This window comes from Microcaecilia unicolor, chromosome 10, assembly GCF_901765095.1.
Source record: "Microcaecilia unicolor chromosome 10, aMicUni1.1, whole genome shotgun sequence".
NCBI lineage: Eukaryota > Metazoa > Chordata > Amphibia > Gymnophiona > Siphonopidae > Microcaecilia > Microcaecilia unicolor.
In genome coordinates, this window is record NC_044040.1 from 52152346 (window position 1) to 52224434 (window position 72089).

The 72089-nt window shown below is 42.5% G+C and overlaps 1 long non-coding RNA gene across 1 annotated transcript; it reads right to left on the reverse strand.

Annotated features, from left to right (window-relative positions):
- Window positions 1-29351: 29351 nt before the first annotated feature.
- Window positions 29352-54602, reverse strand: LOC115479231. The gene is made up of 3 exons (XR_003943632.1): window positions 54588-54602; window positions 36698-36701; window positions 29352-29425 (listed from the first exon to the last, which is right to left on the reverse strand). It is a non-coding gene; the product is annotated as an uncharacterized LOC115479231 (long non-coding RNA).
- Window positions 54603-72089: the final 17487 nt, after the last annotated feature.

Genomic DNA, 72089 nt, shown 5'->3' on the forward strand with positions numbered 1-72089 from the left:
AGGGTCCTTCAGTGATTACCCCCACCCCTGAAGGGTGGCCTAGCATTTGAGTACCGGCACCTTTTTCACTAGAAAAAGTGCACTGCACAAAATATACTTCTTATTTAACATTGGGAGTGGAGTAAGAGCAATTTTGCAGATAAATGGCCTATCTGAAAATTCCTCTCTTACTGAATGAACATTTAGCCATATTTAAGGATACATTCCTAGGGGGTGTATTTTAGAAGAAAAATCCTCATGCGAATTGTATTTTGAAATCAATGTGCTTTACTTTCCATACAAAAATAAATTAATAAAAAAAAAGTATCAGCAGACAAATGCATCTGCTTTCTCTGTGAACACTTTTTTTCATGGAAAGTAATTGCATTATATTTTCAAATCTATGTACTAAAAAACTGAGGTGGTCTTTTACAAATGACAGTAAGCCCAACGCGGGTTTATCACATGCTAAAATACAACTACCGCCAGCCCAACGTGGCTGCCGGCAGTAGTTCTGCCTGGAGCACGTGCCATTTCCAGTGCTCTGGGAATTTCTTTTCCTAGCATGGCGCTAACATGGCAGTAATCGGGCATCACCATGAGCTGCCCGGTTAGCACCAGGCTACAGCGGTAGCCCTTACGCCACCTCAGTGGGTGGCGGTAAGAGCTCCCTGCTGCATGGTAAGAGTTGTTTTACTGAGTGGCCATTTTTGAGAGAGGGCATTTTACCAGCTGCGGTTAAAAGGGCCCTGGTGCATGAGAAAAATGGCCTCTGCCACTACCACAGGGCCCTTCCCCACAGCTTAGTAAAAGGACCCCTGTATAGCATTTTCATTATTGAATTCAAGTGATCCACTCATACACATGGACTCTCCACATTAGGACTAACCCCCCCTTTTACAAAGTCGTGCTAGCGGCTGCCGTGTGGTGATGCCAACACAAATGGTTCTGGAAGTACCCCAGCCAGTCAGAATTTCAGGATATCCACAATGAATATTTATGAGAGACATTTGCATGCAGTGGAGGCAGTGCATGGAGATCTCTCTCATGAATATTCATTGTGGAGATCCTGAAAACCTCACATAGTAACATAGTACATGACGGCAGAAAAAGACCTGCACGGTCCATCTAGTCTGCCAAACAAGATAACTCATATGTGCTTCTTTTTGTGTATACCCTACTTTGATTTGTACCTGTGCTCTTCAGGGCACAGACCGTATAAGTCTGCCCAGCACTATCCCTGCCTCCCAACCACCAGCCCTGCCTCCCGATCTTGACTAAGCTCCTAGTCAAGTTAGGTGCCTCCAGGATCAGGTTTGGGAACCACTGGCATAGGTATTGATAGTGTTCCTAAATTATAGTCATTTATTTTCGGTCATACCAGTATTCTATAAACGAAAGTAGGCACCTATATTCCTTTATTAAATAGGCTCCTACCAGGTGCCCAGTTATGGAATTGCCCCTAACATGGTACCTGATCAATGTCACCTAGTAGAGATGGTGGAGACTAGGAGTGTATCTGAATTCAAGAATGCTTGGGACAGACACAGAGGATCTCTAAGGGATAGTAGAGATTTATAGTTGGTATGGATGAGCAGACTGGATAAGCCTTCTGGCAGTGGCAGTGGCAGAAGAAGGATTTCAACCCTAGCTTCCCTTGCACTCAGGTCATTGCTCAAACAGTTAGAGTCTAACCACCATGCCACTTCCTGCATGTAAAACTGCCAACCAGTCATTAATTCAGAGTTCAGCTTGATTGTTCCTTGATCTTCTTCCAGCAGAGATGTAAATTCTGCCCAAGTGGCCCCTGCAGGGTAGGGAGGCCCTATGGAAGAGGGAACCCACTTTCAGCTGTACCCAGATTTTCTGAGGTGAACTCCTGCTGTCTGGGAGGCCTTTCCAAAATTATTGCTTAGGGGATATAATTTGAACTTCTGCCTCTGTCTTGCTGCTAGAGAAATTCAGAATAAACTAGGAATGGCAAAATATCTCTGGAAACTGAGAGAACTGGTGAGAAACAAAAATTGCCTTCAACCATTAATTGACCTCAAAGACATTGACTGTTTCAAACAGTGAATGGAGAGACACTGGAGCCTTCATGAGGGATCACAGGGACTCCAAGTCTGCATAAACCATGGACCTTAGGAGACCAGCCTGTGACATCTCAGAAGCGGCCAGTCTGATTTAGCAGAAACTTGAGTGAACGCCAGTAATTCTGAAAAGCAGAGATTGTGAGGGCTATTTTCTTGGAGCACCTGATTTATTCTTTCTCTGGGAGCTGTAATTGTGGCAAGGTTGGCCCAGGTGAGGGACTTACAACTAAATCTGTTATCATTATTGAAATAAATGTTTCTATTTAACACTTCTGGATCTGTTACAGCCTTCTGCTTTTTGCCTTCTATTTTCTGGCCATAATCCCTGACCTTTTTATGCTGCATCATAATCACTAAGTAGATTGCTAAAAACAAACAGTTAAATTATATTCATTATGTCATAGATGTCTACTTTTATCATGCATAATAACAACATTATGTTTCTTTATGAGATGGTTTAATCATGTGTGGATTAGTGCCCTGTTACTAGAGACACCTTTATTTCTGGTGCAAATAAATTGTGCAAGCAGTGAGTCAATTTAGTTAATCTGATTTCAAGTGCAGTGAAGTGCTGCAAACTGTCCTCTTAATACTGAACCCTGTTTTTTTCTGTAATGAAACCATTGACTGCATGGATAAATTTAGTTGTATCTCAGGATGATATCATGCTATTGTATTTATAATTTGACCCATGAAACACAGTAAGCTGTTCTTCTGATTCAGTTACATGTACATTTAGTTTAAAATACTTAGACTCTGACATGAGTCATTTCTCCAAAAAGATTTACATTATCAGCTAGTTGTTACATCAAAACTATCTGCCTAGGGGGTCTCTTTATGAAAATGCAGTAAGATCAGCTCACACATCCTGTTAGTATAAAATGTCCATTTAGATTAATAGTAATTGTTAACTAACACATGTTAACATGCAAAAGCACATTTTGATAAAGTAGGAACTATGGGTCCCTTTTACTAAACTGCTGTAAAGTTTTGCACATACCCCCGGATTCTATATAGCTATTCCACGCATAACTCTAGGCATATTTTATAATTACGTGTGTAGATTAATTGTTTTAACAAGCTAAGTGTTAACAGCTCTTAACAAGCAATAATGAGCACTAATTGTCAAAAATTAGAATTTATGCGTGTACATTACTAAACATATTCTATAATATACTGCGCCTAAATGCTAATGCGCACAGGCAAAATGGGACGTGATTAGGGACATGGAAATGGGTGTCTTGTGGGCATTCCAAAATCTATGTGCATTGTTATAAAATATGGACCAGAGCATGTAAATGTACATGTGGGGATTTACACCAGCTTTTCGATGGCGTAAATAGACGCACATAGGTTCAGTCACCTTAACTACGCCTAAGCATATTCTAAATACCACACATAGATTTATGTGCAGTACTTAGAATATGCTTAGGTGTAATTGCTTAGTGCATGTTAATTTTAGGCATAATATATAGAATCAGGCCAATAGGGGGCAATTCAATCAAATAGGTGCAAAGGTTTGGAACATACAGTCATAAATGCCAAAATTCTGCCTAAGCACTTAACTTACATTCCCCTGGTTTCTGTATAAGTCACCTAAATTTGGGACCGATCCCGAGATGCGTGCCTAATTTAATTGGTTAATGAATCATCAATAAGCAATTATTGGAAGCTTATAATCAATTATTCACATTAATTACATCAATTAGGAGTTGTGCATGCATCTATTTGTGTGCTATTCTATTTGTTGCTACCGGACTGGGCGAACGCCTTTACGGTACCATGTAAGCCACATTGAGCCTGCAAAGAAGTGGGAAAATTGGGATACAAATGCAACAAATAAATAAATAAATAAATAAAATAAATAAACAACACTAACTGGCTTATTTTCAAAAGGGAAAGACGCCCATCTTCCGACACAAATCGGGAGATGGGCGTCATTCTCCCGAGGTCGCCCAAATCGGCATAATTGAAAGCTGATTTTTTTGCGTCCGCAACTGCTTTCCGTCGTGGGGACGACCAAAGTTCACGGGGGCGTGTCAGCAGTGTACCGAAGGCGGGATAGGGGCGTGGTTAAGAGATGGGCGTCCTCGGCCGATAATGGAAAAAAGAAGGGCGTCCCTCACAAGCATTTGGTCAACTTTACTTGGTCCCTTTTTTTTCCATTCTGAGCGGTAATATATGGAGTCCATTTTTTGCTGTCCATTTGTTATCATAAATCGGGTTATTTTAGCATAGGTCTCATTGCCTAAAATGGGAACCTGTGCTAAAATAACCTGACTTAACAGTAGCCTACATTGATAACTTCCCCCTTAGTTTCTTATCACACAATAATACAAGCTGAAGTGAAACCTTAGAACCACGTACTGAGGGTTTCTTTTACTAAGCTGTGCTACCAATTCTCAGTGCGGCATATGAGAGGAAGCCCATTCAATTCCTATGGGCTTCCTCTCATTTGCCGCGCGGGAATCGTTAGCGCGGCTTTGTAAAAGAAACCCTAAGTTAGTCTGACCTGTACTTTCACATAACAAAGAAACTGCCATCTATGTCACCCACACCATAGGGTTCTACATCTGCCACCTCAGTGTTTGCATGCCCCAGACTGTGCTATGGCAGAAAAACTGCTGGGCAGATGGTCCTTCCCTCCTCAGTTCCAGGTGGCTTCTGTCAGCAAATCATCTTTCCTGTTGTCTGAACTTGGCTGCACCAATGGAATCAATTCCACTGGGTCGTCTCTGTTATACTATGAAGCAGATATCACAGAGATGTTGGGAAACCTTTAGGGGTTTTTTTCTGATGTGACACAAAGTCCTACATATCAGAGTAGCTGTGAGCTGTGGCAACCGTCTTTAAGATGGAAAAAAACGGGCACAGGAACAGCTTCTCTTATTGGCTGAGCTGGAGCCCTGAATCTTGCTGGACCAATCAGGTAGGGCAAGATAGAGATACTACCTAGACAGGTGATGAGAGATACAAATCAGGCAAGATGGACCCTTGCACAATAATCAGTCAGAACTGGTGCAGACACAACATTACAACTCAAGGTTATCTGAGCTATATTCAGCTGGGAAAAGTCTCTTGCCTCCAGGTCCACACCAGGGAACAAAGAACAAAGACTGCGCTCAATGTCTTCTCACAAACAACAAGATGCAGTGCTTCAGGAAATCCTGAAGAAACCCCTATAATTAAGTTCTGAAATGTATTGCCAGAGAAGGCGATTGAGTAGGCTTAACATTGCAGGCTTTGAAAGTGGATTTAGATAAGTTCTTGGAGGAAATGTCCATAAAACATAATTAGTTTTGTAGACTGGAGAAAGCTGCTGTTTATTCCTGGGAGTGACCAATAAGAAGTAGGTCGACTTTGTCATCCTGCCAAATACTTGTGACCTGGATTGGCCACTGTTGGAGGAAAAAATGCTGGGCCTGATGGACCTTTTGGTCTGATCCAGTATGATACATCTTATGCTCTTATATTTGTATGCAAACAGGAAACTTATGTTAAAGGAGGGGGCCGAGTCACTGTGAGATTAGAAAGTGTAGACATATTAATTTGTGTGGGAAGGTGTGAATGAAATGAAAGCTAATGTTAGACTGGAAAAATGATATGAATATTTTCTTTCATAATAAAGGAATTATAGGAGGCTGAACTAGTTATTACAGAGCTTGTACTGTAATCCATGGAGAGAAAGTGGTACTAGCTTTCTAAAAATTAAATTTCTTTTGTAGAATTTCAGACAGTGCCTAACAATAGAGGAGGGACAGTAAATACTTTTCCAATTACAATAAAAAAAGAAGGCTTATTCAAACTTATTTTCCAATTGACCTCTAAATGAAAGAACAGTTTAAAAAATATCAAACTTCTCCCTGAGGAAAGAATTGTTGCTTCATGAAAGTGGCAACACTTCTGCCCAGATTTACTCCTGCCTTTGACTGCAGTAATCATATTTGCGTCTGAAGGGTTCCCTGAGGTAAATTTAAGGCATATGTAATTTGTCAGTGACATTGGAGTATACATGGAGAAAGGAGTGGCCTAATGGTTAGAGTAATGGACAGGAAACTCATTCATGTCCTGCACTGACATTTCCTTTGACCTTGAACAGGTCATTTTATTGCCTGTTCCCACAGATACTCAAGAGAAAGGCAATTCTATAACTGGCTGCCTGTAGTTAGGTGTGCCTACCACAGGTGTAAAAAAAAATGGCACTTATACACATAGGATTTCTAAGCACCAATCTATAAGGGTGTGCATAAGAGCCACAGTACACAATTGCAAGGGTACATACACATGAGTGGAGTATGGGCCTGAATACTCAGTTACACACCCCCTAGCTATATTTAGAAGCCCATGGTTTCCCCAGATCTATGGCTGGTATAACTGTGGGAGCCAACACTAGGTGCCCAGATGTTGTTATAGATTGTGGGTGCCCTGATGTTGTTATAGGTGTTCTCTGCATGCCATAAGGGCACCTAACAGGTGGCACCCACTTATAGAATTGCCAACTTAGATTGCAAACTTTTGGATGAAGGAGCTTATTGAACCTAAAAAATATTATCAACTATCTTGAACTAAAAATTTGGAAGAAAGTATAGAAGTATTGATCTTGCTAATAATCGCCCACCTCTTAAAATCCACCCCCCCCCCCCCACCTTCCAGTCTCCAAAACCTCTATAAATTTAGTGTAAAATCCAAATCCTAGGTTCCTCTGATAATTGTCCACTCCAGAATTCAGCCATCAGGTATCATTGGAAAATGTATTTCCTCCAACCCTCCTCCCCATAATGACCAGCATTACTTTCATCCACCCTCCACCCCCGCCATGACTGGTTTTTCTCTTCTTACCTCTTCTTCTAGCTGATACTGACACCAAAGTAGTGGCAGCAGTCATTAGCTAGTATTAACTCTGGAGCAGGAAAGGTAAGGCAGAGAGTGCAAGGGGAAAACAGAAAGAATTTATTCACCCTATCCCCAAACCTTCTGCCCCAACACACACCAAGATATAACGACAAAGATAAACCTAACCGATACTCTTCCCCATGCATACCTATACCTTCCCATAGATTACAAAAAAATTACAGTACCACTCACTACATGTGCACACATATGCACGCACCTTAACATAGAGCAATCCATACTTGACCGACCTGCAATACCCATACACCCTCTGCCACCCTTCCTAGACACCATATGCCTCTCCCCTCCACGTTTCCGACACAGACATGCTTGACTTTGCAAACTGAGCAGCAGAAATTCACCATTATGTCACAGTGTAAATTTACACTTGCCAATATTTTCTTTTTTTGACAAATATCTCACAAATACCCACTTTTATGAGAGTGTGAATTTAGACTTTTGTCTATATTTGCCCTCCAGAATCCAAGCCCCTACTGAAAGCTATTTATGAGTTATGGGGGGAGAAACAAACACAGAGCCACACAAACTGAAACAGACATTGGTGCAATCGCATAAGCCTCATATTGGATAGAGCTAGTATATCCCTGCTTTTTTCACATGGGACAATCTATACATGATTTTTCTTGCTTTTGTTCTCAGCATTGCTTTTTCAAAAATGTCTCTATTTGCACAGGTAACTAGCTACCACTGTGCTGTGCTGTTGCCAACATTTTGTAAAGTGTACAATGCAGGAAATGATTGGAGATTTGTCAGATGCTTTAAAAACCAGCTGCCTGATATTAAAAACAATTTAAGTGGGCAGAAGAAGTTCCTGCCACTTAAATCAATTGGGGCTGCCCAACCACCAATATTTAGTGGTACTTAACCAGGCAGTATCATGAGGCTACCGTGAAAAGTCACAGCAGACATTTTGGAATGCTGGCCACTAGGGGCAGGAGCAAGTGGGCTTTATTCCTGCCTCCACCACCCTGCTGGACCACCAGGAATTGCAAGTAGGCCTGGAGGGGCCTATCCTGCACTTTAGAAAGATGGGGAGAGAAGGTTGCGTGATCAGAGGGAGGGGACAGGGATTGGGGGTTCTTGTGTCAGGGCCTCTTAAGTGCTCTGGGTATGGGCCCCTGCTGAATATCGACTGGGACCCGCATAAGCTCTACCAGTCAGCCTCACAGAAATTAGCACTGGATATTCAGTTCCAGTGCCCATATATGACCCAGCACTGAATATCCAGGGCTAATTTTGCCTGCCATGGTCAGCGTTAGTCCTACTATGGTAGTGAATCCCATCCAAGAGTATGTGAAGGTTTTATGAAGGTGGAACATGGCTGGTTTTAGTTATTTACAACTGTTTCCATAGTATCTGAAGAATCAAAAGTGATTTTTTTTTTTGGCTCTGTTAATATTGTAATTTAACTCAGTTGAGGAAGTGGTGGAATACTCTATTTATCTTGCTGTTTCATCTCAAATTTGTGTTCAAGAAACCAAAGAGTTTTATTGGCAAAGTTAATCAGTAAGCGGATGCTAAATTTGCTGCCTCAGTTGAGCCATGATTGTTCTCTTTCCCATTCACCATGCTCCATTTCCCTGCACTGAGGGTGTGGCACTAAGGCAATGTCCCCAGTCAGTCAGCTATAGAGCAGTAAAATTACTTTGGAACAAGTTATGAAGTATAACTATAGTAAAGCTGAAATATTTAGAGCACAGGAAGAAAACAATTAGTGTTAAATTAGAAGTCACACAAAAATAAACCAAATGTTTTTTTAGCAGATGCTTAGTGTTAGAAGTGAGATGTCCCCCAGAGGTCAGATGTCAGCCTTTGGCTTGGTCTGGTTCTCTGGGTTCCTTCCTTTTTGGTCCCAAATTCACTTCTTAGGGGCAGGAGGGTTTGTAGCACAATAATACAACACACAAAGGTGGATCGGCAAAAGATATTTTATCTAGAAATAGGCTTAGGGTAGAAAAATAATACAGTACTGCTTCGGCACACCTGAGTGAAGGAATGTGTGTGCTGAGCAGGGAGTTGTGTGTGTGGAATGGATAAGCCTATGATATAATTTGGTGTGCTTTGATCCTATGTCTCCTGATTCAGCAAGGAAGTGTGAATTCCTATGAACTAGTACAGTTTATGGAGACAGTGGTTTTATTTCTGTTGTTTTCCTGTGCAGATTCTGTTGTTTTATTGCTTGGAAGCACATGTGTAGAAACACCCAGAGGCAGGAAACACCCTGCATTGACATTCCCAGAGATCAGATTGGGGGGGGGGGGGGGGGGGGGATGGGAGAATGTCAAAGCTGCTCTCCAAGAGGCCTTAGGCTGACACAGAGTAGGCCTGAAGCCTCAGTTAAACTAACTCTTAGGGCCTTGCACAGCATAAGGTAATGCTGATACTTAACATGTGCCATAATCATGAAAGAATATGAAAAATAAGTGAAGGAAAAACCTTTCTTCTCTGGAACCTGATTTATGAACTGAGTTTGATACTGAAGCATCATTGCATATTAGTTCTTTAATACATCTGCCAAATCTCCACTCATGTCCTACATTGTGCACCGTATAATGTGTTGGCTATGAAACTGTACAGATAGACACATTTGAAAAAATGATGCTAAGAACCAAAGCAGGAAAAATCATGATGGATTATGTGAAAAAAGCAGGAAATCGGCATGGAACGTATACTTCATTCTCTTTAGCTTTGGTTCTATCCAAAAAAATCTTATTGCACTACTGTCTTTGTGTTTCAGTTTGTGTGGCTCTGTGTGTGTCTCCTTCTCATAACTGATAAACAGCTTCAAGTAGGGATCTGGAATTTAGAAGCACAGAGGGAATGAGGAAGGGACGCGATTTTTGTAGTTAAGAGTATTTGGACATAGCTAATAAGGGTGGCATATGGCAAAGCTAAGTAGGGGTAGGTGAAAAGCAGATAAAAATGAAATATTTGAGTTATCAGAAGGCTAAATGTAGACACCTACTTGAGCTAAAATATAGTGTGCGAACAGTGAATTTCAACAAAGTTTTCCATTTCATGCTAAACGTGGGGAAGGATAGAACTAAGGCTGTTTGGAATGTGCTTGCTCCTAATTGTTTATAAGAAACATAGTTGAGCTTTGGTTGATTCATTTCACAGACTCACAATAGGCCTCATGCACAAAAATGCAAAAATGTCCATGGATTCATCTGCTATATTGGCAAATTCCACAAATTCCAGTTTTTCCATGTTTTCATGACTGTGTTCACGGCTGTGGTGATACATGAAAAATCTTTACATAAAATTTTCCTCTTCACAAGGTGGCAGTAGAATTTCAGCACCTGCAAGACCCAAATTGAAGGGTACCACAATTCCAGGTGGTTCTGCAGTCTCACAAACCCTCCTGAGCCCCAGTGCAGCAAATAAATGTTAAAAGTAACTAACTCAGAAACCCCACCCTCAAAATCTCACCCTTTGTGCAACTAAAATTCAGGGTCAGTTTTCCTAACCTCTACCCCTTGGGATCCAGGGAGTCTAGACTTACCCTAGAGGTCCAGGGGATATTGAGGGTATATTCACTCCTGCCCCGGTGGCTGCCACTTTCGTAATAGAGCTATCTGTCCCCTAATAAACCTATCATAAAAATCCAGAGACCCTTACATTATGAGAGTAGCACCAAAGTAGCAACAACATTATGTGAATCTCATGAAACAGTCATAATACTTCTCTCCATAACCCATTCTATTAACAGTCAGAGTAATCTAATTCTCAATGTCTCCTAACATGTTTCTATGATTACAAGTTATGATACTCTATCAAATCAAGTATGAGTTGGTCTTTATTTTTAACACACCTTACGCTAACTAGCCCTACTTTAACTCTCTCCCTATTCGAAATAATACCATCCTGTAAAGATTTTCTAGACTCATTGATTCTCTCTTGTCCATCAGTCAAATTGGCCAAGTTCTCCTGCCACCCAAAAAGTTAGATTGCACACAGCACCAGCCACAATAACTGGGGTGAAAGGGAGTGCAGCATAAAATTCAGCAGCAGCTGCTAGTGGATTGCTGTACATCTCTAAGGGGAAGAGAATAATTTTTCTCCTCAAGTCTTTCTGAGTACCTTCATATGGTAACCCTGTTGTATAATATCTTTACAGTTGAAGTATGGTTGGAAAGAAAAGGAAGAGTACATACTGACCTCATATCACCCAAGATAAAAAAAAGTGCCCTCCCATAGCTTATTCACTATGGCTAATGCTGGTGGTAGTGATACTACAGTTACTGTAGATGAAGATAGTATCACTGCTGCAGACAAAAGTCATGGTGGACTTGTTCATGGAAAACTTCAAACTACCAGTACTGTGGACAATATCAGCAAGTGCTACAACCACCAAACTGTGGCGTTAATGGAGAAAAACACCTCAAAAGTCTGTGGCACACTATGATGTCTCATAGAAAACTAGTACTCAACAGACAGTAACGTCAGCATTGGACAAAAACCTCAATATCATCTTTTTCTCAGTGTTAAGTAGAATTTCTTCTTCATTAAGTAATACACCACTAGGTGAGCCCATAAATCTTCAATGTTGAAAAAGTTTTCTTAATTAATTTTTCATAGGCAAAAAAATGGAACACAATCTTTTTAATCCGCTTTATCAAGGGATTAAATGTGCAATCTTGTCATCTGAAAAACAAAAATAGCATAGTCAGTCTCAATCAAGCACTCATAATGCATGCACAATTCTTGAAAGACTTACTTGATAGTACATGTATCACATCTAATAAACAAAACACTATCAAAAATGGCGCCTGTTTATATGTGAAATGTCAACACCACATCAGCCAATCAAAAGCCGATGTGTCAAAAACAATGAGAAACCAGGTAGCTTTAGTTAGTTGAATTATTAGGGTAGGCTTTTTTAAACAGATGAGTCTTCAAAGCTTTTCTGAAGGGCAAAAGGCTGTTGATTGTTCGGATTGGTCTTGGAAGAGCATTCCAAAGTTGGCTACCCAGAAAGGAAAAATTGGATGCATAGAAGGATTTGTACTTGACACCTTTGCAGTTGGGAAGGTGTAAATTAAGGTAAGTACAGGAAGATATTAAACTGTTTCTGTTTGGGAGGTCAATAAGGGTATTCATGTAGATTGGGGCTTCACCATGTAGTATCTTGTAAATTATAGTGTGAACTTTGAAATTAATTTTTTCTCTGATGGGGAGCCAGTGAAACTTCTCTCTGAAAGGTGTTGTGCTATCAAATTTTGACTTGCCGAAAATAAGTCTGGCCACCGTGTTTTGGGTGGTTTGGAGCTTCTTCAATATTAGAGACTTACATCCTAAAAAGACACTGTTGCAGTAATCCGTGTGTGAGTACAGTGGATTGTACTAGGTTCCGGAAGATGTTCAAGGGAAGATAAGATTTCACTCATTTTAATGTCCATATTGTGTTGAACATCTTTTTAGGAAGTAGAAATTCAACACATTGTGTTGAACATCTTTTTAGGGAGTAGAAATCCACGGGAGATGTATGTGTTAGGCGGTGAGAGTCTGATATGTACAGAAGGGGAGAGGGATCTTGGGGTGATAGTATCTGAGGATCTGAAGGCGACGAAACAGTGTGACAAGGCAATGACCGTAGCCAGAAGACTGTTAGGCTATATAGAGAGAGGTGTGACCTGCAGAAGAAAGGAGGTGTTGATGCCCCTGTACAAGTCATTGGTGAGGCCCCACCTGGAGTATTGTGTTCAGTTTTGGAGCCATATCTTGCTAATGATGCAAAAAGAATTGAAGCGGTGCAAAGAAAAGCTACAAAAATGGTCTGGGATTTGAGTTACAAGACATATGAGGAGAGACTTGCTGACCTGAACATGTATACCCTGGAGGAAAGGAGAAACAGGGGTGATATGATACAGATGTTCAAATATTTGAAAGGTATTAATCTGCAAATGAACTTTTTTCAGAGATGGGAAGGCGGTAGAACTAGAGGACATGAAATGAGTTTGAAGGGGGGCAGACTGAAGAAAAATGTCAGGAAGTATTTTTTCACAGAGAGAGTGGTGGATATTTGGAATGCCCTCCTGCGGGAGGTGGTGGAGATGAAAATGGTAATGGAGTTTAAAAATGCGTAGGATAAACATAATGGAATCCTGTTCAGAAGGAATGGATCCTCAGAAGCTTAGAGGAGATTGGGTGGCAGCACCAGTGGTGGGAGGCAGGGCCATTGGTTGGGAGGCGGGGCTAGTGCTGGGCAGACTTCTATGGTCTGTGCCCTGAAAATGGCAGATACAAATCAAGGTCAGGTATACACATAAAGTAGCACATATGAGTTTATCTTGTTCGGCAGACTGGATGGACTGTACAGGTCTTTCTCTGCCGTCATCTACTATGTTACTATTGGGCTCATTTTCGAAAGAGAAAGGCGCCCATCTTTCGACACAAATCAAGATATGGGTGTCGTTCTCCCAGGGTCGCCCAATCGGCATAATTGAAAGCCGATTTTGGGCGCCCTCAACTGCTTTCCGTCGTGGGAACAACCAAAGTTCCCGGGGGCGTGTCAGAAGCATAGCGAAGGCGGGACTGGGGCATGTTTAACACATGGGCGTCCTCAGACGAAAATGGAAAAAAGAAGGGCGTTCCTGATGAGCACTTGGCCGACTTTACTTGATCCATTTTTTCTTGCAACCAAGCCTCAAAAAGGTGCCTGAACTGATCAGATGACCACCGGAGGGAATCGGAGATGACCTCACCTTACTCCCCTAGTGGTCACTAACCCCCTCCCACCCTAATAAAAAAAACTTTTTAAATATTTTTTTGCCAACCTCTATGCCAGCCTCAAATGTCATACCCAGCTCCCTGACAGCAGTAAACAGGTCCCTGGAGCAGTTTTAGTGGGTGCAGTGCACTTCAGGCAGGTGGACCCAGGCCCATGCCCCCTTACCTGTTACACTTATGGTGGTAAATGTGAGCTCTTCAAAACCCACCAGAAACCCACTGTCCCCACATGTAGGTGCCCCCTTCACCCCTTAGGGCTATGGTAGTGTTGTACAGTTGTGGGTAGTGGGGTTTGGGGGGCTCAGCACCCAAGGTAAGGGAGCTATGTGCCTGGGAGCAATTTATGAAGTCCACTGCAGTGCCCCCTAGGGTACCCGGTTGGTGTCCTGGCATGTGAGGGGGACCAGTGCACTACGAATGATGGCTCCTCCCATGACCAAAGGGCTTGGATTTGGTCGTTTCTGAGACTGGCGTCCTTGGTTTCCATTATCGCCGAAAACCGGAGATGACCATCTCTAAGGTCGACCTAAATGTTGAGATTTGGCCGTTCCCGACCATGTTATCGAAATGAAAGATGGCCGCCCATCTTGTTTCGATGTTTCTCTCTTAACAGTCAAAAACACACAACTCTCTCTCTCTCTCTCTCTCTCTCTCTCTCTCTCTCTCTCTCTCTCTCTCTCTCTCTGTATATATATATTTGTCTAGCCTCTTATAACTGTTGGCTTCCATTTTTGAACTTCTTTTGGAGAGGGTTCTCTTTGAAAGTCCACAACAACAACAACAATTCACAATTTCCCTCAATCCACTTATCAGAAGCCTTTTCCCTGCCCAGATAGTATGAGCCAGGATAAAGAAGGAAGGCCACCACCCACTTGTTTTCACTTTTGGCTCCCCAACTGGCCTTCCTACAAAAAGTTTCAGCAAACAGCCAAAAGGAAAACTACCTGGCTACAGTTCCAAGATGGCCACTGACTGAGACAGACGTGTTTTAGAGCTCCTCCAGATTTTACTGTTACTCTCTAATTACCTTGTAATGCTGAAGAGAAGGGCCAGAGCTGCTGCTGCTACTGCAGCCCAGCAGCAAAGACCTCTGATATCTTCTGGCTTGATTGAATCTTATCTGCAACGAGCTCAGGTTTCGACAGCAGCGTCGGTGAGCGGTTCACTGGAACAGCCCAGGATAGGAGACCAGGAGCTGAACCTTGAACTGGAAGTTTCTTTGAGCCCTGATGCAAGGGCCCCACCTCCCCAGCCTGTGAGAAGTAGTTCTCCGGTGGGCGTCCTTAGCCCTGAATACCGAAGTGTTACAGGGTGGAACTGGAGGGGAGGCAGTGTTAGCCTTAACAGAGAACGTGGGAGATTTGTCAGCTTCTTCCCTGTTATCTCACACTGCTCGAAAAACACAGGAGGAGTTGCGAGGGACATTGGAAGGTGAGAAACATGATTCACAGGAAGAGAGTGAGAGCATTGCATTTGCTAAACTTTTTCAGAAACCAGATGAAGTGACATTGGACAATCTATGGCAGTTGATTGCAGAAATGGGGAAGTTTTTGTGCCCCCAGATGAGAAAAATAAGAAATGAAGTTGTGATATTAGATGGGAAGGTAACAGAAATTGAGAATGAGGTGAAAATAGTTAAAGCAGATCTGGCTAAACAGGAAAAGGATGTTTTAGAGTTGAAATCACAGCAAACAACAATGCTTAAAGACTTGGTTAATTTAAGGAGAAAATCAGAAATGCTGGAAAATACTTCAAAATCTAATAATCTGCATTTTATAAATTTTCCACGACAACCACTTATCTCCCCTCGGGAGATGCTAAAAAATTACCTCAGAGAAATTCTAGAGATAGAAGATAAAGATATGCCACCCTTTTCACAGGTTTTTTATATACCTGTGAAGGGTTTGGATCCTTTACAAAGGAATAATATTCAGAATGCGCAACCATTGGATGTTTCTGCCCTTCTTGAAATGTCGGATTCAGAACAGATAACACCAACTACTATGTTGGCCACAGTAGCGTTACCTTCGGACAAGATCTGGATTTTAAAGAAGTTTTTTCAGAATAAAGAAAAAACCTTTCGTGGTTTGCAAACTCGTGTTTTTCCAGATCTAGCGAGGGAAACGCAAAGGCGACGACAAAAGTTTTTACAGATGAGACAGGAGACACTTCAACTTGGCGCAACTTTTTACCTTAAATATCCTTGTAAATGTTTAATCTCCTATCAAGCTGTGAAATGTGTTTATTTTGATCCTAACCAATTGTCATATTTTTTAATATCTAAGAGAGCTCCTAGTTAAGTAAAGTCGAATAGAAACTCGTCTGTACCTCAAAATTTGATTAATAAAGTTTATTACTTGTTTTCTCCTATTTAGGAATCTTGGACTCCTGTTGTGGACTTTAAATGAAGCTATAATACTTAATTTGTGTTATGAATAATATCTTTAGATTTAATTGTAATAGTGGATTTTTCTTTACAAGTTTATACTTGTTTACTATGAATTAAAACGATAAATAATATATATATGTATATATATATATATATAAAGGAAAACTACCTTAGGTTTCATAAGGTTCCACGTTCACTTCTTCCTGGTTGTCCCATTCAATAATATCCATAGGTTCTTCCTCTTCTTCTCTAACCTCCCAAACCATCTCAGATATATCTGGAAGCCCCCTCCTTTCTTCTTTCAACCTAGGAAAAGGCCCCTTTAAAAGCTGTACTTCCTATCTTACTGCTCCCTGATTGGGTCCCTCTTTCTTGGTCTTCCATTGGCCAGAACTACCTTACCCTCTCCCTTCCTGAGTTCCTTGGGTCTTTCCTGAAAGGGATTTCTCCTCCTGCCCCTCCCTCTTGGTGAAAAAATGTCATTCTCTTTTTCTACCTCCCCTGGCTTGTGTAGACTTCTCCTCTTCTTTAGAGCATCATATTCCCTGGCCTGGTTTTTTTTAACCATAGTTTCCTCTAGATTTAGGGGATTTTGAGGCAGGCAGACTTCCTACCTTACCATCCTTGAGCTGGGACCCGCTGTCTCTGTCACAAAATATAACACCCTGAACCTGAGGAGTTAACAGAAGAGTAAAGACCTACAGAGGAGAAATAATACCAAAGCAACACCACAAGACTGACACCAATTTATATGGAAATAGAGCTGTTAAAGGAAAACAGAACTATAAGATTCATGAAAAAAAATGTGATCAAGGAATTTAATGGGTCTAAGGAAAAAATACACACAAGTCCAGAAATTCAGAGTTGTTGACAATCTGGCATTCATAGCTCAGCTTTCTTTTGCATTGCCATTACATTACAAATTGCTTTCTGAAATATAGGTTGGAAACGTTGTTATGCTTAGAAAGAGACTGCATCAGAAGATTCCAGAACCCTTATCACGTGTACTCAGAAATATTTATAGAAAGTGTATGTTCCATGAAAGCATTAGGATCAGAACTCAAACATTAAAAAAAAAAACTTTTCAGCATGAAACTATATGATGCTGTTTCAATGAATACACAACTGATATATTTGAATATTATCTAATCTTAATAAACTACATTAACAGTGCAACAAAGGAAAGAAGACAGTTAAAATTAGTCAATATAATAATCCATTATATTTCTGAAAGGGGAAAAATTGTAACACTATATCTGGGAATATGGGAACCTGATATTCAAAATTGTTTCCTGTCAAGTGTAATGCCATGATAATGCAAAAACCATCTATGATACGTGTCAGGGCAGGAATAGCTTCAAATTACCCAACTTTCTTTCATGTAACCTATAATGCTTTCAATAGATTATTTTCTGTGAGAATTAATAATACCGCCCTTCCACTCTATTGTTCTCTAGACTGATCCTGCCAAAAACCTGTCCTTCATGATAAACTCTGCAGTCAGCATTGCTTTAAAACATGGACCACAAGGTTTAAGGTGTCTTTTTACTAAGGTGTGCTGAAAAATGGCTTGCGGTAGTGCAGGCATGGGTTTCGGGCGTGTGCCAATCCATTTTTCAGCGAGCCTGTAAAAAAGGCCTTTTTTACATTTTTTCCAAAAATGGACGTGCAGCAAAATCAAAATTGCCGCACATCCATTTTGGGTCTGCGACCTTACCACCAGCCATTGACCTAGTGGTAAAGTCTCACGCGGTAACTGGGCGGTAATGACCTATGCGCATCAAATGCCACTTGGCACGTGTCTGATACGCGCGTCTGAAAATAAAAATTCTTTTTCAGCCACATGTATCGGATGCGTGCCAAAAATGAAATTACCACAAGAGCCATGTGGTAACCAGGCAGTAACTCCATTTTGCAATGTGTTGGGCACACGTAGACGCTTACGTGGCTTTGTAAAAGGGCCCCTAAATTTAGATCCAGATATTCAGTATTTGGTGGTACCCAGATACTGGCGCTGAATTACTAGGAATAAAGCAGATGCCAGAAGTTACTTGGATACTGCCAATATTCAACACACAGTACTATACCATGCATTAAGAGTAAGGTGCAGTCCTGCCCAGCCTCCACTCATTCTCCACCCTAGTCTATGGACTTAGTATGTGCTAATGCAAGATTTTCCTGCATGCTAAGCCAAGCCTATTTCTAGCGTGCCTAGGAAATAGGGCAATTTCCAGTATTTATCTTTCAGGACATGTACTAATGTGTGCATTAGCACGCAAAACCTGAAAAAAATTGATGGGGAGCCCTTACCATCTCCTATTTAAGAGGCATTAAGAGCTCTCACATTATGGACGCAATAACAAATTACCACACAGTAATCAGAATGCACCAGCTGGATAGCACATCCGCACCCATTCTCAGCCCCTAACATGCCCCTTCCAGAAAATAAATGCAAAAATAAATAAATAAATACCACATGCTTAGTGCACACAAACAAGTTACCACAAAATGCTTTAATGCGCTTTGTAGTAACTGTTTTTATATGTGCTAAGCAAGTGTTAGAGCACAACACCCTTTACTAAACATACCCCTATGTTTGCCAGGTTTCTGTGTTAACTGTTATTGTAAGCATATGCTGTGTTTTAATTCCCACATGTATTACTTAGCACACTTTAGCAAAAGGGGCCCTATGTCTCTAGGCTATCTGAGTAAATAAGCAGTTATTCTTACAGGGTTTGCCGCACACCGAGGCCCCCTTTTACCACCACCTGGTGAAAGGTAATTTCCAGCTGAGGAAGGAAATGGCCATGCAGTAAGTGACGCACTTGCCATGTAACCAATTCCTGGGGGAGCCCTTTCCATCTCCCACTTAGGAGGCGGTAAGGGCTCCCGATTACTGCCGGGTAAGTTTTCGGCGCTAAAGCTAGAAATGGCACGCAGTGGGGGCAGGCACTGCCATGTTCCTGTAATAGCCCAGCGGTAAGGCACATGGTAAGCCTGTGGTGAGCTTGCTGAGCCTTTTTAAAAAGGGCCCCTAAATGATACAATGCCCATTATATTCCTATGGGCATCTTATCACTTAGCATATGCTAGTCGTTAGCGCGCCTTAGTAAAATGACTCCTAAATTATTAAGGATATGCTTTCATTTGAAATAAAACAGGAAATTTTAAAATAAAATTTCTTGTTCTATTTAATTTCTTTTCAAGATGAAATTAGAAAAAAATGTGTTCCATTTGTTTTCTATTTCCTTTTTGTATAAGCAGTGCCATTCTTACCTCTCAGCTAAAAAAACAAACAAACCTTGAGCCCCCTCCCTATGCTGCCCTCACTCTATCGCTCTGAACACCCATGAGTACTCCTCCCTTGCAAATACACACTATGGAATTTAGGAGTCATTTTACTAAGGCGTGTAGGTGCCTACAAGTGTCCGGCGCATGTCAATTTGGATCTACTGCCCGGCTACCATGTGCCCCGGGCAGTAATTCCATTTTTTATGTGTGTCCAATACGTGCATCCGAAAATATATATTTTTTTCTACTGTGTGTCACTAACTGGGCGGTAATCGGCAGTGTACACACGCTGATGATTACAGTCCGGTTAACGCGTGAGACCTTACCGCTAAGCCAATTGAGTGGCGGTAAGGTCTCTGACCAAGAAAAGGCCTTTTTTGCAGGCACGCTGAAAAATGGACCTATGTGCATCCCATACTCACGCCTACAACAGCACAGGTCATTTTTTGGTGCACCTTAGTAAAAGGACCCCTTAAATGGGTATTTCCAGAATAACACTTAGGTGACTTCATTGCATATACACATGTAAATTCACACACATGCCCTATATATCCTAGTATTTTAAACAGTTATGCACATAAGCTTGTTGGGTCCATGTAGTCTGTGCATTGCTTCTATACATTATAAATTCTGCTTGATCTCTACCTTTATGCTTCTTTTTTCAGCACTAGAGATCCTTTGCTTGTCTCATGCCTGCTTGAATTCCTTCACTGGTACAAGTTCAAGCCAAATGAGAGAAAATGTCATTATGGCATGCCGCTAACAGCACAGAGACCAAGAGAGAACATACTTATTGCTTACCATAGCAGATATCTGCTCTGTGGTCATTATTCACCTGTATAGTTAGATCACAGACAGTTGTCTCTGGATGCCTGTGGAACTTGTACAGAAAATAAAATGCATGAACAAGTATGAAATTATCTGGAAAAATGAAAAGAATAATGTGCACATGAATTTGGCTCAAAGTCAAACTAGGGAAAGTTCAGTCTGAATCAGGTTTGAAAGCCCAGCGAATTTTCTCAAGGTCCCTGATAAAAACAATTTGGATTATTCCCTGTGGATCTCATTAGAATCTGGGGCTGACCCATAAAAATTGGTGGCAGCATTTGCCATTCATTTAATGTAACATAGTAGATGACGGCAGAGAAAGACCTGTAAGGTCCATCCAGTCTGCCCAACAAGATAAACTCATATGTGCTACTTTATGTGTACACCTGACCTTGATTTGCATCTGCCATTTTCAGGGCACAGATCGTAGCAGACTGCCCAGCACTAGTCCAGTCTCCCAACCACTAGCCCCACCACCGGCTCTGCCACCCAAACTCCGCTAAGCTTCTAAGGATCCATTCCTTCTGAACAGGATTCCTTTATGTTTATCCCACGCATTTTTGAACTCCGTTACCATTTTCATCTCCATCACCTCCCGCTGGAGGGCATTCCAAAAATCCACCACTCTCTCCATGAAAAAATACTTCTTGACATTTTTCTTCAGTCTGCCCCCCTTCAATCTCATTTCATGTCCTCTAGTTCTACCGCCTTTCCATCTACGGAAAAGGTTTGTTTGTGGATTAATACCTTTCAAATGCAAAAGATAAAACTTGCCCAGGTTTGTCATGTGAATTGGCTTGTATCAGCTCCGCACATTAGAATTTATGCACAACGCTTTACAGAATTCACTTAGCAGGTAGTGCGCGTATATTCTAATTAATGCCAACTATTGCTGATAATTGCTTGTTAACATGCAATTAGCACTGATTAGCTTGTTAACTAATTAAGTTATGCGCATTGATATAGAATATGCTTCAATTTCTGCACAGAAATCTCGACACGATTTATAGAATCCCGGGTTTTTTCACAGAACGTGCCTTGGAGAAATTTGTAAAAAATGCTTTGTGTTGTTTCTGTTTTTCAGGTTCTTAAACATTTTCAATGTAGTATCTTATTCCCAACTGATTGTTTTGATAAGTCTGCTTTCAAAGTAAGAAAAATTACCTTCAATCTCAATCAACGTTCTATTTTCATTCAGAGAGTGATCTTTATTTTTCTACCTTTTGATATATAATTTTAGAATGTTCTCTGACAATCAGATTAAGCTGTATAGCGATACTTTCAATTTGGAAAATAAAATCAATATTATATACTGTTGGAAACAAATTTATATGCTAATGAGTGTAATAAGGAGCAAAGATTTTTGGCTTAAGTGAAAGAGGAGCCTCATACTCATATTTTGTATAAAAGAAAAGCTTGGGAAGACGAGGGACATTTTAATATGATGTCTAAATCTGATTTTGGATGTTTTGCGAAAAGGTCTGTTATGAAGGTAATAATAAAATTGAGTACATGCTTCCCTTTATAATATGCAAAAAAGTGTGTGCATTAAACAAAAAAGCAAAAGGAAAACAAGTCAAGTGCATTTCATTAGTGTATATAAGGTATATGTATGCATGTGTGATCAGGACCACTGCTGAGCTAAACAGCAATCTGCACTAGAGAGTTGCACGGGAACAGAAATCTTACCCATTCCCGCCCATCCCTGCTTGAATCTTACTCATCCCCATCCATCCCCGCAAGAATTTAATGCTACATAAAAGAAAATTCTGGTCAGCTCTCTCAGTTTCTCTCTGGATTTGTGCCACAGCACTGCAGGCAAGGAAGGATTGAAGTTGGAACTTGGACCACTCTGGTGCGCACATGTAAGATTTGTTTCTGATTCACTGGTACTGTGTAATCAAAGGTCACCACATGCACGCACCAGTAGGTCGGGTGACATCTTACGCTCGTGCCTGTGATTCCCACGAGCTCCATTCCTATGCAGGTCTCTACTCTGCACTATGGGTAGGGTCCCCCAGCTACATTATTGCCAGCTGGCTAGTCCCTCCTGAAAGACACAGCTCTTCAGGAATGACCACATGACAGCTGAACCTGCTACTACCATCTCCCAACTCAGTCAAGAGATGAGGGAAACCATGTATTGGTAACAGTTTGAAAACCATGAACTCCTAATTGATCTGAAGCATAAGCAGAACAATTAAGACAGAAACGGCACACAATACAGTGATCAAAACTGAAGTTTACAAGTAAAATTAGTATATGGGTGAGGTCACATAGTACCATGAGGTCATATGGTGAAAGAATGTAGTTATGAATCACTATAAAGGTCAGCAGTTCGTGAAATGTCTCATGCCAAAAAAGCATTGAGTATGTTTACATGAAAATTGTTAACTAATCAGTGCTTGTGTTCTTCCCATGGTTTTAAGTAAAAGCTGTTTAGCAGTGACGGTGTGTTTCAGCTATTTATTATATAATTTTAAGTCCATGGGAATGGGTGTGATTTAATGTTTGTCTTTTTCAAATAGAACTGTTAGAAGAAAGCTGTAATATATCCATGTGTTCATCTTGTTTCTGTTGCTTCTCAACTTAAGGTTCCACCCACACCACAGGTGCCAATTGTCTCATGTGGACTCTTCAAAGTAAGGGGTGGGGGGTCTTCAAACAACCATTGACCTGACATTCAGGTAGCCAATGCATAACTCCCTTATCTGTGCATTTTAAAATGTATATATGGATAATATTGGGCTGTTTAAATCACTAAACAGACATATAATATCTATATTAAAGTGGGTCAGGTGAGGGGCAGGGAGAGGGTGGTCAAAATTTATCTGAATAGTGGCAATATTCAGCTGCTGTCTAGATAAGTTATGCAATTAGTTGAACTAAATATGATAATAATATGAGCTAAACATGATACTAATATGAACTAAAATGACGGTACAAGTACAGTGACCATACTATCAGGCTCATTTTCGAAAGAGAAGGATGTCCATCTTTCAACATAAATCGGAAGATGGACATCATTCTCACAGAAACGCCCAAATTGGTATAATCAAAACCCAATTTTGGACGTCTCCAAATGAAGTCCGTTGCAAGGACGTCCACATTTCAAAGGGGTGTGTTGGAGGCGTAACGAAGGCAGGACTTGGGCGTGCCTAACACTTGGAGTCTTTGACCCATAATCGAAAAAAGCATGGTGTTTTCACCCAGATGTGTTTTTTTTATGAATAAGGCACAAAAAGGTGCCCAAAATGACCAGATGACCACCAGAGAGAATCGGGGATGACCTCCCATTACTCCCCCAGTGGTCACTAACACCCTCCCACCCTCAAAAAACATCTTTAAAAATATGTCCTGCTGGCCTCTATGCCAGCCTCAGATGTCATACTCAGGTCCATGACAGCGCATGCAGGTTCCAGGAGCAGTTTTAGTGGGTACTGCAGTGCACTTGAGACAGGCGGACCCAGGCCCATACCCCCCCCCCCCCACCTGTTACATTTGTGGAGCAAACAGCGAGCTCTCCAAAACCCACCACAAACCCACTGTACCCACATCTAGGTGCCCCCCTTCACTCATAAGGACTATGGTAGTGGGGTACAGTTGTGGGTAGTGGGTTTTGGGGGGGGGGGCTCAGCACACAAGGTAAGGGAGCTATATTTCGGGAAGCATTTTATGAAGTCCACTGCAGTGCCCCCTAGGGTGCCCGGTTGGTGTCCTGGCATGTCAGGGGGACCAGTGCACTACAAATGCTGGCTCCTCCCACATACAAATGGCTTGCATTTGGACGTTTTTGACATGGACGTCTTTGGTTTCGAAAATCGCCAAAAGTCAAAGACGTTCATGTCTAGGGACGTCCAAATCTAGGGACATCCAAATTTAAGGATTTGGATGTCTCTGACAGTATTTTCGAAACAAAAGATGGATGTCCATCTTTTTTCGAAAATACGGTTTTCCCCGTCCCTGGATTTGGACGTTTTGCAAGGATTTCCAAATTGCAACTTGGACATTTCTTTCAAAAATTCCCCTCTATCTGTACTGTATATTCAACACCATGGCGCATATAATTAGGGGCATTGAATAAAAGTACTAAGTTAATCATCAGTGTTTGTTTTCAAATTAGTGTAGTCACTGCACCAGCTGAATATTGGACCAAATGTTTCTAAACAGGTATGAAGGGCTGGTTAACAAAAGCCATAGCACACAACTGAAAGGGGCAGTGTGGACCTTGGAGGGGGCATGGGCGAGTCTGAGGCATGCCTAGCACATATTGTAAAGTGGATCCTCTTTTCTCAGCGGTTGCAGCTCTCCACAGCCTGAAGAACACCTTCCAGTACTTCTCCTTTTCCCCTCAGAAACAATGACTTTTTTTATGGCCTAGGAGGGGCTTCCCTCCTTCCCTCGGCTGTGGCCCCAAAACACAAAACAAAGCACGGTTATCATTCACCTTTTTCAAGCCGGTTAATTGCCCAGTCCAGGCTTCCACAGCTGCTTCCTCTCCCTCCCTCCTGGGGAAGAGTAGCAGCAAATAATAAAAGAAAAAAAAAAAACCTGGTTCGGTGTAGCGGGGTTTTCCAAAACACAGTTCACTTTTAGCCAAGCCTTACTCCACTGCTCAGTTTAGCCAGGCTTTCAAAATACAGTTCAGTTCTAGCCAAGCTTTCCAAAACACAGCTCAATTGAGCCAGGCTTCCAAAATACAGTTCAGTTCTAGCCAAGCTTTCCAAAACACAGCTCAATTGAGCCAGGCTTCAAAAACAAAACACAGTTCAGTTCTAGCCAAGCTTTCAAAATACAGCTTAGTTTAGCCAGGCTTTCAAAAACAAAACACAGTTCAGTTCTAGCCAAGCTTTCAAAATACAGCTTAGTTTAGCCAGGCTTTCAAAAACACATTTCAGTTCTAGCCAAGCTTTCCAAAACACAGCTCAATTTAGCCAGGCTTTCAAAAACACATTTCAGTTCTAGCCAAGCTTTCCAAAACACAGCTCAATTTAGCCAGGCTTTCAAAAACACAGTTCAGTTCTAGCCAAGCTTTCCAAAACACAGCTCAATTTAGCCAGGCTTTCAAAACCACAGTTCAGTTCTAGCCCAGCTTTCAAAACACAGCTCAATTTAGCCAGGCTTTCAAAACACACAGTAATGGCTTTGCGCGGGCTCAAAGCCTAGGGTCCCACCCTCTTGGTCAGTCATACTCCTACCTGACCTCCTCCCGCTTGACCCGGCTTGGCCCCGCTACTTCCTTGGCTTTCGCTGAGCCAGAGCCAAAAAGTCCATTGGCTCTTCAAGGGTGCTCTCCGGTTCAGTCAACTCCATAGGGCAAGGCTCCCTCTCTCCCTCTCTCTCCTCAGGAGCCCAATCCATATTCTCCTCGCCCCGCCCTTCTCCCAGCTGCTCACCCTTTCTTTCATTAAAGCTCTTTGGTGGCTCTTCTTTCTCCACCCACCTGTTCCACCACCTCTTCCACCAGGTTGGAGAATCAGCCTTATTCCTTCCCCTGCGGCCCTCCTCTGGAGACTCCTGGGAATGCACATAGTTTCTCTTATCCCCGGTCTCCCTTGGGGCATGCTGGGAGTTGTAGTTCTTTATTTCTAGTTTTTTCCTGGGGAATGCCTGCCTATAACGGGGGTATTCTGGCCTATCCCAGGGTTCCTTTGGGGCCTGTCCTACATACTCTTTACAATATGCAGGCAGGGAAGTGCCTAAACGACAGCAGTTAGGCATGAACATTTGCACCGGCCACTGAGTTAGCATAAGTGTGCATGGCTAAAGTTTGGTGTGACTTACGCTAGTATTCTATAACAACAGTTATGCATGTAATTGTTAATATAGAACTTGCACTTAGCATGTTTGTAGAAAATTATCCCCTAGAAAGATATGTATATTTGCAGGTATGTAAAGTTCATGTTTACCTGAGATAAAATGAGATGAGTGGAGTAGCCTAGTGGATAGTATAGCGGACTTTGATAGTAGGGATCTATGTTTGATTCCCACTGCAGCTCTTTATGATTCTGGGCAAGTCACTTAGGGGTCCTTTTACTAAGGTGCAATGAAAAATGGCCCACAGTAATCTAGACGCGTATTTTGGGCACATACAGAATCATTTTTCAGCGAACGTGTAAAAAATGCCTTTTTAAATTTTTGGCGTGTCCATTTTGGGTCTGAGACCTTACCGCCAGCCATTGACCTAGCGGTAAAGTCTCAAGCGGTAACCGGGCGGTCAAGACCTACGCACATCAAATGCCACTTGGCGTGCGTCCAATATGCATGTCCAAAAATAAAAATTATTTTTCGGGCACGAGCCAAAAAGAAATTACCGCAAGAGCGATGTGGTAGCCAGGCGGTAACTCCATTTTGGCATGCGTTGGGCGCACGTAGATGCTTATGCGGCTTAGTAAAAGGGTCCCTTAACCCTCATTTGCCCTAGGTACAAATAAATACCTGTATACACTATTTAAACCATTTTGAATGTAGTTGCCAAAAAAAACACAGAAAAGGTGGTATATCAAGTCCCATTTCCCTTTCCCTACTATATATTTAGTGCACATTAAACTTTTTCCAGACAGTATCATATCTGATTCTAATGCTTGCTGACAGTCTAGTTTGTCATTACTTCACAGAAGTCTGTTTGTCTCTATTTTCTTAGTGTACTGTACATAGAAGCCTCCAAGGCTTCTCATCTCTAACTAAAATAACAACAGAGAGTATTACAGGAAACATATTAAAATGATGGGCTTAAGAATTATCTATATTGACAGTCTCTTTCAGAAAACTGCAAAGAGTCTTACATAGGCAATTTAATGGCAGTGACATTTTACTGACAGTCCTTGCTCCTTTTCAATTCACATCCGTTGCAGCTGCTTTGAATGCTATGGGTAGAATTTATTAAATGTTTGCGAATATAATTAACCGGCATGACTTAATGCCATTTAGAGTTTCCTGACTGTTTGCTGACTTCGTGGAGAATATTGATGAGATTGATTAGAAAGACAGGCAGCTGCCAACCCATTCACAGTTCCCGCTTAAAAAGGTTTGTTGTCAGCTATTGCTTACAGAATTTTGACTTACTGTAGGATTTAGTTATGAAAGACATAAGAATGGATGTGACTTTTTAAACATTATCTTATTTTCTCTTAAGTAATTTTATTTTATTTACATTTAGCATACACTAGTCTCTAAGAGGATATAGCAAGTCAACTCTGTCATAAAACAAAACATTAATTTGTACATATATAAAATACAATACAACCAACTATACCTCTTCTTTCCACAGTATATATCACTTTTGGTGTCTTCCTCATTAAATTATCAATAGGATTAGCAAACAGCTGGCAGAAAAGTAAACCAAATATATCAGTCCCCAAATTATTACAGAAACGTTTGTGCAAAATGCCATGCTTTAGGTTTTTTTTTTTTTTGGGGGGGGGGGGTTGAAACTGGAGGAAGTCTGTCATCAGTATAATTCCCATAGAAGCCCATTCCATAGAAATCTTGAATCCTTTGCAGTCTGGGTTGATGCATACTTTACTATGCAATTTTGAAAGTAGCTTGCTGCAATGCCATTCAGCACTTTAAAAATCATTATAATGGTGTTAAACTATCAGTAACCATCAAAGATATATGATCAGAATATTTCAATCCTCCCAATAAACAAAATTACTCTTTGTAATTGATAGAGGTCCTTCTATGGAAGACCCAAATGTGCTCTATTACTGTATTCAAACACGATACAATCAAAAAAGGAATAATAAGTTTGACATTTTCTATGATAGCAGCATCTGCAAATGTCCAAAAGAACTTCTATGTGAGAGATCAGTTCTTTCAAGGCTTAGATTTTATACCAGTTCAAACACTGGAACCAGAAACCTATGTAACAAAACCTAAAAAAAAGGATATAATCACTTCCCCAGGCCAGATGTCCTCTCACTTGTTAGCATTTAACTTTAGCTTTTTATAACAAAGCCAACACATAATCTTAGCCAGACATTTAGTGGAGGAGTGGCCTAGTGGTTAGAGTGGTGGACTTTGGTCCTGAGGAACTGAGTTCAATTCCCACTTCAGGCACAGGCAGCTCCTTGTGACTCTGGGCAAGTCACTTAACCCTCCATTGCCCCAGGTACAAATAAGTATCTGTATACAATATGTAAGCTTCATTGAGCCTGCCATGAGTGGGAAAGTGCAGGGTACAAGTGTAATAAAATGTATCTGATCTTGTTATGCTAGTCCATCGAACCCAACTGATACATGTATCTACAAGTCATCAACATCACAGTAGTAAGTAAAATCCACACAATGAAACCAAATTCAAAATTTAAAGGCCAATTCTGTAACAGGACACTCCCTTCTAGGAGTCGTAATGCTGAGTGGGAAGCTTCTGTTCTATAACTGCATCTGAGTACCCCAATTCCATTACAGAATAGCAGAATAAACCCTCATTGATGCACCTACAACTAGGCATGACCATTTACACACCAGGTCAAAGGCAGGTGTAAATGTACATAAGTACATAAGTAGTGCCATACTGGGAAAGACCAAAGGTCCATCTAGCCCAGCATCCTGTCACCGACAGTGGCCAATCCAGGTCAAGGGCACCTGGCACGCTCCCCAAACGTAAAAACATTCCAGACAAGTTATACCTAAAAATGAGGAATTTTTCCAGTCCATTTAATAGCGGTCTATGGACTTGTCCTTTAGGAATCTATCTAACCCCTTTTTAAACTCCGTCAAGCTAACCGCCCGTACCACGTTCTCCGGCAATGAATTCCAGAGTCTAATTACACGTTGGGTGAAGAAAAATTTTCTCCGATTCGTTTTTAATGGATGCACCTAAGTGTACCATGCATTGCATGTAACATAGCATTCTATAAGTTGTGCATGTAAGTTGGAGACACACCCATGCCCCTCTCATGCTCCACCCACATTTATGCCCTCTTGTATTTGTGCACCATAGTGCTTATATGCCTTTATAGAGTAGGGCAGTGATTCCAAAACTGGGGTTAAAGGCGCAGAAGTAATCTCAGGAAATACTTTTTTATGGAAAGGGTGGTGGATCCATGGAATCATCTCCCAGTGGAGGTGGTGGAGACAAGGACTGTGTCTGAACTTAAGAAAGTGTGGGACAGGGAAAGAAAGAGATAGTGGTTGCTGTGGATGGACAGACTGGATGGGCCAGTTGGCTCTTATCTGACATCATGTTTCTATGGTCCTGGTGGAACCCCAGCTAGTCAGGTTTTCAGAAAATCCACAATGAATATTCATGAGAGAGATTTGTATGCAGTGAAGGCAGTGCATGCAAATCTCTCATAAATATTCATTGTGGATATCTTGAAAACTTGGCCATGTTTGGGAAACACTGGAGTAGGGCCTAGGGTGCTAATACACATGCTACTCTTGGGACATGCAAAGGGGCGTCTAACCAGAGATGGTTAGCTATAGAATTGCCCTTTTAATAAATAGGGGCACAATACAGAGCCTTGAGGAACCCCACATTTCAGAGCATATAGAAGCACATTCACCCACCATCACCTATTGTAATCTAACAGAGAGATATTACTTGAACCATGCAAAGACAGAGCAAAAGATAAAAAATAAAATAACCACAGTTATTCAGAATAGTCAGATGTGTAAGTTTGTCTTTGAAAAAAAAAAAAAGAATTGGTTCATAGTTTAAAATTCTGGCATGGAGATTTCAGAATGATAGCTAAGAATTCAGAATGCTATTATGATAATGTTATAGAACCCAGTGGCCATAAACATGAAAGAACTATATCTTCTCTACATAAAAACATCTGTGCACCTTCATGACAAGACTTTACCTGACAGCCTGCGAAATATACTGCATTAAGGAGATCAAAATTATTGCAGAGATTATAGCACATTAACGACAACCAGAAAAGAATGATGTAGCAAATCTGGTAACTTCGGACTGACTGCTCACTATTTCTCATACTTTTAGTTGTTTATTTTTCGTTTATTTTAATTTCCATCTGGTCTGTCATGTTCAATTAATACTTATGACTTGTATATGCTTGTGTTACAGCTTGAGGGTATACAGAAAAATAACATCAAAAACACAGCTTTTTTTGCATACATTTACATGCATTTTATTTCAAAAATGTAATACATATTTCTAAGGGTAATGCTAGAATGCCAAATTTCTATCTAATTTTAATTGTGTCTCGCTCCTCCCATTCACTGTTTCGTAAGGTATACCAAATCTCTGCCTTGGCTGACCTCTAACATCCACTACCTACATTCCTATGTCTTCTCTACAGAGCGCCTTTTAATGACTTCATACACTTCAAATTCCTGCTGACCTTCTTCCAGTCTACTGCACTTGCAAAACAAGAACATTATACCATTTGACGAACTCTTTTGCCTCCAACCCTCACCATCTCTTTGCCATCTCTTCAAAGTTCTTCTACCTCCACCCAGGTAGAAACTGCACATCTTCTCTCCTCCTCCTCCAAATTCATTATCTATTCCACTGATCCCATTCCCACCTATCTGTCATATTCTCAACCTATCACTTTCCAGTGAAGTTTCACTGGACCCTGCCTTACCTTTCAAATATTGTCGCATATCCCTCCTTCCTTTTACAGCCAAGTTATTTGAACTTGATGTCCTCCACAGCTGTCTTACCTTCATCTTCAAGCTATTCTTGATCCACTATATTCTGGCTTTCACCCTCCACATTCTACAGTCCTTGCCAGGGACCTGTTCCTGGCCAAATTTAAGCTCTTTACTCAATTCTTAACATTCTGGACATATCCACTGCTTTTGACACACTTGATCACCATATTCTCCTTGATAACTCTGTCATCACTTGGAACTCAGGGCTCTATTCTGTCTTAGTTTTCTTTTGATCTTTCCCTTTGCACTTTTAGTGTATAATCTAGTGGATTCTCATCTACTGCTATCCCACTATCAGGCTTATTTTCGAAAGAAAAGGGCGCCCATCTTTCGACACAAATCGGGAGATGGGCGTCCTTTTCCCATGGTCACCCAAATTGGCATAATCGAAAGCCGATATTGGGCATCCCCAACTGCTTTCCGTCGCAGGGACAACCAAAGTTCCTGGGGGCGTGTCGGAGGTGTAGCAAAGGCGGGGTTGGGCGTGCCTAACACATGGGCGTCCTCGACCCATAATGGAAAAAAGAAGGGTGTCCCTGACAAGCACTTGGCCGACTTTACTTGGTCCCTTTTTCCTTACGACCAAGTCTCAAAAAGGTGCCTGAACTGACCAGAAGGGAATCGGGAGGGAATCGGGGATGACCCCCCTTACTCCCCCAATGGTCACTAACCCCCTCCAACCCTCAAAAAACAACTTTAAAAATATTTTGTGCCAGCCTCTATACCAGCCTCAAATGTCATACTCAGGTCCCTTGCAGCAGTATGCAGGTCCCTGGAGCAGTTTTAGTAGGTGCACTTCAGGCAGGCAGACCCAGGCCCATCCCCCCCTACCTGTTACACTTGTGGTGGTAAATGTGAGCCCTTCAAAACCCACCAGAAACCCACTGTACCCATATCTAGATGCCCCCCTTCACCCCTAAGGGCTATGGTAGTGTTGTGCCATTGTGGGTATTGGGTTTTGGGGGCTCAGCACACAAGGTAAGGGAGCTATGCACTTGGGAGCAATTTGTGAAGTCCACTGCAGTGCCCCCTAGGGTGCCCGGTTGATGTCCTGGCATGTCAGAGGGACCAGAGCACTACGAATGCTGGCTCCTCCCATGACCAAATAGTTTGGATTTGGTCGTTTTTGAGATGGGCGTCCTCAGTTTCCATTATGGCCGAAAATCAGAAACGACCATCTCTAAGGTCGACCTAAATTTCAGAATTTGGGTGTCCCCGACTGTATTATCAAAATGAAAGATGGACGCCCATCTTGTTTCGATAATATGGGTTTCCCCGCCCCTTCACGGGGCCGTCCTGTGAGGACATTCCCAGGAAAACTTGGGCGTCCCTTTCGATTATGCCCCTCTATATGTTGGTGTACCTCAGGGCTTTGTCTCAGGACCTCTTCTCTTTGTTTTCTATGCTTATTCTCTTGGTGCTTTGATCTCCTCCCATGGTTTCAATGGGAGCCAGCTCTGTGGGTGCTGTGGGTAGTTGAGCACCCCCAATAATTGAACAAACTCCTTGACTGTGTCTAGGGAAGGGTAATTGCCATTGGGTTTAGCACCCCCAATCATTTTGAAACGTTGGCTCTTATAGTTTCAGCACCTCTTTAAGCTGATAACTCCCGGATCTACCTCTCTACAGTGGAAATTATACCAAGAATCCAGGGGACTTGTTTGGGGGTGAAAAGTGGACATTTCTGCACTAATCAGTTAGTTCATCAGCACTGCCACATGCTAACTGATTAGTGCGTGATTAGTATTTGAACCCTTATCACCTACAAAAGAGGTGGCAGTAAGGGCTTACACACTAATCTTTTTTTAATGGCCATCAGCACTTGACCATTAATGCTGGAAATTGGAAAACAGACATTTTCTGGCTGCGAGAAGAAATGGCATTAGCACATGGGAAAGACCTGCATAGGAGCGCATTAGGACACTTTTTAATCATACCTTTGTAAAAGGACCCCTTAAGGTTCTTTGAAAATTATACTCCAAAGAGTTCCAGCTATTTTATTTATCAGACAGCAATAAAACAAGTGTTGCCCCATTAACTTATCTAACTTTTCTATACACATTTTGACAGAAGTAACTCTCCACTGTTTATTTTGCCTTTATTGTGCTTTTCATAAGTACATAAGTATTTCCACACTGGGACAGACCAAAGGTCCATCAAGCCCAGCATCCTGTTTCCAACAGTGGCCAATCCAGGTCACAAGTACCTGGCAAGATCCTGAAAACGTTCAATACATTTTATGCTGCTTATTCCAGAAATAGCAGTGGATTTTCCTCAAGTCAATTTAATAATGGTCTATGGGCTTTTCCTTTAGGAAGCTGCCCAGACCTTTTTCAAACCCCGCTAAGCTAACCGCCTTTACCACATTCTCTGGCAACAAATTCCTGAGTTTAATTACACATTGAGTGAAGAACATTTTTCTCCGATTTGTATTAAATTTACTACTTTGTAGCTTCATCGCATGCCTCCTAGTCCTAGTATTTTTGGAAAGAGTAAACAAACAATTCATGTCTACCCATTCCACTCCATTCATTATTTTATAGACCTCTATCATATCTCCCCTCAGCCGTGTTTTCTCCAAGCTGAAGAGCCCTAGCCACTTTAACCTTCCCTTATAGGGAAGTCGTCCCACCCCCTTTATCATTTTTGTTGCCCTTCTCTGTACCTTTTCTAATTCCACTATATCTTTTTTGAGATGCGATGACCAGAATTGAACACAATATTCGAGGTGCGGTCGCACCATGGACCGATACAAAAGCATTATAATGTCCTCTCTTTTGTTTTCCATTCCTTTCCTAATAATTCCTAACATTCTATTTGCTTTCTTAGTCGCCGCAGCACACTGAGCAGAGGGTTTCAATGTATCATCAACAACGACGTCAAGATCCCTTTCTTGGTCGTGACTCCTAACTTGGAACCTTGCATTACATAGCTATAGTTCAGGTTCCTCTTTCCCACATGCATCACTTTGCACTTGCTCACATTAAATGTCATCTGCCATTTAGACGCTCAGGCTCTGAGACTCGTAAGGTCCTCTTGTAATTTTTCACATTCCTCTCGCGATTTAACAACTTTGAATATCTTTGTGTCGTCAGCAAATTTAATTACCTCAGTAGTTACTCCCATCTCTAGATCATGTATAAATATGTTCATTATTTTATAATTACAAACTTCACAAATCAAAATGATATGCACATGAGATTAACCAAAGAATAAAGCATATTATCAGAACAATTCAAAAAGTAAACAAGAAAATAAGTCCCTAAGGGCCCCTCTTACAAAGCTGTGGTAAAAGGAGCCCTGCGGTAGCATCGGCAGGCGGATTTGCCACGTGCCGAGGCCCCCTTTTACTGCAGCAGGTAAAAGACTTTTTTTAATGGAAATGGCTGTACACTAAGCCAAGGCTTTGGCACACAGTTGTTTCCAGGGGAAGCCCTTACTGCATCCTGTTTAGGAGGCGATAATGGCTACTGCGTTAATCTTCAGATATCAATACAAAAAAATCCTTCGGTCTCTGGTACACAATAGTATATAACTAATATCCAAACCAGGACAAAAGCTACCAAAACAAAACAAAAATTCAAAACAGAAGGAAGTAAGTCGACATCAGGAAGACGCCGTAATTCAATGCCTTTAACCCGAGTCGCTAAAAAAGTATTTTGAAACCTGAGGTGTCGGGCATTTCCAGGGGAAGGCAGCTGGATGTTTTTTTATTATGACTCAGCAAACCTGGGTGCATGTGGACAATAAGTGCTATTATCAGTATTGGCTAACGTTATCAGTTGGTGTTGTTTCGTGAAAATGGTGAAATGAGGTATAAAGTTACATGAACACAATGTCACGATTGTGGTCGTGACCCCTCTCAGGCTCACCTTATTTCCGGCGGTCAGCTTCTGAGCTGGCTTCTGTCTGTTCTTTCTGAGTTAGTTCTGTCTCTGTCTCTGTGTGATGGCTGCTTCCAGCATGGCTCTGATTACTCCACTATACCGCACCTGTGTGTGTTAAGCCTCTCTGTGCTTCAGTATGCTTTCTGCCTGTGTTTTGGTTTGTGTTCCTCTTGCCCTCTGGTGGCCAGACCTGGTGGATGCATTGGATTGTCTGCGTGCTGTTTCCCGTTCCAGACTTCAGCCCAGTCCAGTCCGGATCATCCGGCCTGCCTGACTTGCTTGTCTTGTTTGAGCCTGCACAGCACCCGTAGCGGCCTGGTGATTGCTGCAGCTGAATCTTAGCTGCTGCTGGGCTTATTAGCCATTTGGAAACTCTCTGCTTTGCCTTTGCATCATCTAAGGTCCCCGGTATGTTGGGGTGCTTGTGCACTTCTGCCTAGTCCAGTTTATAGTCTGCAATTCTTGCCTGATTCTAGTTTAGTCTTTGTGTAGCTTCTTGTACTGTATTGCTGGTTTCCCAGTCTTGTTTCTTGTTTGTATTTTGGTGTGTAGTTCTTAGCTTGTCTGTGTTTCTTGTTCAGTGGCTGCCTGGCAGCTTTTAGTTCTGTCTCTTGTCTATCAGTGTTGGTTCCCTGTTTCAGTGGCTGCTTGCAGCTTTCAGTTCTGTCTCTTGTCTATCAGTGTTTGTTCCCTGTTTCAGTGGCAGCAGAGCATTAACTAGTCCCATTCCTATATTATATTGGTTTCCAGTCTCAGAGGTCCTTTTACTAAGCTACAGTGAAAAGTATCCTTAGAGTGCCCTTGCACAAGTTTTTCCCACGAGCTAAGGCCATTTTTAACTCAGTCATACAAATGGCCTTTTTCTATTTCTTCTATTAATGGCCATGCACTAATGTTGCCATTCGCACACAGCCATTTAAAAATTAAGGTGAGTGCACTTACCACCACCCATTTTGCAGGCATTAACGGTACATGCGCTTTTCCTGCGCTAATCAGTTAGTGCACAGTAATGATTAGCTCAAGACTGCCTATTCTCCTTCCCCGAACATGCCCCTTCAAAAAATGTTTACCATTTTTTAGCTCCTGATTAGCATGCACACATTTTATTTACCACATTCCTTGGAACACCATTTTGAACTGCATTAGGCATGTGTTAGTGCCTATCACAGCTTAATAAAAGGGCTTCTCAGTTAAAATGCCAAGAAGGGACCGTCCTCACCTTTTCACACAAACTCAATATTGGAATTAGTAAAAAGACTCAAAGCAAGACTGATTCTTCATCCTGTTCGAACTTCTCCATTCTCTTTTGACCAGATGGCAGCATAGTTAAACAGTCTTGCCAAGTCTCCCGCTTTCAGCAGGAGACTCCCACTTTCACGGGTCATTTCCCACCAAGAAATCTTGATCTCTCCACTGATTGGCCTCCTGTACAGTGACAGCAGGAAGTGCCTTCATAAAGCACCATCTCCTGCTACTGCTGATGCCACGCCCCACGGCAGCAGGAGATGACATTTTATGAAGGTGTTTCCTGCTGCCGCTGGAAGGGGAGACCATTCCTGTAGCCGCTGGCCATGAATTAGCTGTTTTGGGAGCTGAGAATGGGCGGAGTAATGGGTGGAGCTGGGTGGAGCAATGGGTGGGGCGGTGCTGAGGACAGAGTTGGGATGGGCTAGGGGCAGACCCTAAATCTCCCACTGAGTGGATCAGCCCCCATGGCAGCTCTGAGTTAAGTGAAATGTATAGACAACCCAAAGGAGGAAGGGCAGAGGAAGGATGTGGGTAAGAAAATTTGTTTATGTGAGCCCTCTTGTATTTTATAAACCATGTAGACTTATAGGGACAAAAGTCTTGTGAAGGAAGAGCTTTCTGCTGCTCTTGAAAAAAGTGAAAGTGGAAACATACCACACAGGAAGAATATCAGAGAAATTAACCTAAGGGCAAAGAAAGAGAACTGCAACCTTTCTGATTTTAGAAATTTGCATCAGAGGTTGATGTGCCTGGGGATCCATTCGTCACTGAGTGTGGTTATAGAATTCCTGCCAAGCAACTTCTCAGAGGACCATATTCAAAAGGATAGTTCCTCATTGGCAAAAAAACCCCAACAAAAACAAAAGCAAAAAAAAAAAAGGAAAGATACAGCTCAGTATATTTTTTCCAGAGGGAAGATGCACTCAGAAACATTGATTGATTGATTTATCACTCAACGTTTTTTCACATTAAAGAGTTCTTTTACTATGCTGCGGTTAGCACTAAAGCTTGCTTACCGCAGCACAAAATGGTGTACCACGGGGCGCACTGAGGCATCCTGCAGCAATTTTTGAATGTACGCACACAAACCACACACTAAAATATTTTTAAAATATTTTCACATAGGGGGCATGTCTGGGGGAGGAGAGTGAGCATGTCTGCACTAATCAGGGCAGCTGCATTCCTGTGGGAAATTACTATTGGATTACTCAACACTTGTTCAATTCACAGTAAACACTTTCTTATACATGACCTTATCACTTTCCACAAACTAGACATTCTTTGCCTTACAGAAACATGGCAATTCCCTCAGGCCACCAGTATCACCTCTGCAACTTGCTTGAATACCAGGGTGGAGGAGTCACTGTTATCTTTTCTTCCAACCTATAACTGTCTAGATTTTCCTCGCAGTCCCACACTATTCTAAAATCTCTACAATTTCCCAGACCCAGGGAGCCAATCAGGACTGACGGGGGGGGGGGGGGGGGTGGATCCTAGCCCTGATATTCATTTCATTTCATTCATTTGAGTATTTATATACCACTTAGACCACTTAGACCTAAGTGGATTACAGTTTCACTTTACAGGTACTGGGCCTGTCCCTATTGGGCTCACAGTCTAGGTAATACATTGTACTACTGTTGAACCTGGGGCAACAGAGGGTTAAGTGACTTCCCAGGATTACACAGAGATGCAGAGGGAATTGAACCTGGTTCATTAAGATCTCAACTCATTGCTGACCATCAGGCATCAGCAGAAATTTAACCCAGTTCCCTAGGTTCACAACCCACTGCACTAATCTCCTCCACAACTGCAGGCAAGAAGCAAAGACTAGTTGTGAGTAAAAAGCTAAGAAGGAAGCTGCAGATGTGTCTGTGGTGTCAGACCTTCTGCCCTGTCCTTGACATGTGGAATTATCTGGGTAACAGATTTGTGGCTTGAAAAGGGGAGTTCTTGTGCTGCCGCTGCCCTGTCCTGCAGTGGATTCTGGCAAGGAAGCAGGAGCAGCAGAGGGGAGAGAAGTATGACCTGGAGCACTTCAAAGGACTTTTTAAAGTCCTGCAGACTTCAGCTACCACCCAGCTGACCAATAGCAAGCAAGTCCCACCCAGCTACCCTAGCAGAGAGATCCCTAGCTCCTCCCTAGCCTTAGCAGAGTGGGTACCAGCCTCTCCTCAGTCTGCTTAGCAAAAACATAGCAGAAACATAACATAGTCCCTCAAGAACACTTAGGTCCTTGACACAACATTGTTTAATAGTCCCTACTTTCAGAGAATTTATTTATGATAATTCTTGACATTCTATTTTTTCAGTACAGGGTCCTGAACTCTGGAACATTTTGCCATAGTGCCTAAGATTAAAGACATCCCTAGATTATTTTAAGGCTGACCTGAAAACTTTCCCCTTTATAGATGCCTATCACTGAGCCTGCTAACTCTTCTCACTGCTGGCATTGGATACGAAGCTCTTGATGATACAATCAACATCCCTTATGTATATTTTCTCTCTTCCCTGTCCTATCATTAATATTGTAGTTCTCCACTCTTCCCCTCTCTTGTCTTGTTCGACATTTCTCTAATGCTATCCCTTTTTAGCCTGCAAGCCTTGTCTGATGGGCAGTAAATTATAAATAAACTTGAAATTGTTGTGTGCTATCTCATTAGCGCTTGAGCCCTTACCACCTACAAAATAAGTGGTGGTAAGGGCCCAAGCGCTAATTTTTTTAAATGGTGATGCACTCAGCCATTTTATTGCTGTGATAAAAATTGGATCCTTGGGAGGGTTTCAGGAGGAAGGGGGTCTATTGATCTCAAAGGGTCATGAGAAAGGGAAAGGGCCTATTGATCTTCGGGGGAGGGAAGACTATAGTTGCTTCAGGCTGGTATCCAGAAGGTATATGATCCTATATACCCACTTAGCTATGTGTGCACCAGCACTGAATATTGCCAGCACCCTCATAACTGCCAGCTCCTCCCCAACTCCAGCCCATAATCACCCTGTGTGGCCCATTTCCAAAATGGCTGGTTAGTGCCAATATTCAGTGGCACTGCCTAGTTAAATGTCACCATATATATTGGTAGATATCAGACCCCATGTGATTTAAGAAGGCAGGAGTGTCTCCTGTCTACTTACATCGCTTAATTTAATTTAATTCAAATGTTTTATATTTCAATCAACCAACCAGTGCAGAGTGGATTACAGAAAGAGAAGTATCAATACACTAAAAAAAATAATAATTAATTCATACAAATATAATATAAAAAACAATAAATCAAAACAAACAGGCAAAGCAAAAACAAACAAATTGCAACAGCTTTTATAAATCATAATATTCCAAAGAGTAAGGAATTAACAATTAAGTAGGCCTGACCAAACATTTGTTGAACCACAAGGGTTCAACAAATACAGTGGGGGAAATAAGTATTTGATCCCTTGCTGATTTTGTAAGTTTGCCCACTGACAAAGACATGAGCAGCCCATAATTGAAGGGTAGGTTATTGGTAACAGTGAGAGATAGCACATCACAAATTAAATCCGGAAAATCACATTGTGGAAAGTATATGAATTTATTTGCATTCTGCAGAGGGAAATAAGTATTTGATCCCCCACCAACCAGTAAGAGATCTGGCCCCTACAGACCAGGTAGATGCTCCAAATCAACTCGTTACCTGCATGACAGACAGCTGTCGGCAATGGTCACCTGTATGAAAGACACCTGTCCACAGACTCAGTGAATCAGTCAGACTCTAACCTCTACAAAATGGCCAAGAGCAAGGAGCTGTCTAAGGATGTCAGGGACAAGATCATACACCTGCACAAGGCTGGAATGGGCTACAAAACCATCAGTAAGACGCTGGGCGAGAAGGAGACAACTGTTGGTGCCATAGTAAGAAAATGGAAGAAGCACAAAATGACTGTCAATCGACAAAGATCTGGGGCTCCACGCAAAATCTCACCTCGTGGGGTATCCTTGATCATGAGGAAGGTTAGAAATCAGCCTACAACTACAAGGGGGGAACTTGTCAATGATCTCAAGGCAGCTGGGACCACTGTCACCACGAAAACCATTGGTAACAAATTACGACATAACGGATTGCAATCCTGCAGTGCCCGCAAGGTCCCCCTGCTCCGGAAGGCACATGTGACGGCCCGTCTGAAGTTTGCCAGTGAACACCTGGATGATGCCGAGAGTGATTGGGAGAAGGTGCTGTGGTCAGATGAGACAAAAATTGAGCTCTTTGGCATGAACTCAACTTGCCGTGTTTGGAGGAAGAGAAATGCTGCCTATGACCCAAAGAACACCATCCCCACTGTCAAGCATGGAGGTGGAAATGTTATGTTTTGGGGGTGTTTCTCTGCTAAGGGCACAGGACTACTTCACCGCATCAATGGGAGAATGGATGGGGCCATGTACCGTACAATTCTGAGTGACAACCTCCTTCCCTCCGCCAGGGCCTTAAAAATGGGTCGTGGCTGGGTCTTCCAGCACGACAATGACCCAAAACATACAGCCAAGGCAACAAAGGAGTGGCTCAGGAAGAAGCACATTAGGGTCATGGAGTGGCCTAGCCAGTCACCAGACCTTAATCCCATTGAAAACTTATGGAGGGAGCTGAAGCTGCGAGTTGCCAAGCGACAGCCCAGAACTCTTAATGATTTAGAGATGATCTGCAAAGAGGAGTGGACCAAAATTCCTCCTGACATGTGTGCAAACCTCATCATCAACTACAGAAGACGTCTGACCGCTGTGCTTGCCAACAAGGGTTTTGCCACCAAGTATTAGGTCTTGTTTGCCAGAGGGATTAAATACTTATTTCCCTCTGCAGAATGCAAATAAATTCATATACTTTCCACAATGTGATTTTCCGGATTTAATTTGTGATGTGCTATCTCTCACTGTTACCAATAACCTACCCTTCAATTATGGGCTGCTCATGTCTTTGTCAGTGGGCAAACTTACAAAATCAGCAAGGGATCAAATACTTATTTCCCCCACTGTATTTGGTCAGGCCTACTTAATAATCTTAATAGCTGTGTTTTGAACAATCTGTAGATGGTGTAGGTCTTTTACTTTAAGTCCTTTGCCTAAGGAGTTATAGTAGTTGAATTGACTGATCACTAGGGAGTTTATGAGTATATTGAGTGCTGGGAGGTGAAGCAGAGATTGAATAGAACGGATTAGTCTCAACTTATAGAAGGATCATTGTATGACCTGTGACATTTGAGGTCCATATGAGAGTCTATTTCGAGAGTTACTCTGAGAATTCTTGCACTGCTAGTTAATGGGACCTGGGTGTTGCAGAGAAGAACTGGAGTGATGAGGGAAGTCATGTTACCAGCCGCAAAAAGAAGAGTTTTGGATTTATTAGGACTGAGTATCAATTTATTATCCTGAAGCCAGCCTGTAATTTGTGTCAGTTTGGTGTTAATGCTAGAGAACTGCATCGAAATCGCTTTGAATATCGACCCGTTAATGACATGCACTCAGTCCTAGTAAATTTTCAAAAAGGCCAATTTAGGAGCACAGCTCTCAAAGTTAGGAGTATAAATCCTTTGAATACTGGGTCCCTGTAATTAAAGCTATGCTTACAACCTAAAAGAGGTTTCAGTGTATTCAGGTTAAGAACCCGACAGTGCATTGTGAATCCTTTGAAAACTTTAAGTCACTCTGAAGAAGACAATATTCAGACAGGCCAATTTATCTGAGTAAATCAGTTTTTAAACATGTAAATTGCTTTGAAAATTTCTCTCCACTTGTTCACAAATCTTCTTGCCAATTATATCTGTCACTGCTAACAGATCTCTTAAATAAACTTAAACCCTAGTAAATGACAGGCTAAAGAATTTATAATATAAAACATATTTTGCCATAGATCCCTGCTGTATCTCTTTTCTTACCATGCTATCAAAATTTATAAGAACAATTAAACAAAATATAATTACTTCTTCCTCTGATTGAAAGGAAGCCGAGTATGTGGGTGTTGCTTTACAAAATTAACTTTCATTCCTCATCACATCTTTCATTTAGATGTGCTAGGAGCATTATAAAACATTAATGTTTAGTATGGGAAGGCTTTTGCTTTAGTATTTTTTCAAATTGTCTCTTTTAGTTATTTTCCCCTTTGCTAAAGTGTATTGCCCCTTTATTTTATGTTTTATGACAGCCTTTACAGACATTCTAATTCCTTACTTATAGGTATACCATCATGTCCAATTTAACAGATTTATTTCAATCTGGTTGCTAATAGTTGGTGGAAACACTATTGGAGATCTTTCCCCAGTAAAATGTAGTCTGTTTAGCAAATAGCTTTCAATACTTTAGATAAACTTGGAGATACACATCCGATCACCTGTGGTCACAATTCTAGCTCAAACGTCCTCAACTGTCACCATCAACATCTCTAATGCAATCATAAGAATATAAGAATACTACTACTATTTAACATTTCTAGAGCGCTACAAAGTGTACGCAGCGCTGTACAAACACAGAAGAAAGACAGTCCCTGCTCAAAGAGCTTACAATCTAATAGACAAAAAGTAAAGCATTTAAATTAAAAATATTTAAGCAGTCAAGCACAAGAGAACAGTCACAGAAGGACTGAAGATGTTGAAGGGTGGTCAGTGTGATTAGGTGTAATAGCCATACTGAGTCAGACCAATGGTTCATCTAGACCAGTATCCTGTTTCCAACAGTGGCCAATCCAGGTCACAAGTACCTAGCAGAAACCCAGATAGTAGCAACATTCCATGCTATAATCTCAGGGCAAGCAGTGGCTTCCCCATGTCTGTTTCAATAGCAGACTATGAATTTTTCCACCAGGAACTTGCCCAAACCTTTTTTAAACTGAGATGCGCTAATCGCTGTTACTACTTCCTCCAGCAAAGAGTTCTAGAGCTTAACTATTAAGTGAAAAAATATTTCCTCCTATTTGTTTTAAAAGTATTTCCATGTAACTTCATTGATTGTCCCCTAGTCTTTGTACTTTTTGAAAGAGTAAAAAATTGATTCACTTCTACTCATTCTACATCACTCAGAATTTTGTAGACCTCAATCATATCTCCCCTCTGCAGTCTCTTTTCTAAGCTGAAAGGCCCTAACCTCTTTAGTCTTTCCTCATGTGAGAGGAGTTCCATTCCCTTATCATTTTGGTTGCTTTTCTTTGAACCTTTTCTAATTCTGCTATATCTTTTTTGAGAAACAGTGACCAGAACTGAACACAATAATCAAGACGAGATCGCAATATGGAGTGATACAGAATGCTTCGCTCAAGACAACATACTAGTTTCATGCGATAGATGCATGCACATTGAATCCCTCATGAAAGAAGTACATGAACTAAGAGAGGATGTGGCAAAACTAAGAAGCATCTCTGACAACCAGAAATTCATCCCGGAGACACATGATGAAACACTGAGGATCACCAGCAAATGGAGAGAAGATTTTGAGCAGAAAGAGGACACAGGTCACCAAATCCTACAAAATCAATCTCCCAACTCTATCTTCTGTTGAACTGAAGAATCGGTTCACAGCCCTGGAGGCAGAAGAACTGAAAACATTTCAGGAACAGGAGGAAACAATGATCAAAAGTCCCAAGGCCACTAGATCAGTGGCCAAAAAGTGAAAGGTAGTGGTGGTCGGTGATTCTCTTCTATGGGGTACTGAGGCACCCATCTGCGAACCAGACATGATGTCCAGAGAGGTGTATTGTCTGTATGCCAAGATTCGAGGTGTAGCGTAAAGATTGCCTAGACTCATCAAGCCTACTGACCCCTATTCTATACTGCATATCTATGTGGGCACAAATGATACTGCTAGATATCCTAATAAACATATCAAATATGACTTCATGGCTCTAGGTCAGAAGGTAAAGCACCTAGATGCACAAGCGGTGTTCTCATTGATTCTTCCTGTGAAAGATAAAGGCCGAATGAGGGAAGCTCACATCCTGGAGCTGATAGGTGATTTTAATATGCCGGATGTCGACTGGGGTGTCCCTGCTGTGGGGTCGACTAGAAGTAAAGGGATCTTGGATTCTCTACAAGAAGAATAGTTTCAGCAGTGGGTGATGGAATCGACGTGGGATGGAGTTATTCTAGACCTCGTGCTTACAAACGAGGACATTGTTTTTGATGTTACTGTGGGAGATTATTTGGCATCTAGTGATCACCGATTGGTATGGTTCAATATTAAGACAAAGGGGGAAAGGGCTTATTTGAGTTTGAAGGTCCTAGATTTTAAGAGAACAAACTTTGTCGAGATGGGGGAATTTCTCAAAGAAGAATTGGTTAGATGGGAACAGCTGAAGAAAGTAGAACAGCAGTGAGCGAAACAGGAAAGAAGGCCACTCTGGTTCTCGAATGCAGTAGCTGAAAAGGTAAGGGAAAGAAGATTAGCCTTCACAAGTTACAAGAGGACTCAGAAAGAGGAAGACAGGCAAAAATACCTAGAAAAGCTAAGAGAAGCTGTAAAAGCTGTCAGGAAAATGAAGAGACAAATAGAAGAAAAGATAGCAGATACGGTAAAATTGGGGGAAAAGATGTTTTTTCAGATATATAAGTGACAGGAGGAAGTGCCAAAATAGCATTGTGAGGCTCAAAGCTGAGGGGGAGAAATATGTAGAAGCCGATAAGGATAAAGCTGAACTGCTTAACAATTATTTCTGTTCTGTGTTCATGGATGAAAGGCCATGGGTAGGACTGCAGAAGACAAATGCTAAGGGAGATGGATGTGTGGTAGATCGGGACCAATTCTTAGAAGACTGTGTTCATGAGGAGCTAGCTAAATTAAAAGTAGACAAAGCGATGGGGCCTGATGGGATACATCCGAGGGTACTCAAGGAAGTTGGAGATGTTCTGACAGCTCTGCTGTCTGACCTCTTCGATGCCTCATTAGAGTCTGGAGTGGTCCCGGAGGACTAGAGAAGGGCAGATGTGGTTCCTCTGCACAAGAGCGGAAGTAAGGAGGAGGTTGGGAATTACAGACCTGTCAGTCTGATCTCTGTTATGAGTAAACTAATGGAAATGCTTCTAAAGCGAAGGATCATGAGGTTTCCCAAATCAAATTGACTGCAGGACCCGAGGCAGCATGGCTTCACTAGAGGCAGGACATATCAGATGAATCTGATTGATTTCTTTGACTGGGTGACCAAACAGTTGGATGTGGGAGGGGTGCTAGATGTGGTGTACTTGGATTTTAGCAAAGCATTTGACATGGCTCTGCACAGGCGACTGATAAACTGAGACCTAAAGTGACTGACTGGGTTAAAAACTGGTTAAATGGGGAGAGACAGAGGGTAGTGCTAAATGGAGCTTGCTCTGAGGAAAGGGATGTTATCAGTGGTGTACCGCAGGGATTGGTCCGTGGGCCAGCACTTTTTAACATCTTTGTGAGTGATATTGCAGAACAGCTGTCTGAAAGGTTTGTCTCTTTGTGGATGAAACCAAATTCTGTAGTAGTGAGGATACTCCGGAGGGTGTGGATGGCATGAGGAAGGATCTAGCGAAGCTTGAAGACTGGTCTGAGAATTGGCAATGAAGATTTAATGCTAAGAAATGTATGGTCATGCACTTGGGTTACAATAATCCAAGGAAACGGTACAATATAGGGGGTGAAGTGCTTCTGTGTATGGAAGAAGAGTGGGACTTGGGGGTGATTGTGTCTGAAGACCTGAAGGTGGCCAAGCAGGTAGAAAAGGCAATGGTCAAAGCCAGAAGGATGCTTGGGTGGATAAGGACCAGCAGGAAAAAAGAGGTGATAGTGCCCTTGTATAAGTCTCTGGTGAGACCCCATTTGGAGTACTGCGTGCAGTTCTGGAGACCACACCTATGGAAAGATATAAACAGGATGGAGTTGGTCCAGAGGGTGGCTACCAAATTGATAGATGTTCTCTGTCATAAACATATGGAAGCAGGCTCATGGACCTCAATATGTATACACTGGAAGAGAGGTGGGAGAGAGGGGATATGATAGAGACGTTTAAATACCTCAGTGGTGTCAATACACAGGAGGTGAGCCTTTTTCAAATGAAGGAAAACTCTGGAATGAGAGGGCATAGGATGAAGGTAAGAGGAAATAGACTTAGGAAGAATCTAAGAAAATACTATTTCACGGAAAGGGTGGTGGATGCATGGAATGGCCTCCCAGTGGAGGTCGTGGACTATGTCAGAATTTAAGAAAGCATGGGAAAGGAATGTGGGATCCCTTAGGGAAAGGAGGAGCTATTGGTTATTGAGGAAGGGCAGACTGGATGGGCCATTTGGCCCTTATCTGTCATCATGATTCTATGTTTCTATTTACCATCCCTTTCCTAATAATTCCTAGCATCCTGTTTGCTTTTTTGGCTGCCACCATACACTGGGCAGAAGATTTCAGTGTATTGTCTACAATGACACCTAGATATTTTTCTTGGGTGCTGACCCCCAAGGTGGACCCTAGCATCAGGTATCTATGATTTGGATTGTTCTTCCCAATGTTCATCACTTTGCAATTGTCCAGATTAAATTTCATCTGCCATTTGGATGCCCAGTCTTCCAATTTCCTAAAGTTTCCCTGCAATTTTTCACAGTCTGAATGTGTTTTAACAACCTTGAATAGTTTTGTGTCATCTGCAAATGTAATCACCTCACTCATCATTCCGGTTTCCAGATCATTTATAAATATGTTAAATAGCACTGGTCCCGGTACACATCCCTGCGGCACTTCACTATTCACTATTCACCGTTCTCCATTGAGAGAAATGGCCATTTAGCTCTACTCTCTGTTTTCTGTCCAATAACCAATTCCTAATCTGCAACAGAACATTACCTCTTATCCCATGACTTTTTAATTTTCTCAGGAGTCTCTCATGAGGAACTTTGTCGAAAACCTTCTGGAAATCTAGACATACTACAGCAACCGGCTCATCTTTATCAACATGTTTATTCACGCCTTCAAAGAAATGAAGCACAAATTGTTGAGGTAAGAATAAAATTACAGAACACATAGATAAACATGGTTAAACGAGACAAAGTCAGTTCTTCCCTTGGCTGAAACCATGCTGACTTTGTTTCATTTAACCATGTTTATCTATGTGTTCTGTAATTTTATTCTTTATAATAGTTTCCTCTATTTTACCCGGCACTGATGTCAGGCTTACCAGTCTAAAATTTCCCGGATCACCCTTGAAACCCTTTTTAAAAATCGGCATTACATTGGCCACCCTCCAATCTTCAGGTACTATGGACAATTGTAACGACAGGTTACAGATTACTAACAGCAGATCAGCAATTTCATATTTCAGTTCTTTCAGTACCTTTGGATGCATGCCTTTCCGGTTCAGATGATTTACTACTCTTTAATTTGTCGATTTGGCTCAGTACATCTTCCAGGTTCACCGAGATTTCTTTCAATTCCTCTGCATCATCACCTTTGAAAACCATTTCTGGTACAGATAGATGTCTTACATTTTCTTCAGTAAAGACCGAAGCAAAGAATTCATTCAGTCTCTCCGCTACGGCCTTGTCTTCCCTGAGTGCCCTTTTTGCGCCTTCATGATCTAGTGGTCCCACGGATTCCCTTGCAAGCTTTCTGCTTTTGATATATCTGAAAAAGTTGTTACTGTGAGTTTTTGCCACTGCGGCAAGTTTCTCTTCATATTCTCTTTTAGCGTTCTTTATCAATGCTTTGCATCTAACTTGCCAGTGCTTATGTTGCCCTAAATGTTATATTGAAACATTTTTTGATGCTTTTCTGCTGGATAGCCCCTTTCTGCATATCTAGAGATTGTTCTAAAAAGATCAGCAAGAATTGGCTGCATGGTAAATTTTCTTTAAGCAATGTGGAGGCTCATTTTCAAAGCACATATACTTAAAAAATTATGTAGGTTACAATGGCGCTCATTTTCAAAGAGAAAAACATTTTAAAAGTGTCATAAAGCAGCATTTGGACAGAAATCTTCTCAAAACATCCAAATCCAAATGCAATTCATCTGCAGTGCATCCATATCACAAGGGGGCATGTTGGGAGTGTTTCAAAAGTGGGTTTATGGTGGGCTTAGGGCATGCCTAACACTTGGATGTTTTACAGCCATAATGGAACAAAACAACAACATCCAGGGCGAAAATCTAAACACTTTGTTCTAGACCTGTTTTTAGAATGAATAAGGCACAAAAAGGTGTCCTACATGGAGGGAATACAATTGTACTTACAAGCCTCTATGACAGCCTCAGATCTTATAGCCAGGTCTCTTAGAGCAGCAAGCAGGTCCTGGAGTAGTCTAGTGGTTGGTGCAGTGCACTGTAGACAGGTGAACCCAGGCCCATACCGCCCCCTGTTACACTTGTGGTGGAAACTGTGAGCCCTCCAAAACTCACCAAAAACCTACTGTACCCACATATAAGTGCCTCTTTTACCCATAAGGCTATTGTAGTGGTGTACAGCTGAGGGCAGTGGGGTTTTGGTGGGTTTTGGAGGGCTTAGGAAACAAGATAATGGAGCAATGGTGAGATGGTGAGATGTTTACCTGGGAGCATTTATCAGAAGTGCCCCCTAGGGTGCCTCATTGCTCTCCTGGGATGTTTGGATGACCAGTCTATTAAGAATGCTGGCTCCTCCTATATCATAATGGCTTGATTTTCTCTGTTTTTCACTTGTACTTTTTTTGTTCAAAAATGGCCCAAAAAGATAAATGCAAAAAGCACAAAAACTTGTTAGAAACGGTATTTTTGAAAAATAATATAAACGTTTTAACGTTTCGAAAATGGCCATATTTCCTATTTGGATTTGGAACATTTAGCGTAAAACATCCAATGACTGACTAAGATGTCATATCGAAAATGCCCCTCCACATAACATTGTAAGTCTTGGTGCTTTAAAAATTAGCACCTTACTAAGACAGCTAGTGTAGTGCAATACTTCATTCAAATCAGTCGGCTTTCTATAAATGCTTATTTCAACATTACCTTCATTGATTCTAATAAAAATATCCAAGAATGGAATTTTTTATCAAAATTAGAATAGTGGGCTAAGCATCATAGAAGCCAAGGTTCAAATACCACTGGTTGATCCTTGTGACCATAAGCAAGAAACTTAACCCTCCATTTGTTGCAGGTACAAACTTACCCCCCTGTTTACAAAGCCGTACTAGCGGCTGCCGCAGAGCAGTGCCCACATAGCCCATTCAAAGTGAATGGGCTGTGTTGGCATAAAGGGGGAAAGGGAAATGGGACTTGATATACTGCCTTTCTGTGGTATTTTGCAACTACATTCAAAGTGTTTTACATATATACAGGTACTTATTTTGTACCTGGGGCAATGGAGGGTTAAGTGACTTGCCCACAGTCACAAGGAGCTGCAGTAGGAATTGAATCCAGTTCCCCAGGATCAAAGTCCACTGCACTAACCACTAGGTTACTCCTCACCGCACCAGCAGGCACTAGTGCAGCTTTATAAACAGTGGGGTTAGATTGTAAGCCCTCTGGGGACATGGAAATACCTACTGCACTTGAATGTGACTATTTGAAAATTGCTCATCTTCCCTGCAGGTGGAGCACATTCTGGTGGTTCATTGAGTATGTGGTGCTGTCAGGATCTATTATTTTGCTTTAACTGCAACACTTTCTCCTCCCCTCCGTCCCAAAGCCACCATCCTATGGAACAGCCTAGTCTGCCCAATGGCTATTGGTAATAAGTAGATCTGAATGGTTTTCAGCTCATTAGTTTACTTCACATTGCACCTGATTGATTTTGAACACTAAGCTACAAAATGGCCAAATAACTTGCACTACCAGCAAATAACACAAGTTCATCGGAAGATAATTTGTTTTATTAACACATATTGCAACTCAAGGGAAGAAGTTATCAAGTTGTATTAGGGCTCCAAGTTGCACTATTTGCCTTTTAACATTTGCTAATGTCACCATTACCATTGCACAGCCAATTCAAACAATGCAGCTCATTACTATGTAAAATATATAATGTGACTTACAAGTCACATTACAGCTGGAAAAATAACCCCAGCTAAAAGGGAATCAACAGTATTGAGCCTCAACGCTGTGGTGAAATATTCCTGGGCCACATCTTAAAGGGGCCTCGGTGCTGTCAGGCAAATGATTATCCCCAACCCCCTCCCCCCCAAGACTCCAACACTCTGATGATCCTCGGAATACTTCCCCACTCAGAACCCCAAGGCCATGATTATCTCCTGAACCTACTCTCTTGCTCAAGACCCCATGGCCCTGATGATCTTCCAAATGCTCCCCTCTGCTCCAAATTCAGACCCCCTGATCAGAAGACTCATCCCCTGATCCAAAGTCCAACTTGACAAATGACCTCCTCCCCCCAGATCCTCTGGGCCTACTGTTACAAGTCCATGGTTGTCTAGGGGATCCTGGGGCAGGAACGATATCAATTCACTCCTGCCTTAGCTGGCACCTTCAGTCAATATGGTACCCCTAGTGGTAGTCTTGCGATATCCACCACAAGTGAACACCACCTGTAACCACCACCAGTAACCACCAACAGTGCCCACTAATAACATTGACTGAGGACTACTGTGTCAGCCACAGACAGGGACAGCTAGTAAAGGTGTCACAGTGATAAAGCGCGAAACCCCTACGTGAAAAACTACACTGGCTCCCACTTAAAGAACGCATCACATTCAAAGTTTGTACCCTAGTCCATAGAATCATCCATGGTGACGCCCCAGCCTACATGTCAGACCTAATAGAACTACCACCCAGGAACGCAAAAAAATCTTCTTGCACATTCCTTAATCTTCATCCCCCCAATTATAAAGGTCTAAAATACAAATTAATGCACACATCTACCTTTTCCTATATGAGTACGCAGCTCTGGAACGCGTTGCCACGTAACCTGAAAACGGTCTATGAATTGACCAATTTCCGTAAACTATTGAAGACCTATCTCTTCGACAAGATATATCACAAAGATCAACACATGTAACTGTATAATCTTTAATATATCCAGAAATGTCTCATAATGTCTTTTGCTTTAACACTATCATGTATTTCACCACCATGTAACCCAAAACCCTCTGTAAAACCAAATGTATATTCTCTTCTTATTTCCAGTATCCATGATGAATTGTAAGTCAAATTGAGCCTGCAAAGAGGTGGGATAATGTGGGATACAAATGCAATAAATAAAATAAAAGAGGACTGGTGGCAGACACATGCACACAGTGCTATGGGGAAACTCCTAAATGCACAGTGAGGGCAGGGGCAGCAATAACACAGACAGGGTCAGTGGCACACAGGGGTCTACAGTAGCAATAGGAGGACACACACACAGTGACAGATACAAAATAAGTGAGGTAGGTGGGGTACTAGAAGGAAGGGAAGGTGAAAGATTTAGGATGTATGTGTAAGGTGCGGTGGCAGGAGAGACAATTGGAGAGAGTGGTTGGCGATGGGGCAATAAAGGTTTGTAGAAGTAGAGGTAATGGATAAGTAGAGCAAACAGGGATGCCAACCAGCAGAGAAATGCACCAAGCAATGCCCAGGGGTCAAAGGAAACACTTACTCTTTCCTTAAATCATTATAAGTAGATAGTGTACATTTGGGTCCACCCGTTACATGTCACATTCTAGCACACTGTTTAATAAATAGGTCATGTGTGCCCACTTTCTGGTCACACCCTGCTCTGCCCAGTCATGCCCGTTTTGTGGCACTTACATATGCACTCTGTGACACAAGCCTATGAGGCGCCTTTACATAATGCTGCTTACTGTATTTGCTTCATTTTGTGTACTTATCTGCTATTTTTACACACCAACATGGCACCTAGGTTTTGAAGAATTACCTCCAAAGATTATGCAAACATTTTTTTCTAAGTGTTGCTATTTATCTGTATTTCTTTCCCATTCATATCTGGTCATGTTTCCTTCTCTCTGTTTTGAAAACCGCAGCTATTGAGTTTCCTTTGTAGAATTGCTTACAGCTAGTTACATTCTTAAAAGGTAACATTATTAAACATCCATATGTTTTCAGAAATGCCCTTACTATCTCAGTAAAATTACAATACTGAAAGGCAAGCAAGCAATAACATACAACTGCATGTGCATGAGTTTTATAATAATCACATACTCTGAATGAACTGAAGCATGAAACCAAGCCAAATGCCTTCAATCAGACAGGCGTAAGATAGATATCCCATTCTGAATGCACATGCTGGGAAATGTTTTATGCTTATATAATGTCTTTCCTTGGGCATATGCTGCTGAAAAAAAGGGCTATATAATTCTGAATTACATTTTTTTTTTCATTGTCTTATACAGGTTATGTGGTAATTTTCAAATAGACTGCTTAATTGCAAACAACACATGTGCTTTTAAGATGCATAACCTAATGCTAGTTTTAAAAGAATTACCTGTGGCGTTGATTCTCTTTTAGAAATTTACATAAATTACATGGGTTAGAAGCACGCGCTATTTTATACAGGCAGCTGGGAAAGCAAAATCACACACATTTAAAAAAGATATCATGTATGCAGGCTATTCCACTCCCACTCTCCATACCATACCAAACCTAACCATATATCCTCACATTCTGGCCAAAAGCACACATGCATAATCATATGTGATGATCTTAAGGTGGTCAAACAGGTATAAAAGACAAAGGCGAAAGCTAGAAGGATGTTTGAGTGAATAGGGAGAGGAATAGTTAGTAGGAAAAGGGAGATGATGATGCCTGGCGAGACCTCATTTAAAAAAACAAAACAACCAAAAAGGAGGGAAAAAACCCTCATGAAACCGTGAGACGAAAAAAGTGAGGACAATCCAAGGAGGATAACAAAAAGAGTCTTTACTGAAAAAAACTATAAAAACTGAAAATGCTTAAAAACGACCCACCACGGCTGTGTTTCGGCCCTAAGGCCTGCCTCAGGGGTCTTGATCAATCTCTGGTGTTGCAGTGTAATATTCAACACTGGAGAGAGATAAACACCCTGGCCTTGCAAACAAAATTCTTCATTTGTTTCCTCTCTCGTAAAGCCGCTGAGTAACAAAACAACGTGCTGTTTGCCACAATCAATGATCATTGATTGTGGCAAACAAGCACGTTGTTTTGTTATCCTCCTTGGATTGTCCTCACTTTTTTCTTTTTTGAGACTTTATTTAAAACAATGTTTCCACAAGCTGGTCTGGGAATACCCCCTTGCCAGTCAGGTTTTCAGGATATCCACAATGAATATGCATGAATTTGATTGGCATACACCAACTCCATTACATGAAAACCTCTTTCATGCATATTCATTGTGGATATAGTGAAAACTGGCAAGAGGGCACTCCAGGACCAGCTTGGGATACACTGATTTAGAATGTTGTGTATAATTCTGGAAACCACACCTTCAAAAGATAAACAGGATGGAGTCAGTCCAGAGGATGGCTAGTAAAATGGTCAGTGATCTTCATCATAAAGCACATAGGGACAGACTTAAAGATCTCAATATGTATACTTTGGAAGAAAGGCAAGAGAGGGGAGATATAATAGAGACATTTAAATATCTATGTAGCATAAATGCACAGGAGATGACTCTCTTTCAGTTGAAAGGAAGCACTGGAATGGGGGACATAGGATAAAGGTGAAAGGGGACAGACTCAGAAGTAACCTGAGGAAATACTTCTTCACTGAAAGAGTGGTGGATTCATGGAACGGTCTCCAGGTAGAAGTGGTAGAAACAAAATCTGTATCTGAATTTAAGAAAGCTTGGGACAAGTACTTAGGATCTCTATGAGAGTGACAGGGAGAGTAGATGGCATGGATGGGTAGACTGTATAGGCCATAAAGGTCTTTATCTGCCTTCATTTTTCCCTCAGGTCTCTAATTTATGCAGATTAAGTCTATCTTCCATCAATTGCGCTCTGTCAGACATCTATTTAACCATGATAACCTTCATGCTCTTATTCTTTCTTTGTATCAAGATTAGACTATTGCATATTGTTTATGTTGATCTTGTATGTTCAACTTTGAAAAAACTGCAAACATTACAAAATATGGCTATCAGACTTCTCTGCCACGCTGGCTGCTTTGAACATATTACTCATCTACTTAAACAAACATAATTAGTTGCCTGGAGAACAGAGAATAATTTACAAGGTATTGATCTTCACCTTTAAGGTGTTTAAAACATGTTTACCAGCTTATTTATAACTTGCAATTCCCTACTCACCTAGTTGGGTCTTGTGTTCTTTAAAAGACCAGCGTTTGGTACTTCCAGGATCTAAGGTCGCACAACTTGAAATAACTAGGTGCAGCACTTTTTACTTTTTAGCTCCCTTTACTTGGAATAACCTCCCATTGTCTATCCTTAATGAGCTTTTTTTTCAAAAATTTTAAATCCACAATTAAGACTTGGTTATTCCGTCAAGCATATAAAAACGATTAGGACTAGGGTCCCCCTCTATGGCTCCCATTCTACTCTACTTATTTTTTTCTTTTGATACTACTCCTTTTAATTTGTCTTTTTTGAATATGTTTGGTTTTCTGTCCTATTTTATAATATGGGGTTATATTATAGTTCCTCGTAATGCTTTTATTAGATTGTACACTGCTCAGTCTGCAAGCCAGTACGAGCAGTATAGTTAATTTTACTAAACTATATACTATATGTTTCTATGGAAACCAGTGAAACCTTTAGATCGGTAGTGAGTACCATGGTTACTATCTCCATTTCCACAGCTATTATCCCTATGGAAGCAGAGGAAGCAGGCAGCCATTAGTGAAGAAGCCTAATCTAGATCCTTTGAACCCTGCTAGCTACTGCCCATTCTCAAATCTTCTGTTTGCTGCCAAATTGATTGAGAAGATTGCCTTACTACAATGTAACGGTTCTTTGCATAAGACCAATGTAATACATCCTTGTCAGGCATTCGGCAGGGCCATAATACAGAAACAGATTTGAATTCACTTTTGAGTGACAGTCATGCAGCCATTAATGGGGGTAGGGCAGTGATTTTGATCTTCCTTGATCTCTTGTCAGCTTTTGATCATGTTGATCATCAGCTACTAATATCTTAGGAGCTCTTTTACAGAGAGGCAGTAAGCCCAATGCAGGCTTACCACTCGCTCTTCCGGGACTTCCGCCAGCCCAACGCAGCCGCCGGCAGTAGTCCCACCCCAAGCGTGTGCTATTTCCAGAAGAAAAAGAAAACCCCAGGAAATGGCTTGCACGGCGACTGCTGAGTTAGAGCAGGAGCCCTTATCACCACCTCAATGGATGGCGGTAAGGGCTCCGCACCACATGGTAAGAGTTATCTTACTGTGTGGCCATGTTTGTTTTGGCCCTGGCACATGGGAAAAATGGCCCCCCACCGTTAGCGCAGGGCCCTTTTTCCTGCAGCATGATAAAAGGATGCTTCAGGTTTTTTTAAATTGATGGTCAAGACTAATATTGAATTGGTTTTCATCTTATCTTCATTCTAAGATTTTTTATGCTTCTTATGGTTCAAATACTTCCAGTGTTCATGCTTTGTCTTGTGGGGTCCCTCAGGGGTCAGTATTAGCTCCTCTTCTTTTTAATTTATCTCTATGCCTTTTGGCTATGCTTATCCAATCCTTAGGTTTCAATGGGTATTATTTTGAAGATGATATTTAGATTGTTCATGATCTAAATCCTCCAGATTTTGATTCAATGCACTTGAATAAATGTCATGGTTCAACTGCAATGTGGTTAACTACTAATAGACTGGTGTTTAATTCTAAGAAATCAGCAGCCATATGACTAATTGGACAGCCACTTTTTCCCGTTGTGGCTACTTACCTGTTTGGCGTTCCTCTTCAGTTGATGGATTCTCTAAAGGTTATAGATTGTATCTTAAATTCAGGGCTTACCTTTCACAATCAAATCACCTCAGTTGTAAGAAACTGTTATTTTGCTTCATGTTCAGTGTGGTCATTGTGTCATTATCTTCATGTGGCTACTTTGAGGTCCTTTATTTATGCACTGGTTTTGAGTCATTTGGATTATGCTGTGTATGGTTTGCTGGGTTAAGATTTTCTAGTTTGAAACACTTACAGTCTGCCTTAATATTGCAGTCAAGATGTTGTATGTTGGGTGAAGAGAAATGCGTTTCACCTGGGAAGGACAGAACATAGCAGGGATGACCAAAAAGAAAGGACTGAGGAGACTTGGAGGGTCTTTTACTAAGGCACACTCACGTTTTTGGCACGCGCTAAAATTGTGGGCGTGTTAAACTTTAGAGACACCTATGCATTCCTATGGGCGTCTCTAACGTTTAGCGTGCCAACAATTTTAGTGCACCAAAAACGTGAGCATGCCTTAGTAAAAGACGCCCTTGATTTTCAATAAGAATCTTTTACTAGGTGCAACAAAGCAGTTCCAAACACTCAACTTGGACTGTGTTTTTGCAGCGATGCCTGCACCAGGAGTTCTAGATAAATAAATAAACCTACAAAATCTAAACCACTCTGCAATTCATAAAAAATGAAACAATAAATTAAAAAATAATGAATAAAAATTAACAATTGAAAAAAATGAGGAAACAATAGATAAATAAGGATAACCAAAACTACCATACTATCCCGTACAAACTAAAAAAATGTTATAGAACATCCATAGAAAATACCAACATATCTTATTAATTAATTTGTAAAAAAAGGCCCATTTCTGACACAAATGAAACGGGCACCAGCAAGGTTTTCCTCGGAGTGTGTATGTTTGAGAGAGAGTGTGTGTGTCAGAGAGAGAATGAGAGAGAGACAGAGACAGCGTGTGTGTGTGTGTTTGTGTGAGAGAGAAAGTGTGTGAGAGTCAGAGTGTCTGTGTGTGTGTGACAGAGAGATAGAGTGTGATAGACAGGGAGTGTGTCAGAGAGAGTGTATGTGAGAGACATTGAGTGAGTGAGTGAGTGAGTGAGTGTGAGCCCCCACCCCCCCTCTCGCAGGGCCCCCCTCCCCACCCCTCTGGTCTCAGGACCCCCTCCCCACCTCCCTCTCCCCTGCCCCCCCTCTCGCCATCCATGTCCAGTGACCCTCCCCTCCTCCCTCCAGATACCCATGTCCAGCGACCCTCCCCTCCCCCCCCCGGCGCATCAAACCCCCCTCGTCACCCGCAGCTGCCAGTGGTAACGCTGTTCGGCCGCTGCTGCTTCTCCTGTTGAGCAGCAGCGGCCGCTACAAAAAAGAAAAAAAGCGATAAATGTTTTTAAACCCAGCCCAAATCATTTGCAAATGCCCGAGTCTTAAAATGCAGTCTCTGCAGCCGCTCCTCCTCTGGCCTGTCACGTCGCTGTGCTCCTTCAGGATCTTACTCCAGGGGCAGTGACGTGAAGGCGAGAGGAGGAGTGGCTGCAGAGACTGCGTTTTAAGACTCGGGCATTTGCAAATGATTTGGGCTGGGTTTAAAAACATTTATGGTTTTTTTTCTTTTTGTAGCGGCCACTGCTGCTCAACAGGAGAAGCAGCACAGCGGCCAGACAGCATTACCAGTGGCAGCTGCGGGTGGCAAGGGGGTTGATGTGCCCGGGGGGGAGGGGGTGTTTGATGTGCTTCGGGGAGGGGGGGGTGTTTGATGTGCTGGGGGGGGGGCTTAGGTGATGCACTGAGGGGGGGGGGTTCTGTGGTGCCACGCTTGTAGTTTTTTGATGCACCCCTCCCTGCCACTTGCTCCGAAGGCAGGGAGCGGCGCATTGGCAGCTGATTCCCAGACAGGGGAGGAGTAGGGAAACACGCGGAGCCCTACTCCTCCCCCTGCCTGGGAATCAGCTGTCTGTGACGTCATCCTGGCTATGGAGCCTAGCTCAGCAACTCCAGGAGCCATGGACACAGGCAGTCCCACATTAGAACTTGGTGGTGAGAATTATTATATAGAAAATGTATTAGTACTTGGTGGTGAACAAATCAACACACATAATAAAAAATGTACAAAATAAAACAGCACAACAGCAAACCATATATATGTCATTTCTCCATTTATCAACTACAACAAAAATGAAGAGGATAAGGAGTCCAAATGAGCTACAAATCTCAAACAAAAGCACTGATCCCTTGTGATAACAAAACTTGTGTGACCAAACAACATCAATAATAGATGTTTAAATATTGGAAGGAAAAAGACTCAAAGAGCTCCAGATTCCAAGATCTATAGAGCTGAATTGATCACAAATGATCTGCAATTCATCATTGGCTGAAAAAAACCTTCTGTGAATAGTTTTATGTAGTACATCACAATATCAACTTGCTATGTGCATCAAAATATTAAAGTATGGTTGAATTTGCATGGAGAGTACTTAGCTTTCAAGAAGCTCCACAAGTTCCTCTTAGCAGCTCTAGTGAATGTGAGCCAAGGGAAACGCTGGCCAACGTTGGTCTTGGGGTACTGGCATATGAGGAAGATAGCCACTAGAGCTGCTAAGAGGAACTTGTGGAGCTTAGGGACATTGCAGTAGCTAGTGAGATGAGCAGGGTAGATTTGCCTTGCAGCCTGTATCTTTGTTTCTTGTCTGAACTCCTCTTCTTGCCTACAGTTTTCAACACTTCTGAAGTTCTTACAAAATAAACGTTTTGTATCTTGAATCAAACAACAAGAAAAGAAGATTCGGAACAAGAAGTCAGACTAAGGAGCAACATAAAGAAATATACTTTCACAGAAAGGGAGATGGATGCATGGAACAACCTCCCATTGGAGACAATGGAAGCAAAAATAGTAACAATGAACAAACAGGATCCTTAGTTGTAAAGATGTAAAATAGACTCTGTAATGTATTGTAAGGAACAAGATGACCAGACATGTCTTGAAATTCATATCTGCCTTGTTTACAACCCCAACTAAAAAATGATATGCAACAACCCACATCTCAAATGTTTCCCTAGTCCAGCCCTTCAGGTTTTCAAGATATGCACAATGAATATGCATAGCATATATTTACATACCAAGGAGACAGTACATACAAATCTATCTCATGCATATTCATTGTGGACATAGGAGCTAGCTCTGTGGATACTGTGGGTGCTTGAGCACCTCCAATACAGAACAAATTCCTTGAACATATCCATGGACAGGTCATTTCCATTGAGCCTAGCACTCACAATAATTTTGAAGTTAGCTCTTACAATTGTGGATATTCTGAAAACCTGATGGGACTAGGTGTGACTCAAGGACAGAGTTAAGAAGCAGTGCCCTGGTCATTCTCATGAGTTAAGCAGCTCAGAGCTGTCTATAAACCATAAGATTTCAGTCTGAGATTAGGTAGAACAGGCTTTAAAATCCATGCAAGGTCTGCATGTTCCAATATAGAGCAAATGGTTTACTGTTCCATTTTTCAAGGGCTGCCAATAGGTCAGGTCAGAGAGATTCACATACTGTGGAGGTAGTAGGCATGCAAAACTCTCTCATCCATATTCATTAGGAATATCCTGAAAACCAGATCTATTGGCTGACTTCAAGGACTGTGAGTGAAGTCCAAGGGCATATATGGTAGGTTAAACCTTCCCTGTTTTTATTCACTTTATCTCTTTTTTATGTCTAGTTATTTTCTGTGTTTCTCAAGATGTTCCTTTTATCTGCTTTTCTTTTCCCCTCCTGTCTCAGTCTGCAACCTGTAGCTCTGTGTTCAGACCTTGAAATTACTGACTTGCTATGCTGCTGAGCACTTCTAATTACAGTTATTGTGGTAAGGGGGGATAGGTGGGAGGATGAAGGGAAAAGGGAGACTTGCAAAAAAAAAAAAAAAACATAAACCCAAAATGTGGTTTCCCTTCAATATATTAAGATTTCAATTTTCAGCTTGACTACTCATCCCATGTACTTTACTGATATTCATCATATCTAACACAAATTAAAGACTGTAACATTTTAGAAAGTTAGTTTGGATGCCTATTATTTCCCAAGCTACCTTTCTGTGTATTTTGCACCCTCATTGGAAGTAAAACTCCAAGGCAAATGTGTAATGAATAAAGATTGTGGGGTAGATTTTCAAAGGCCCTTGTCCAGTTAGCAGGTGCCACTAACTGGATAAGTGCTGGTGAGAGGGATATTTAGCAGCACAACCAGATAAATCTTCCCTCTGACTGCCTTGGCACCGTGACTAGAAAGGGTGCATTTTCTTGTGTATTATGGAATGCACTCCCACCATCTTTGCAGGCAGTCCATTCCATTCCATGTTTTTAAGCATCTTTTGAAGACAAATTATTATGTAGCTGCCTTTGGTACTGCTCACCCCGAGGGTTAGAGGGCTTATTGTTTTGGGTACCTGTTGCTGTTAAAGATTGTCCTATTTGCAGATTCTTTTTAAGTATGATTATGCTTAAACTTGGAGTTCTTTTCTTATTTTTAGTTTTTAATTGTACACTTCAGTGATTTGATGTGAACTTCAGCGGTATATCAAGTTTAATAAACTATAAACTTAGGCAGTCTGTGGGTGGAGTCAGAAGTTATCCAGTTAGTGTGGTACTATTCAAACTGCTAACCAGATAGCTAACCCAAGAAAGCTAGGACAGCAAAAAGATTGACCCAACTTTGGGGTCTTTTTACTAAAGGCGCGCTAACAGATTTAACGTATGCTAACAATTACCACATGCTAAATGATAAGGCACCCATTATATTCCCATGGGCATCTTATAATTTAGCGCATGCTAATTGTTAGTGCACACTATTAGCGCGCCTTGGTCAAAGGATCCCTTTATCAGGTTAGCAATCTGAACATCACCACTAATCAAATAGCATGTCCAAGTTGGGTGCTGATTATCCAGTTTGATTTTAAATGCATCAACCTAAATGCTGACCACTGTGCTTAAACATCGGGGGTCGAAACTTTGAAATGTAGCATATTTTGAAAGGATTGAATATTTAGCAAAACATGAGCTGGTCAATTTTCAAACAATTTAACTGGGCAGATGAGCCTCCCTCCTGGTTAAACCACATGTTCCTGCCTAACCACTGATATTTGGCAGTACTTAACCCAAGGAGGTTTAATAAGACAGGAGATGTCAAAGACATGAAAAGATTGAAGCCAGTTTCTCCCTGCAGCCACCATATTGGTGTACTCAAAACAAGCCCCTTGAAAATTCCCCAAACACCCCCCAACTCCCCTCCTAACAGAAAGAATGCAAAACCAAGGAGGTTTAATAAAACAATATAAACCTCACAAGTTTGCTATTGTTTTCAATAGCATATGCAAATATTTTGTGTCACTCAATATGGGCTTCAGAAATCAAACTGAAGCTCAACGCTAATAAAACAAAATTATTTGGTTTTCTAACCCTGGTGGCCAAACAGATAATTTTGTCACAAAGTAAGATCTTTTTGGTAGAGGAGCAAGCAAGAGTCTTGGGAGTAATACCTGATTCTTGACATTTGAGCCTCAGATTAATCATCTCTGAAAAAGGACTATTTTTAAGCTAAGGCCACTAAGAATAATAAGATCATTTTTTTCAATTGCCTGTTTATGCCTTCCTAGTTCAGATGTTAGTGCTTCCACATCTGGACTATTGTAACGTTCTTTACTTGAGTCTATCAGCTAAACTGCTAAATAAATTACAGTTAATTCAAAATACATCAGACTGATTTTAATCTGAGGAAATATGATATTTCATCTTATCATCTATCCTTACAATGGCTCCTAGTGCAGCAACAAATCTTATTCAAATCTGTATATATAATTTTTCGGGCCATTTATGGCTACTCTTGTCTAGTTACTGACCTAGTTAGTTCCCCTATGGGTAGATTTTCTTTACAATTACATAATATGCTTATATTACGCTCTATAGCCCTAAAGAAGATCAGGTACTCTAAGATAGCCAAGTCCATCTTTTCTAGTTTTGTGATTCCATATTGGAATTCTCTTCCTACTCCTATCAGAACTGATAATAATTATTTATCATTTCCTAGGAAACTTGACTTTTTTGTTTTTGTAAAGTTGATTAGTTCACTATCTTTTCCTCCTTAATGTACTTTTAGATTGTACGTGACTGTTTGTATGCTGTAAACTGTGCTAGACTCTATTGGGGAATTGCAGCAGTATATAAGAAGTATATTAGATTAGATAAGGTTAGATTAGCTTGGATTCAACCCACATAATGGGCCAGATAGGCTCATCTCCTCTCTTATTAAAACTCCTTGACCTAATCTAACTATTGCGTAGCTGGGCACTATTGCCGACCTGGGCACCCACCCAATGTTGGAAACACTTCCTCCATTTGTGAGCACCAGATCCAGCGTTGCCTCTTCCCTTGTGGGTTCTGTCACCATTTGTCTGAGCAAAGCAATTTGACAAGCATCCACAATCTGTCTGCTTCTTTCTGATTTTGCTGATGAGACGTTCCAATTCAGATCAGGCAAGCTGAAATCTCCCAACAACAGCACCTCCCCTTTCATTCCAAGCTTACAGACATTTTTGATCAGATCTTTGTCCAGCTTCTCCATTTGTGTCGGAGGACTGTAGATAACACCCATGTAGATTCAGGTTCCATCTTCCTTTTCCAGAATGATCCAAATAGCTTCTTCCTGTCCGCATGTTCCCTGCATTTCAGCTGCTGATAATTATTTTTCAGCCCTCCCTATCCTTCCTAAAAAGATTATAGCCTGGTATAGTTGCATCCTGTTCATGGGAATCATTGAACCATGCCTCTATAATAGAAATAATATCCAAGTCTTCCTCAAACATCACGGCTTACAAATCTTGAACCTTTTTACTTAGACTACAAGCATTGCTTTCCATGTGTTATTGAGTTTAGATAGTTTTCTGTATTAACATTACTTTCCCCACTGCCATCGTGTTTCTCCTAGGGGTGACTTTCTGAATTCCCTTGTTTCCTTTTGTCACTCACACCTTCTAGTTTAAATGTTTAGAAACATAATGCCTGAATTTCTCCCCAAGGATCTTTTTTCCTCTCATAGAAAGATGTAGCCCATCATTACAGTACAACCTGCTAGTTTTCCACGTACTGCCCCATTCTCCTATTTATCTAAAACCTTATTTTTTTTACACAAAGCTTCAAGTCACTTATTGAACTCTTCTGTTTTATAAAGTCTCTCCTCTCCTTTCCATATGTACAGAAAAAGCTGCAGTCTGAATTGAAGACTTGAGTTCCTCCCCAAGCTTCTGGAATGCTCTCTGAGCTCCAAACTTGCTATTGTTGGCCAGGTCATTTGTCCCCAGGTGGACTACAATATCAGTATTAGAATCCATACTCTCTTTGTGGATCACATTCAGTACTTTTATACAAGGCAGTTTTTCCATGTGCAAAACAGCCTTTACTTACGGAAAACCTTATACAAGTACCAGTATGACTTGGGATCACATTGTTTTTCATATAAAGAAATTCAAATGCAATCAGCTTGCTCATTCCTCCTAATTACTGGAGATAGAAGAATTAGAATTCTGCACTAATAGTTTGTCACAGACCTTGAGAAATAACATCCTCAGTTCTTGGATGGACACGAAAGAGTAAGCAGCAATATGTTCAGCAGCTTCTGAGGGATTATTAGCAAGTATATTTTGTAATTTCCAGGTGCTTTTTAGATTCGTTTTAAATGCTGGAATACAGTGGTGAGCTTTCCCTGTGCTGTTCCTGCTTTCAAGCATATTTGATTACTTGGAGCACCAATATAGTTCATGCTTCAGACTCCTAACCATTGTAATAGCAGAGAAAACAAACAAACAAATCTAAAGCTAGTCCCTTTTTTCATTACTTCACCACAGAGCTTTTATGGCAGCCTGATTGGATTTTGACAAATAAACGTACAGATCCTGGTAAGCAAATGGCCTTCAGTCTCATGCACTTCCTTATAACCCTTTTCAGGAATCGAACAGTCCTAGTGGTCTATTAATATAATGGCTCTGATAAGTGGAGAAGGAAACCAGGTGCATGGGGGGGGGGGGGGGGGGGGGGGGGGGGGGGAGAGAAACAGCTCAATAGTAAAACCAATGGACTATGAGCCATATGAAACCAGTGTTCCAATCCCCCCTCCCCTTGTTACCAGCATTTCACTGGCAGTTGCTTTTTGTTACATTTGTACCCCATGCTTTCCCACTCATGGCAGACTCAATGTGGCAGGCAATGGAGGGTTAAGTGACTTGCCCAGAGCCACAAGGAGCTGCCTGTGCCGGGAATTGAACTCAGTTCCTCAGGACCAAAGTCCACCACCCTAACCACTAGGCCATTCCTACCTTCCTTCAGTGGACACAGACAAAGAGGGGCATAATCAAAAGGGACGCCCAAGTTTTGTTGAGAACGTCCTCGCAAAACGTCCTGATGGAGGGGCAGGGAAACCCGTATTATCGAAACAAGATGGACGCCCATCTTTTGTTTCGATAATACGGTCGGGGATGCCCAAATCTTGAAATTTAGGTCGTACTTAGAGATGGTCATCCCTAGACTTGGTCATTTCTGATTTTCGGCGATAATGAAAACCAAGGACGTCCATGTCAGAAACAACCAAATGCAAGCCCTTTGGTCGTGGGAGGAGCCAGCATTTGTAGTGCACTGGTCCCCCTGACATGCCAGGACACCAACCAGGCACTGCAGTGCACTTCATAAATTGCTCCCAGGAACATAGCTCCCTTACCTTGTGTGCTGAGGCCCCCAACCCCCCCCCCCCTAAAACCCACTACCCCCAACTGTACACCACTACCATAGCACTTACGGGTGACGGGGGCCACCTAGATGAGGGTAGAGTGGGTTTGTGGTGGGTTTTGAAGGGCTCGCTGTTTCCTCCACAAATGTGAGGGTCCGCCTGCCTGAAGTGCACTGCAGTACTCACTAAAACTGTTCCAGGGACCTGCATACTGCTGTGATGGACCTGAGTATGACATCTGAGGCTGGCAAAAAATATTTTTAAAGATGTTTTTTGAGGGTGGGAGGGGGTTAGTGACCACTGAGGGAGTAAGGGGTGGTCATCCCCGATTCTCTCCGGTGGTCATCTGGTCATTTTGGCCACCTTTTTGTGCTTTAGTCGTAAGAAAAACAGGACCAGGTAAAGTCGTCCAAGTGCTCTTCAGGGACGCCCTTTTTTTCCATTATGGGTCGAGGACGTCCATGTGTTAGTCATGCCCAAGTCCCGCCTTCACTATGCCTCCGATACACCCCCTTGAACTTCGGCCATCCTTGCGACGGAAAGCAGTTGGGGACGTCCAAAATCGGCTTTCGATTATACCGATTTGGATGACCCTATGAGAAGGACGCCCATTTTCCAATTTGTGTCGAAAGATGGGCGTTAGGATCAGGGTCGGTGCAGGTAGTTATGCACTGGTGCAGGGTTGTAAAGGGCCTTGAGCATCTGCACATTCTCAAGGCCTGCCCTCTCTGAGACCCTCAAGGTCCTGCACTGACCCTGCACCAGCCCACCACATAACTGGAGTGGAGGAGTAGCCTAATGTTTAGTGCAGCAGGCTTTGAGCCTGACAACCTGGGTTCAAGTTCCACTGCAGCTCCTTGTGACCATGGGCAAGTCATTTAACCCTCCATTGCCCCAGGTACAAAAACTTAGATTGTGAGCACTCTAGGGATAGAGAAAGTACCTGCATATGATATGTACAGGGCTGCATACATCTAGTAGTGCTATAGAAATGATTAGTAGTACTAGTAACTTACTTTGTCTACATCAGTCATAGGAAGGAACTGCCAGTAAAATGCTTGCAACTGCAGGGGAGATAGGGTAGTGGCATGGAGGAAGAAATGGCAGTAACTACAGCAGCAAGACTCAAATATAAACTGAGACCTCCCCACCTCTTTTTGGGCCAAAATTCTCGGTTTATATCCAAGCATATATGATACCTGTAAAGATCATGGAAAACTAAACAAACCGGGTCAGTTTTATAAATTGGCACCTACAGATCATCGCTTCAAAGATGCTATTAATTGGCATGTGCACCTAACTACAAGGGGAGCATACACATGCATGCAGTATGGGCGAGCTGTGGGTGTGACTCCCAGTTACACACATTAATTTCATGCATCACTTGGTGCACCTTACGCTAGCCATTAACGTGCGTAAAACTAGCATGCAAATGCCAACTTACACTAATATTCTACATTAGAATCTTAGTGCGAAGATGCATGGCACTGGGGTGCCTCAACTAAGGCACCAACATATAGAATTGCCCCCCATGAAAATTTTATCACTATAAAGTATTGCTTGAAGTACAGTGTGAGCGTTCAATCTCTCTTCCCATTGTGTTGACAAATAGGTTTTCTGATATATGTTCTTCCTGTTCCTAAGAATTGCTTTCTGTTACAGACTGACAAATGAAAGACATGATATTTTTCTATCTGTTTGCACACTGATATCACAAAATTACTAATAATCACAAAAAGAGAATGTGAGCAATCTGGTAACCACATGGTACTTAGTGATCACAAAATTACTCACAACAAGCTTGAATCATTTCTGACTATGCTGCATCTCATTCTCATCTCTCATAAAGCAGCTACAAATTCCTATCAACTCTACTAACCTATTTCTTTTCAGAGCTAGAAAGATTCTAACTCACACAGTTCCATCATTTTCCCTGGTGTGTTCATTATGTTAATTCCATTTTGTTGGAATACTTCCCCCAGTAAGTTTTAGTGTCAAGATTTCAGCACTGCTACATAACCTTCTGCCTTCTCTCACTAATTGAACTCAAATTATGCATTAATGAAGAACAGACAGGAGGAATTGTATTTATTTCAGAATGATTTATGCTGCCGGCTCATTCAAGAAGTGAAACCCATAGGGCAAGTTTATTGCATTTCTTTGACCAGAATCAGAAAACAGAGTTGTTAAGTGGACTCCTGGAAATTCAGGAAAATTGCACGAATTGTACAAACCTTAGAATATCCAAAGCCAATTTCTGTAAGAGAGGTTTTGTTCCTGATGATTACATATATTTTAACAAACATCTAAAAATAAGAAAAAGTCCCTACAAAAAAATATAGAACATAAGAATAGCCATACTGGGCCAGACCAATGCTGCATCTAGCCCAACATCCTGCTTCAAACAGTGGCCAATCCAGGTCACAAGTAACTGGCAGAAACCCAATTGGTAGCAACATTCCAAGATACCAATTCCGGGGCAAGCAGTGGCTTCCCCCATGTCCATCTCAATAACAGACTATCCTGCTTATAATCGAAAGACAAAAACGCCTATATTACAACCTAAATCGGGAGATAGACGTTAATCTCACAAAAACGAGTAAGTCCATATAATGGAAACCAATGTTTCAGTGCGTCCGTGTCGCTCGTACGTTCACGTAAAAACGTCCAAATAAGAGGCGTGTCGGGGGCGTGTTAGGGGCGGTGATACGACGTGGACGGGTACAACGTATAACGAATAGCGAAATGGCTCTGGTTGAGCGGGAAGATGGGCGTAATATGATGGACCCGAAATAAAAGCGACCAGAGCAAGGGGGAAAGCGTCTTTAGACCCATTAGTGATTGTGCGTAGTTGGAGAGTGGCGACATTGTTGGTGGAAGAGCTGAAGTGGTGGTTGCAGAGAGAAAGCTGAGCGTGTACAGTACTTGTGACGGTCGTCTGTGTGCCCTGCCTCTTTTTGTGTCATACCCTTTGACCGTTCCTTACTCCTACTCCTTTGCTCCATCGCCCCCTTCCCCTCCCCCTATCCCTCCCCATTCACTCCTCCCACGTGTATACTCTATTCCCTGACCTCCGTTTGTCTCTGTGTGCCTGTACTGTTTGGCGAGTGAGTGGCCAGAGGGCGTGGTGGCTGGAAGTGACAGATCTGTGTGTGTTGCTGTTTGACTACTAGTCCTAATACTTGCACTGGTGGTGGGGATATGGATGCACTTAATGCACTTGTGGCATGCATGCTACACGAAGAGGCCACCCACCGCAGGAGGTATTCACGGCCCCAAGTGTTTAGGCCCCGCACCACCTTCCTACAACTCACTGACCAGCAGTGTCTAACAAGGTTCAGGTTTGATAGGGCCACCATTCGGCAGCTGTGTGAGCAGCTGAAACCTCTCCTTCAGCCCCAGACACGTAGGAATAACCCCATCCCTGGCCACCTCAAAATCACTTCCTCTCTCTCTGTCCTGGCCACTGGCAGTTTTCAATCCGTATTAGCTGCTAACACAGGCCTCACCCAGGCTTCTATTTCACACTGTCTCACCCAGTTCCTGGATGCCTTCATAACTCACACCTCACACTACATCACATTCCCCACTACCCCCCAGGCCCTGCACAACAACATGGCCGCCTTCTATGCTCTTGCTAGATTCCCCTCGGTCATCGGTGTGATAGACTGCACACACGTAGCCCTCAGACCCCCCCGGGCACACGAAGCCACCTACAGAAATAGGAAGGCATTTCATTCTATGAACATGCAAGTTGTATGTGATGCCCAGGGGGAGATATTAGACGTGTGTGCCAGGTACCCCGGCTCCAGCCACGATGCCTACATCCTACAGCACTCGGGCATCTTCCGCAGGTTCGAGCGAGGGGAGTTCATTGGTGGATGGCTACTAGGTAAGTGCAACATGCATGTACCACCCATACTAGACCTCCTCCACTGGGCAACCCTCCGCCCTGGCTTCCTCCACCACAACCCACTATCCAAATCCCCCCGCCCCCCCCTGTACCTGCTCCAAGCGATACACACTCATCTATCTCATTCTGCTTTTCTGCAAAGGTGACCGAGGCTACCCACAGAGGACATGGCTCATGACCCCCCTGATCCACCCACAACCAGGGCCAGAAGAAACCTACAACAGGAGACATCGCAGCACCCGGGGGATCATTGAGCGCACCTTTGGTTTATTGAAAAACCGCTTCCGCTGTCTGGACCGGTCTGGAGGAGAGCTGCTCTACAGTCCAGAAAAGGTGGCCAAGATCTTTGTGGCGTGCTGCATGTTACACAATTTGGCCCAGCACAGAGGACAGCCTCTCCCAGAGGAGCCACAGCCACCACCAGAAGAGGCCCCAGATGAGCTGGAAGAGGAGCCCCCTCCACCCCCAGCCCACAGAGCAGAGCTCAATGCCTACCAGCTTGGCGTAAGAGCAAGACAAAGACTCATTGAAACAAGTTTTAGGTGAAAGTAAGTGAACATTTATTTATTTACATTAAGTGCATGTGTGTGTTCAACCCCACCACCACCACCACCACCACCCCCCTCCCACACCCACCCCCCTCCCACCAACCCTCACCCTACAGCATGTCCCATCATTTTCCCCTTCCCTTCCCCCATCCCCTCCTACCCCTCCCACACCCTTCCTTTGCAGCTGGTGCTGCACGGGAAGTCTCTTCACCCTCTTCTGAGCTGCTGCTCCCAGTGTCCTCCTCCCTATCCCCACGGCAGCCTGCGGCTTCGGCTGCACCGTGGAAATCGGGCCACCTTGTTGGTTCTAGTGGTCTGGCCACAGGACCCAGAATGGGAGCAGATTTGGTGGGTGCTGCAGGAGTGGGTGCGGAGGCCGATGATCACAACGCCCACCTCTTAGCTGGTGGTTGGTGGTGGTCAGTGGAGGAGGACGTTGATGGCAGGGGCTGCTCCAGCAGCACGGGGGCTGGAGTAGGTGCTGTGCCCTGAGGGCGCAGGTGTTGGATGCTCTGCTCCAGCCGTTTCAGTTGCTGGAGCACCTCCTGGTGGCCTTCACGTTGCGCCTGGAGGAGTTCCTGGTGAGCTCGCTGCTGTGCCTCCAGTGCTTGGCGCTGCAGCTCGAGTTTCTGGTGCCGGTACTCCTCCAAGCGCACGTTGTGGCGGAGTAGTTCCGTGGCCAGCCGCAGGAGTTGCCTCCTTTGGCCGGATGGCCTCTGGCGGGGAGCTGGGCCCTCCTCCTCCTCACCAAAGTCCTCCAGTGCTGGAGGTGCGGCCTCTGCTGGTGGTGGTGGTGGTGGCAGAGGCTGGACAGCTGGTGCAGGTGGTGGTGGAGGCAGAGGCTGGACAGCTGGTGCAGGTGGTGGAGGCTGGACTGCTGGTGCTGCAGGGGGTGGAGGCAGAGGCTGGACTGCTGGTGCTGCAGGCTGTGGAGGTTGAGGCTGGACTGCTGGTGTAGGGCGTTGGCCTTGCAGCCCACTAGGGCCAGCCTCCTCTGAGTCATCACCTGTATAGGACAAGAGTGAGGAATAGTGTTGGTGCAAATAACCCACCTTTATCTTTCAGCATTCATATACATTGGCATGTCCCCCAACCTGATGACCCAGCAAAGAGATGGTGAGGAGGAATGGAATTGACATGGGTGTGAAAGAGAGAGCCCCACAGGCAGCTGGGTAGAGGTGGTGGATGAGCAGCCAAGAGAAGGACACCACTCACAACGTTGTGGACAAGCTGTTAGTTGTATAATTGTTAAATTGAACAACATTGCAGCATGTGTTGTGTTACTACTGACTTGCTAGACTGCATAGAACTGCTTCATGACCCCCATTACAGGCTCCTTCAGTTGAATGCATGTGGCCCACACTCAGTAGAGCACAGAGGTCACAGGAGGAACTAGGCACAGTTTGTTAATGGGAAAATAGGAGGGAGTAGTAGGGAAGGACGGCCCCCAAAGTTCTGCCACAGTAGTAACCTACACACATCCATAGGAGCCAACTGGAAAGTAGTATTGGGGGTGCTAAGCCCAGTGACCAACACTCCTCCCTGCACAGCTACATGATCTTTCCTCAATATTGGGGGTGCTCACACACACGCACAGCACCCACCCTGTCTGCTTGCTCCTATAACACACATGACCACTACCACTACTCAAATAGAGCTTACAATTCAATAAATATGGGCACACAGGACAAGTAAGAGGAAACCCAATGACAACGGTAGGGATAGGGAGTAAGGGTACAGAGCTAGTGAGTAGGGGTTACCAGGTCACAACAGCATCATAAAGGTGGCCTGTTAATGTACATAAAGACAGCCAGAGACACTCCCCCCCACCTCCCTCCTCCTGCCCCCCACTCCTCAGCTCCCTCCCCCTGGCCCCAACTTCTATAACACAAGTGTACTGCAGCACAACAGATACCCCAACTGCATAATGAAACACCTACCTGAGTCCTCAGCCTGGCCCGAGGTGTCCAGGGAGCCAATCCCGTGGATGCCCTCCTGGGGTAGGAGGGAGTGCACCATCAGCTCCATGGGCGTGAGGTTGGCAGTGTCATTGCCTGGGGGATGCGCCCCCGCCTTCCTCCGAACATCCCTCCTCAGCTTCCGCCACTTCCTCTTGCAATCCTCCACGTCTCTCCCAGCATGGAACACAGCATTCAGGCTGTCCCGTACTGCCTCCCATTCGCCCTGCTTTGTTGTTGCAGCCAGCCTCTGCCCTGTGGGAGCAAACAGACTCCGGTGCCGCTGTAGTATTTCTTGCACCAGGAGCTCCACCTCAGCTTCAACAAAATTACCCTTCCGGGTCGGCGGCATACGTGGTGGCATTGTACCAATGGGGTTATCGAAAATACGGAGTGGGCGTTTATATAGTCGCCAAGAACGCCCATTGAGACGGGGGAATAGGCGTTTCTGATATGGGCGTTTGTTGTTCAATTATACACAAAATTCCTAAGCGTGCCCAGCTCAGATAGCGATTAGGAACACATGGTTTCGATTATGAGTAGATAAGTATGGGCGTCTCCACCTGCCTTCCCTTTCTTCATTGCCATTTTACCTGCCATTTCCTGCACTGAGACCTTGCCGGTTGTTCGTAATAATCATTTACAGGGTTTTACCCTCACTTATATGAAGGTATGTGTTTAGCAATGTATGCTTGGGTACACCTGTGTATTTAGGGGGGGGGGGAATTATTATTGGCCCTCAGCCACCACGCCTTCCGTTTCCTCTCTTCCACATCCCCTGATGCTCCCTTCCTTTCTCCCATTCTCTCTGCCTGGTTGTAGCAGGCAGTGTGTGGGGGCCAAGAATTTACTACAGTCGTCCCAAATCAAGCAACCCTCGGTAAGGGTCATTTCAATCAGGGAGATGTGCAGCTAATGTTCCAGAAGATAAAAGGCGCACTACACAGTCTTGAAACAGACGTTCATGGTAAGCTCTCATTTGTCTGACACCTCTTCTCTTTGTGCTCATAGTCAAGGAGTGTGCATTCACTGTATGTATGTAGTCTGGAGTCAGATGTTAGGTAGCTCTCTTTTCACCAGGTTCCTGTGCACTGTACTGTGGGGTTGGCAGGTCCTCAGTGGTGTGGGCCAGCTGTTGGAGGTGCTGTGTTG